This window comes from Wolffia australiana, chromosome 2 (assembly GCF_029677425.1).
Source record: "Wolffia australiana isolate 7733 chromosome 2, ASM2967742v1".
NCBI lineage: Eukaryota > Viridiplantae > Streptophyta > Magnoliopsida > Alismatales > Araceae > Wolffia > Wolffia australiana.
Genome location: NC_135836.1, coordinates 19,380,430 through 19,438,282, shown reverse-complemented (window position 1 = coordinate 19,438,282; position 57,853 = coordinate 19,380,430). Strand labels below are relative to the sequence as shown.

The 57,853-nt window shown below is 36.6% G+C and overlaps 2 protein-coding genes and 1 long non-coding RNA gene across 4 annotated transcripts; 2 read left to right on the top strand and 1 right to left on the bottom strand.

Moving 5' to 3' along the window:
• The first annotated feature begins 15,124 nt into the window (after positions 1-15,124).
• Positions 15,125-16,706, top strand: LOC144699972 (transcription factor MYB17-like). Its single transcript, XM_078571322.1, has 3 exons — positions 15,125-15,337; positions 15,694-15,823; positions 15,897-16,706. The coding sequence occupies exons 1-3, from the start codon at positions 15,205-15,207 to the stop codon at positions 16,531-16,533; spliced, it is 900 nt and encodes a 299-aa protein (XP_078427448.1). The 5' UTR covers positions 15,125-15,204; the 3' UTR covers positions 16,534-16,706.
• A 102-nt stretch (positions 16,707-16,808) lies between these two features.
• Positions 16,809-18,960, bottom strand: LOC144699973 (remorin 1.4-like). 2 transcript variants are annotated; one of them, XM_078571324.1, is made up of 5 exons: positions 18,677-18,960; positions 17,575-17,610; positions 17,409-17,496; positions 17,251-17,332; positions 16,809-17,171 (listed from the first exon to the last, which is right to left on the bottom strand). In XM_078571324.1, the coding sequence occupies exons 1-5, from the start codon at positions 18,780-18,782 to the stop codon at positions 16,971-16,973; spliced, it is 513 nt and encodes a 170-aa protein (XP_078427450.1). In that variant the 5' UTR covers positions 18,783-18,960; the 3' UTR covers positions 16,809-16,970. The 2 variants fall into 2 exon arrangements, with proteins under 2 accessions (XP_078427450.1, XP_078427449.1); XM_078571323.1 differs by having other exon boundaries at positions 18,647-18,958.
• Positions 18,961-43,009: 24,049 nt separating this feature from the next.
• Positions 43,010-45,086, top strand: LOC144699970 (uncharacterized). Its single transcript, XR_013580657.1, has 2 exons — positions 43,010-44,264; positions 44,914-45,086. It is a non-coding gene; the product is annotated as an uncharacterized LOC144699970 (long non-coding RNA).
• The last annotated feature ends 12,767 nt before the right edge of the window (positions 45,087-57,853 follow it).

Below are 57,853 nucleotides of genomic sequence, written 5' to 3'. Positions count from 1 at the left end.
AAGGTGCAATGTGAATTTACCCACTCCTTCTGATGAAATGGTTTGGTAGCTCAAAGGAAGCATCAACAAAACAAGCCTATCTACTGGCCCCTGGTGATGGGTGATAACCATGAATTTGTATTCACCTACGTGCATATTAATGCCACATTTAGGTAGAAAGATATCTGAAATCATGAAATCATGCTCATCTTTAGATGAAATACTACATTTATATGAATTTCACCCTATAATCCTCTCATGCATAATTATATGCATTTATGCATCATCATGCATCATTCTGTGCATATTTCATGAGACTAATCCAACTTGACTTCTCTGAAGTCAAGTGGTTCACTACTCACACCTTTTATGAGTCTTTGGATGCAAGGGAACAGGGAAGAGCATGTAACGTGAATTGAACTAGAATGCCAAAGACCAGTAGCACGCACATTTGGACATGAAGGGATCTCTCTCTCTCTCTCTCTCTCTCTCTCTCTCTCTCTCTCTCTCTCTCTCTCTCTCTCTCTCTCTCTCTCTCTCTCTCTCTCTCTCTCTCTCTCTCTCTCTCTCTCTCTCTCTCTCTCTCTCTCTCTCTCTCTCTCTCTCTCTCTCCCTCTCTCTCTCTCTCTGTCTCTCTCTCTATCTCTCTCTCTCTCGCTCTCTCTCTCTCTCTCTCTCTCTCTCTCTCTCTCTCTCTCTCTCTCTCTCTCTCTCTCTCTCTCTCTCTCTCTCTCTCTCTATGACACTTAATGGTGAATGTAGTGCTTCTCTGAGTACCCCAATCACGTTCATCGTGATCGGACGGCCAGAGAGTGCCTAACTAAGGTTGAAGCAAAACCCTTATAAGGGGAATAGGATCCCCTTTTTTCGTTTTCTTTTTTTCTCCTCTCAGCAGCAAGCTACTGATGGCGGCAAATTACGTGTGGATTTTAATTTGTCGTTGCAATTAATTTGCCTACAATCAAATAAATTTTGATAAAATATAGAACTTACTCAAATGTATAGTTAGAGTAAGGTCGTCTCCACAGGGACTGGCCTTTAGGTATGTATTCAATAATCGAGTTGTTATTTATTAAGATATAATGATAATACTAAAGCTAATAAGAATGAGAAGAGATAAGTAATTAAGAAGTAGAGGGGATATTAGTTTAGTAAGATTAGTATAGAAGAAAATATCTAAGATTATATATATATGTACTATAGATACTAAGGATAATAAAGAATTGAAGAGGTTAGATATTATATGTAGGAAGGATAATAATATAGATAGTGAAAAGGTAGATAAGAATTTAATAAGGCTGAATAGTTTAATAAGAGCAAATTATAAAAAATAGAAGAAGTCAAATAGAGGAAGACTTACCAATTATCTAATTATAATACGATTAATTATTTAGAAATATATATTTAGAGAGAATGGAAGGGTTAGAGTAGTATTTATATATACTAAGAAGGTAGATAGAGAGAGATATAGATATTAGAGCAGGATAGACAGATTAGTACTAGTAAATAAGAATGTACATTAGAGTAGGTTCGTTTATAGTAGTATAATATTATTTATATAAGTATGATATTTGTTCTATAATTAGTATATATCTTCTAATAGTTTTTATAGTTATATATATATATATATATTTATAGTTTTTGTAATCGATTTTATGAAAAAATACCCACTTAGTATAAATAGGGGAAGGCCCTTAACGATACTCACCCAGGGCAGAATTTTTCACGGGCTTTCTCCTTATCCCTTCTCCCCATCTCTATTCTCCATTCCAGATACAATCGAGACGACATAACTACGGCGATGAAGGTTGAACGGGGTTTGTCAATGTGATTGAGGAGATTCAATATGTTGAAGAATGTGTTGATACATCTAGAGGCAGTACACATGAGCATCTCGATTCATCTCACTCGAGGATCCAATAAATCACAGATGTCATCCGTGTCGAGGTTATGTGTTTCATGGTTTTGTGGATGACATAATAATTTCATTATAAATCTTCAGCTTTAGGGAGTCCTTATGTTCATCTAAATCTAAGTCCTTATATGAATTTTTCAATCAGATTAATTCATCGAAAGTTTGTCTTGAGATACTTAAAATGTCTTGTGGATGGAAGGTTGTAATTTGGCTTTGACTTAAAAGTTCCTAATCATGGAATTACAAATAGTAGTAGTTTGATTATGGTAAAAAGTTTATGAAGACCATCAAGTAGTCAACATGGGATCATCTACTATTACTATAAGGGACGATAGCTCAAGGTAGGCGATGCGTCAAAGGCTTCGCCTGAGGTAGTGGAATATCAGACAAGAATTATTTGATGATTTATAAGAGCATTAGTACTTACTCGGAAAACCAATTAGGGTTTAACACTTTACCGTATGTTAAGTCATCCTAGGAGCATTATGTAAATGAGAGATGTGTGTATGTGATAAATGAGGACAGAAATGTTTTATTAGCAAATAAATACACCCATTTGTTTCTTCTAGAGTACAAGGTGTAGCTTGGCATCTCACAGGCTGGAAACGCTATGATTTATTAGTTAAAATTGATCTCTGATTAATTTATCTCAATGATGATATAGTTCATCAATTTGAAAGCCCTAATAGTTATTGGGCCGCTAAAGTTATTAACTAGATGGATACATGGGTATGAAGGGTCACACGCAACTGATCTTTTGGATGTCAAAATATATACTTAAAGTTTAGTAGTTTTATGAAAATTTATCACATAGTATATATAGAGGAAGGCTTAAAAACAATTCACCTAGCCAAAAATTTTCAGGGCTATATCCTTCTTCTCCTTTCTCGTCACTTTGTATGAATAGGGTATATGCATGAGCATGGTTCTGAAGGATTGTGCATGAAACTCAAATGGATTTTTCTAGGAAAGTCCATGCTAAAGCCTTAGATGGTCCCCTGAAGTCCATGCTAAAGCCTTAGATGTGCATCACACGTTGGCCGATGCTGCTCACTTATATATGTAGGCCCCACTTACTAATATTAATTTTTAGTTATTTATATATCTTCATATTTTAGTTTTTACATCTGTAAATTGATAAAAAATCATGATTAATCATATTATTTCATAAATACCTATATAATTTTTTTAACTATTTCATGCACTTGTGAATGTTATGAATTAAGTTCCTTTATGAATGTTATGAATATGATGAGAATAAATTATATCATTTATTATTTTTTATGACTTTATTGCATTGAAAGATGATAATTATGATTCTAATACAAACTGAGATTCATGTAATCAGACCCCTCTACTTTCCTCATTATGAGTCCCTATGAAATGGAATGATTCATTCAGAATGCTTCATATAGGTATTATTATTTTTATCATTCTTCATACCACGTGTATTGTTCTCATGAGTGTCCCTTATATTTATAATGCATGGACGAAAATATCATAAAAGTCCCTATCCTTGGGAACAACAAATAAAGGCCCCTAGAGCTTTGATAATATCCACCAATGTCCAAAAACCTTGTCTGTGTGACCCTCTAGTCCCATGTATCCATCTAGTTAACAACTTTAAGGGCATAATAACATTGAGCTTGATAAGCCAACAATAGGGGGTGAATTATCAAATTTTAAACCCTTACCGTTGCTGATTTCAGCCTATGCAATAAAATTTATATAACCCTAACATGATGTATAGTGACAAGTATAGGTATCCTCCAAGGGAAGCTAGTAAGGTAATTCAATTAGTGATCAACTTTAATAATTAGACCCTTATTAGATTAAAGTTAATCTTCAGTGAGATCATATCACTCTAATTAGATGAGGAATTTGGAAGGGAAGGTAGAAGAGATGGGAAGAGTAGAAGAACTAAGGATCTCTAAATTGACCTCTTTGATCCAATAAAAAGGGTCAAAGGAGTCAATTAGAAGGGTTAAGAGAATATATAATGATAAGTTGTTTTCTTTTGTGGAAGTGATATCCAAACTAACTCACTACCTTTTATAAAATTAATCTATTCTTACATAGAAATTAACGTCTTTTTTTTTTTAAAGTTCTCAGTGTGCAAAAGGAACACGTAGGTCAATTTCAATAATCACTCTTGCTAATCCTAGTAAGGACTTGTACATGCTACTCATGCCAAGCGATTTAGAATTTCAGACCAAGATCAACAAGAACAATCAGAATTTTCACTAACAAATAATACCAAATACACAAAAATTCAATTTCAAATACAATGAAGTAAAAAAAATACAAAATGCAATTGATCCAGGCTGGTTCTCCTCTGTGTCTAATAGTTGTGAAAGAGCCCCCTTCCAGAATGACCTCTCAACTCGAATTTATGGTTTTACACTAAGGTTAAATGGTAAATAATACCATTTTACCCCCAATACTAAATTAATTTTTATCCATTGATGTAGGCTTGATCTGAATGATCCAACCATATAGAAGAAAGAGGAGGTCGAGATGAGCAAGCCATAAACTTTGAGCTCAATCTGACATCAGGATTAAGAGTAAATAAAGAATGAATATTGACCAATGCTAGCCATTGGATCAATATATTAATTTTTTTATTAAATTTCAATAAACCTGTATTTCGAGTCAATTTCTGATTGGCTGAAAAAATTTAGACTGAATTTGGCGGGTCTTCTCTTGGTGTGCCACATACTCCCATGCTGAAAATAAGAAAATAAAATAAATCAATGGAGATACATAGCGATTTGCACGTACCTATGTGTTTTTACAAGCAGTGCCCACTCTGGCATCACAACATCACTTCCTGTGCATGCAACTTGTACGTGCAGCATGGGTTGTGCACTTACCATCCACAAGAGATGCTTTTGCTGATGCTTTCAATCCGTTGGATTCTTTTCCCACGGATGAGGTCTTGCCACGTGGCCTTGCAAAATAGTTTCTTGAAGTTTTGCAATCAATTCCCTACTTTTATTTGGATGCAAACAGATGCACCCAAAAATAATTGGAGATATACCCATCCGCTTTCTCTCTCCACCATATTTCCTTAAAACGCACAAAAAAATCCCAATTAATTACATAAGATCGTATAGTTATTTTTAATTTAATGTTTACGCCTGCAATGCTCTACCAAGGCTATTTTAAGGGTATATTTGCAACCAAATTATCCAAAAAGTCCCTCTGGCTGTAAAAATTTATTTAAACTCTTATTTTCCTTATAATTATATCCTTTTACATTTAAAATTTATTTCTTCTTGGAATAAATTCCCCAAAAATCCAATAAATTGTAGAAAAATCTTAAAAAATTCAAAAATATTCCCACATTAATTAATGTTTAATTTAATTTTTAAACCTGCCATTTCTGTGTAAATGGAGTTATTCTAAGCCTAAATAAATTTCATAAAATTCATAAATTAACAGAAAATTAGGGTGAAATCAGAATTCACTTTGAATATTAATTAACATGTAAATATATGATAACAACACTATCTTAAACTCTTTAAATGGATAAAATTAATCTAATTAATTTAATTAAATAATGAATTTAGGGTGTTATCAGAGCCAACTTTCTTAATTAACTCTAACTCATATATATTAATTATTCAAGGATTAATCAAACCCAATAAATTAGTTAATTTTTTAGCATGTGGGTTTCCAAACTCCATCTCCTGCCCTATAAGATGCAGAGGAGCATGTCAACTCGCTTATGGAACCTTTTGCCAACTATGATTACTGTGTATGTATAATCTTTCTTCCGCACAATACTCCCAAATGATGTGTGGGAAATCATTGTACAACACCTTGTTTGATATTTACACTACCCTTTCGATGAATTTAAGTGCATCATATTATTTGTGTCAATCTCCTATAATTTCAAGGACAGATGATCCCGTATTAATCTGACAATTGATAGAAGTATAGGTGGTTGACAAGTTGATCACACATTCCATATCTCATTATTTATTCATTAATACAAGAAAATCATAATAATGAACATGTGATGCATACAATTAAGTCCATAAATAAATTATCAGAAGGAAGAAGATGCGATCAAGTCCTTGGCCAAGGATGTGGAATATCAAAGGAGAGTTGTTCAGTGATTTCCAAATGCATCAGTACTAACTTGAATGATGGATTAGGGTTTGACAATTCACCATACCCAAAGCTGTCCTTGGAGCGTCAAGAGAACAAGAGACTATATTTACATGGTGACCAATGATAGACATATTCCATGAGTGAGTCAATAGACACTCGTTTATATCTTTCTAGAGTACAAGGTGTAGCCTAGCATCCCAGGGGCTAGAGACTCGATCTATCAATTAGGTTAAATCGGTAGTTCATTATCTAATATAGATTATCATATATTTAATTAATTTAGAAGGAAAAATATGATTATTAGAGGATTCGATTCATTAACTAGACTAATACATGGGCATAGAGGGTCACGCAGAAGTGGTTTTTTAAATGTCAAAAGATATACCTAAAAGTTTGGCGTTTATAAACGATACCTACTTAGTATAAACAGGGTAAAGCCCTGAACAAAATTCACCAAGGCCATAACTTTCTAGGGCTCTTATCCATCTTCTCCCGTCTCCCCCTAGCTCTTCTCCATTCTTTATGTGGGCGGGATGACATAACAAGAATGATGGAGTGTGAATCAAGCTCATCACGAGGAAGGAGGAGATTCGAAATGCCACGGATCACGTGGATACATCTAGAGTTTGCACACTTAAGCATCTTAATACCTCTCACTCGAAGTTCTAATACAACATTGATTCGATCTGTGCCTAAGTGATTTTTTTTTCATTTTTTGCTGTCATTTCAATTCAATTTCAAGCCTTTCACTATATGGATCACTTTTGTTTTGTCAAGATCAAAGACTTAGAAATATAACAACAATTACCTTCATGGACTTGTTGCTGCATCTAAGCTAGGGCGGTTCGAAATCCCCTAATTGGGGACTCGTAGGTTAGAGTCAAAACACAACCCGCCATCCACAAGGCATCTCTGGTGTCCTACGTTTAAGGAAAACTTACACATTCATGATATAAATCAACCTAATTGACTATAGGTATAATATCATTAAGAAATTCATAGGGACAGATTCAATGAACTCTTTACTCAAATAGCACCCACTATCTATCCTTAACGCCTTCACAAAAATGGCCTCATGGATCGGCCATACTCGTCGTATGAGTGGGACTAGACACTGTTATTTTATCCAAATACTATGATATCCTTCTCTGAGTATCCTTCAAATAGGAATACTTAGAATACATGTTCAAAGTCTAGTGATCTTACGTGTTATGACTTCATCATTATTCACTTAGTCATAACATTTATTTGATGTCCGACATCGTCTGATGTGTCATTCGGTCGGTAAGGAGACGACGCTCAGTTACCTGGATAGTGGGGTCAGACGTCGTCAATGACGTCGTCTGACGGATAAACCCTAACGAGTATGTAACTACGATGGAATGATGCATCCTACGTGGTCGTACTTGAAGGGCTTGACTCGATGGAAAGTGCCAAACTCCGTGATCCAAAGGGGGTCGCCGACGGCGACGGTGGCCTCTCGTACCTCGTCGGAGGGACAACGACGTCTATGGCGCCGAACGGAATCAATCGGTAGGGGCTCAGAAGTTACGAACGAGCTCGACCTGTACTGATAAGACGCTCAATTCTCGTAGTTTTCTCTCACTTCCTCTCTCACCTATCTAGCCCGAGCACGGTGGATTCAAACGATGATATACTGCAAAAGGTAATATAACGAGCGGGCGGGAGGACGATGTACCCGCCGGCAATCCGCTCGTAGTGCAGAATCTTTGTCAAAGGCAGTAGCCGGTACGGGTGCGATGGAGGGGAGCCGGAGAGGGTCAGTGTGCTTGACCGACAGTGAGGTGCAAGAACAATGGGCGGCGCTTGGGGGCAGAGGGACATGGCCGAGGCAAGGGGCGTGGGTGCGATGCGGTGGCATGGCACGGCACACGCGCATGCACAGAGGGTGTGGCGCAGGTGCAGGTGCCGATGGCATGGCGCGAGCAGCGCAGACAGCGGTTCGGGTACTGACTGCGCGTCACAAGCATTGACGGTGCGGCTAGGCACGAACCCCAGGTCACGCAGCGATGAGGCGGCACGAGCGCGGGCGCGAGCATGGTGCGGTGACAAGGTGTGGCTGGCAGCGTGGCGCGGGCGGATCGGTGTAGGTGCCGACGCATACAGCCAGCGCGAGCGGGCAACACAGGCAGGATGGCCGGGCGTGGCTCTGGCTTGGACCATGATAACGCGGCTCGGGTGGGCCCGAGGAAGAGCGGCTCGGGCGATGGCTATGATGGATCATTGCCTGGGCCGGCGCAAGGAGAACTGGAGTGGTCGCCGACGATGGGGGGGCCGTTGGCCGGCGTTGCCCATGTCACCGACGCGGGAGAGTAAAGGGGAATCATAAAAGGAGAGGGGAGTCGTGAGCCCGATTGCCTCTCCCTCTCTTCCCTCTTACCTTTTTTTTTCTTCTCTCCCGTTCTCCTTCTTCAACTCAGCAGCAGAATTCTCAGTGACGGCAGTGCCTTGCTCGTGGTCACTAAGATAAGGGTGCAAAGATATGAGAGGGGAGGGAAAGAGAGGGCTAACCGGCCTCTCCATTCACTCTTCTTCTCCCCCTTTTCTCTTCTTTTCTGGACCTTCTCCTCGATTCTCTTGCTAGCTTGGAAGACGATCTGTCACGGCGGCGGAGGGGGCGCGATCCACCCATATTGGCGATCGAGAATGGGGGGAGGTGAATGGGAGAGGGGAAATTGAGTGAATTCCTTCCCTCTACTTCTGTATCCCTTCCCCCACTTTTCCTTCCTCTCCTCTCCTTCCTCCTCCCTTTTCTTCTTCCTCTTCTTCCCGTTCCACTCTTCTCCTTCTTTCTTTCTCTCATGGTGAGACCAGCGGGAACGACAATTCCTTAACAATAATAAACACTGGTCTAACCTCTCCTAGGGCGCCCCTCTTCCCTTATAAAGGGGAAAGTAAATGGGCCCTGGGGAGGTCCATAAAGAGGGGAAGGTGTGATAGTCAATTAAAAGGGGTGGTGGCCCTTATATAATGGGCCCCAGTACAACCAAACAAAAAAAAACATTAAAAAAAAGGTGGGGGAGGGGCCTAAAATGACTAAGGACCCCTTTCAAAAATAGAATTAAAAACACGCACATAAACGACGGATGAAACGACGGACATATCATGACTCAATGAAATTTACTAGACGAAGAAGACTAAAGAAACTAAAATGCGATAAAGATACGAGCGGAGTGGCGCCTTGGCGTGTCAGTCGGGCGGAACACTAACCGGCCGACTGTCGGTGACGAGAAGGACGGTGATGACGACATCTCCGAGGGAGCAAGCTGACGTGCTCCATCAGTATTCATGGACTTTCATTGTAAGCATTGCATGTGGATTTTAATGAATAGAACATGTGGGTGGCTTGCAGGCCACACATATTTCCAACAATAGCATCTCAAAGAGGAAAAGAAATGAAGGGATAGTTATCCATCCTAAAATTTTAAGTGGAGGCAGATTAACCAGAAATTAGGGTTAGAAATGTAATTTAGGGATTCTAGTTTATGCAACAATATTTATATATTTCCTTTTGAGCACAAGGCAAGCAAGGGTGAGATCCATATGGAGAAAGTATTAAGTGAGTGGATTTTAGCTTTAATTTATTTTCTCGGATTTTATATTTATTTAGGAATCAAATATAATTTAATGAAAGGAAACTAGCAAAAAATAATTCTAAGGAGGTCATAAAATATTAATCATATTTAACCTAATTCATTCAAATTTTATAAAATGACTTTCACAATTTTATCATAATTTTATATTAGAGAAATATAATTGAACTCTAATTTGAATACCTTAACCAGCGATTTGAGAGTGTCGAGTGATGGTTGATGGTGATAGAAATGAGTGGAGTGGAGTAGATGATAGAGATATCGCCATTGATAGTGACAAATATGAAGGGGGATACGCACCAAATAACGGTAGAAAGGGGGTGAGTGATGACGATCTTATAGTAGTCAGTGCGATAAAGATGGAGCCAGACATGTAGAGCCGAGCAGTGGAGTCGGAGGCAGCACACATGATGGTGAAATCGTGGGCTATCAATAATGATAATCTAGGAAGAAGGACAAAGTCGTGAGTTAGAAGAGGACGAAGATTACAATAACCTCGTCATCACGCACAATAGGTCTAGTGGTGCTCTTTCTTTACATTTCCTGATATGAACATCACACCTTCAATCCTTCACTCTTGGATTTGAAGAACAGAACTAAGCGAGATTTTGAGTAAGTAAACCACTCCATTAATCGTAATTAGGAACTAAATCTAAGGGTACCTTTTTTACAAGCACGGGGGTTCTATTTATAAATCCAACACGATCAAATGGATACAAATGGGAAATATGAAATTACCCACAACAAATAATGCCTGAAGCTCCATGTAGATTATTAGATATACTCTTTTGAATTCGGAGCAATGTAAGCCATGCGATTGTTTCTCTCCACTCATTTGTGTGGCAGATTCCCAGCATGGCACACAATTCCAAGAGTCAACGAGTCAAAAATTTTAGTTCAAATATTTATAAATTCAAAATTGTCTCGTGACTCAAAAAGTGATTTTATGTGTGAAATTAACATAAATCCATAAATAATATAAAATCCAAAAAATCAGAATATCATTTTAAAATGTAATAAATTGCTTAAAACATTTACGTAAATAAAATAAATATTTATTGAATTGTAAAATTATTTTTATTCATGAAATCAATGTAAAAAATAATGTTAAAATACCATAAACAAATGAAGATTTGGAAATTAGTTTAAAAAGTGGAATAGACATTTGAACCGTCAATAACTTGCATTTACGTTAATTTCAATGAAAATAAGCACATAAATACTGAAAATATTACTAGCGATAGTGCGATAGTTATGGTTGCCAATATTAACCATTAAACAATAATAACATCTCTTAGACTAATGTGTTGGTTGCTAGTGTCAAGAAGAGGGACCTTATTGACATTCAGGTATTTACTGTGTTCAGAAACCTGTGTTGATAAATAAGGAGTGGCAGATGATCAAGGATGTCATAGGTATATTGTTAGCCCCTCGTGATGAATACACCCTCGTTTGCCAATGCAATGCGCCAACAACAAATGAAGCAATTGTAATCATTAGAGCTGAAACTGAAATATGGATAATGTCATTCGTGGTATGAGGGATGAGACTATAATTCAAGTAAATATGGTCATACAGACAGGAGAAAAAATATCCATTTATAGCATGTGTCTTGCGATGAAGACCAAGATGACTAAATGTGCAACGATCCTCACTCACAATCAGACCTCTACAATTGATGTGCGCATTGATCCATCCATGAAGCTATGACTTGCGGACCACGACTACTGGGACCAGGTCATATTTTAATTGCAAATTTTTATTGTGCATTGTTCGGTTTTGTCCAAAGCATGGTTCATAAAGTTTCTTCCAGATGTTTTTGTCAGGCATGGACAACTACAACTTTTTTTTGTGAAGCACTAGACAAGTTGTTGACAAATAGTGAACATACACCCGCTGCTGATCCCAACAATTAGTTAAATGTCAATATTAGCTCACCTCATATAAAGGGGACGAAACCATTGTATTGGTGATAAGTAACATGTGAACACTTGTATCCATGATTAGCAATCGTTGCGAAGGAATTTATGTCAGTCTCGGTGACGAGTGTGTCGTTGAAGAGATTTCTCTCCATAGTGTGTTGTCGTCAATTACAGGTGATCCAGGTTGAAAGCTGAGAGCATCAGAACACTAAATGCAAACAATGATACCAACCAAAGGGACGAAGAATGCAATGAGGACCCGAGTATTGATTAGGTCGAACATCTTTTTGCTTTAAATTGTTGAATGTTCAAGACATTGTTTCCTATATTGATGGGAGACATGCCATGACAGATGATCATTCATTTTTAAAAGCAATATTTTTGACATTCATATTAATTAAAATTTTAATTTTTGACTGAGATTGGATAATATTATAAACATTACCTACACATCTGTGTAATCGAATAATTATAAATTTAATTTGTGACTTAAAATATTTTATAAAACAATATATGACCAAGTTGAAGTTAATTTTTAAAATATTAATCATAAAAATACCGAGTTCCCATTATATTATAACCATTATCTACATAGCGGTGGAATTCAACAATTATATACTTATTTTGTGAATTATAAATTACTTGAACTTTTAAGACATTATTTTTTATACTGATAGAAACATACCACAAGTAACCATCATTTATTTTGTAAATATATATTTTGACATTCATTTCTATTGCAAATTTAATTTTGTGACGGAGTTTGGACAATATTATAAAAACTATCTACATAGTGGTGTAATCCAATAAGTATAAATTTAATTTGGAACTTTAAAATGTTTTATAAAACAACACATGACCGCGTTGACATTAATGTTTCTAAAATGCCGATCATAATATTATTGACTACCCATAATATTGTGATTACCATCTACATAGTAGTGGAATTCAATATTTATATATTTAATTTGTGACATAAATAAGTTGAACATTCAAAACATTGTTTTTATATTTATGGACATCATGCAATAAGAAATCATCATGTATTTTTTTATGCTGTATTTTGACATTCATTTATATTAGAGATTTAATTTTTGTCTGTTTTGGATAACATTATCTCCGTAGATATTTTATAAATTACTCGATGCACATGCTAAAACTAATATTATTAAGTTGTTAAATTTGCATTCTATTATAATCATTATCTACATAGTGGTGGAATCCAATATTTATAAACATGACTTCTAAATATATTTTAAAATGTTGTATGTCCACTTTAAAATCAATGTTTCTAACATATTAATCATAATGTAACTAAATAGTGTTTGTGTTACAATTATTATCCACACAGTGTTGGAATTCAATAAATATGAATTTTCCTATCCCGGGGGATATTGGACGATGGTTATTTAAGTATTTTGACAGCTAAATGGTTTATCTACATGTAACTTGAATTATTTTTTAAAGCACAAAAGGGCAGTCATTTTGTGTGAATTTATGAGGCATGGGATGCAAATTTCTGCACAATTTCATACCAGGTGCGTGAATTTCGCACCGTACCTCACGACCTTCCTTCCATATCACAAACTCGAACGATGAATCAATTGAATCTCTCGTTCTAATCCAATCCTGGAAACCAATACATTAAAAGATAAAGGGAGAAAATATAAAACAAACCAAAAAAACCATACGCAAGCGAGTGGTGTCTATCCGATCTAAGTTGGAGTTCCTACAAGCCGTCTGCCTATGATGTCATTATCCTATAAATGGACCACTCTCTTTCGGATTGATGGTTTCATTAACCACTTGGTGCCTAATATTTTTTTTCCGGCTGCTACTGTCGGGTCAAAACTGACCGTCAGCCAAGTTTCTGGGTCCACGGACGAGGTCAAATTAATATATTGTGTTAGTATAGAAGAGTGCCCCGTCCCACAAATAACGTCGAAAATTCAAAGCCCGAAATCCCAATGAATACCCGGCAACAGAAATTTGCCATTCTTATAATCAGTCAACACTCAATAAAAAAAACTAAAACCGACTTAGATATATTTGGCCCACATTGACTTTCTTTGTACATCGTGTTCCACTAGATGACCGAACTTCAGACCTGGCTATCATTTAATGAGACTGAAGATGAAACCTACGCTTTAACATCCCGAACATGTCTATTCATTCAAATGTGATCTGGTCTACAGAGTTCTTCTTGTCCTATGAGCTAGACAGACTTGGCGCAACAAGTTGAAGGCCTTTAGGATCTACCCAGATCAACGAGCTCTTTTTCTCTGCGGCCTATATTCCTTGATCATCACTAATATAAGGGCTCTTTTCTGGTAGCTCTAGCTTAGTGGCAATGGATATTTGATATTCTCTTTTGCAATCCTATTCCTTGGAGGGGAAGAACCGCCAAAGTTGAGCTTTCTGCTACAGAAGTAAAGAGATTAGAAGGGAGGAGAAAGGGGGGGTATCGTCATTCCTACTTGAGTTGTATTGACTCTTCAATGGACAGAGAACATATAGATAGCTATAGGGTTCTAACAAAGACAGACGGCATCGGGGAAATCATCCGCTTGGGCACGTGCTAACCTTCATAAATGCACCCACTGTAGGCGAGCTCGCTGGCCCCATGCAGATCTAGCCCATCCTGGGGACGATGCGCCTATACACGACCTGTGAATCTTGGCGCCGCCAGCCAGGAGCAAATCGTTATCAGTACATGGATTCTTTTTAGACCGAAAAGTAGATAAGGAGAATGATAATAATGATACAATAATATCATTGTTATTATCGTTCGTATAGTGAGAAGACGAAGAGGTGCAAGAGGAAGATAGAGAAGTTTAGGAACAAGAAGTTTAAATAAATTGAATAAATTGTTTCTGTGTTTGAATAAATTGAATTACAACAGTTTATGACGGGGCTATAGTATCTTCTTCACAAGCGTCATCATTATCTTCGTCGGATTCAGGAGAAGGAAGTTTTTATATTCGCATCTGGCTCCTTCTCCTCGTTCATATTAATATTCCTTCGATTAACGTCGATAACCTTGGACGAGGACTTGGCCATGTTCATGAGCGCAAGGGCCATCCCGAGGCCGTACCTGCAGAGAGCAGAGATGTCTGCGTCTGCCTCATTAAATGCCCACTCGGTTCGACTCCTCTTTCCTTTTCTCAGTATGAATCGCATTTACTCCTCTCTCTCTCTCAAGTCTTTCTCCTGTGCGTGCGAGAAGCAGTCCCTTTGTCCCGTTCTCCACTTCTCGGGAGAATCTGCAGCGCCAGCGCAGTCGGCTCTCAGGCGCAAGATTCAAGCTTTTTTTTTCTCCTTGTACTTAGTTTTCGTCGGAGTCATACGGGAAGACGGATGAATGAAAGGGCGAGCGAGGCCGTCTATCAGTCTATGTTTGCCCATCTTTTTGCCATCTTTCGGATTTGCTGGAGTGGCAGTAAATGATGCCCCTCCACACGTCAAAAAGCTTCGAAAGAAAAGGTCTCCTGTTGGAACTGTACAGCTAAAATCCTCGGCATTTAATGCACCTCAAGACTCAGTCTTTCGTTTCCCCCCCCCCCCCCCCCAACTCTCTCTCTCCGACGGATAAAGCTATCTCGTCTTCCTACCCTTGTCCTAATTTCATTCCAGAGGTCGCCTTCTAAGCGGAGGCATGGGAAGGGCGCCCTGCTGCGACAAGCAGGGCCTCAGGAAGGGGCCATGGTCGCCGGAGGAAGACAAGGTCCTCGTCGATTACATCCAAGCTAATGGCCTCGGCAGCTGGCGATCCCTCCCTAAGCAAGCCGGTACGCTTCTCTCTATCCCAACCTTCTTCTTCTTCTTCTTCTTCCTCCGGCGTAGCTTACAACCTTCCCTTCAAACCCCCAAAAACTCAAAAGCCCGGGAACTTCTGTTCTCTTCTTTAATGTCCTCCTGCTACTGCATTCAATGACTCCTGCAATTCTCGGTTTCCTTGGTTGACCTTCCCCCCCCTCTCCCCCTTCTCTCTCGCTCTTTTGTTGAGTTCTTCTTCCTCGCTCTGCGTCGTCTTCCCTTCAAACCGCCGCTTGTTCTCCTCGGGAAGGCGGCAGGGAGACGGCTGACGTACGTAATAAATGGCGATGAGTGCTGAGCTGATACGATCTCGGCACCATTAATGCAGGTCTCCTTCGCTGCGGCAAGAGCTGCCGTCTCCGCTGGACTAACTATCTTCGCCCCGACATCAAGCGCGGACCCTTCACGGCGGAAGAGCAGAAATCCATCGTCCAGCTCCACGGCATCGTCGGCAACAAGTTAATCACCCTCCGATTAGCGATAATCCCCCGCTTAATCCCGTCTTATTCCGAATGTTATGCTATCCTGCAGATGGTCCACGATCGCAGCGCAGCTGCCGGGGAGAACGGACAACGAGATCAAGAACTACTGGAACACGCACTTGAAGAAGCGGCTCGCGCCCGCGGGAGGGAGCCCGGACACGTGTCCAGCACCGTCCGCCGCCACGTCGCTGTCCTCGGGGGGCTCGCCGACGACGCGCCACATGGCGCAGTGGGAGAGCGCCAGGCTAGAGGCGGAGGCGCGGCTGTCGCGGGAGTCTCTCTTGTTCTCGTCGCCCGGCAGCGGCGCCGCCACTCCCTCCACCGTCACCGACCACTCCCCCGCCGGCAAGACCGAGACCGACTTCTTCCTCAGAATTTGGAACTCCGAAGTGGGCGAGGCTTTCAGAAGCAAGGAGATCGGCGGCGCCGCCGCCGCTTCGCCGGCGTCTTCCTCTACCAAGTATGAGCCGCCGCCGCCGCCGCCCAAGAAGAGCCGCGGCGGCGACGACGGCGCCGACTCGACCAGCTCCAACGAGGTGGAAGACACGTACCAGCTCTACCTTAACTTGGTCGGCGACGACATGGCCTTGGGACAGCTGCTGAACGCCGGGCTCGAAGGAATCTCTCTCTTCGGCGTTGACCACCACGGCGGAGACGGCAGCTATGACTTTTCCTCCCGCCTTTGACTTTGACGGCGGCGGACGTTATTTTCACTCCGTCCTGAGTTTTCTCCTCCCCCGGTGTACTCCTCACATCTTCTCCGTCGCCATCGGTAGAGATGTGAGGAGTACGGGGGTGTGACGCTTCTCCAAACGTGTAAAAATATCATTTTCAAGTCAACGAGTTCATTTTCTTCTAATTTTCTTTGAAACCGTATCAAATGCTCACTCTGTGGGCTGGCCCAGTGGGCCTCGGTTGACAGCCCAGCAGAAAGCGAATGTGCCGTGTCACGAAGGCTGAATTCACACAAATCACGGCCAAGTCCGAAAGCAGATTTACAAAGGAAATTGTCATGAAAGGAATCAGAGAAAACTGGGAATTTACAGGGAGACACGACACACAGAGAATCATCACTGTCCCTTATTCATTGCGAGTTCATTCTACTGCAGTAGTAAGGTTTTTTTTAGCTACCAAAGCAGACGAGAATCTTCTTGGGGACGAAGCCCTTCTCGCGGAACTTAGCGGCCTGCTCCTCGGCGTGAAGGAGAGCTTGCCCCTTCTTCGCTTCCACGGCGGCCCTCTTCTCTTCTGCATCCTTATGGATCTGGGCCACCTTGTTCTTCATTTTCTCTGCATATTCCGCCTTCTTCTTCTCCAGATATTCCTGATAGAAGCACCGAGAGAGATCCCGGTGAGAAAAAATCCGACCTTTAGCGTGTATAAATGAGACGAACGAAGCCCACCTCGTATTTCTTCAGCTCCGCGTCCACCCCAGCCTTCTTTGTGTTTTCCCATGAGGTAATGGCCGACAGCTCCTTGTGAGATCTGGTCGGTGATGACAATTAAAGGGTATTTAAGTAAGTATGTATGTACGAATGAGAGGTTGTGGAAGGGGTTTAACCTGTTCTCGATGATGGTCTTCTCGTTCTCTTCCCATGCCTTGGCTAAGGATATCCTCTTCTCGGTTTCCACGCGTGCCAGAGCAGCGTCTGAGATAGAAGAAGGTATGACGTCAGACGAGTTCTCTTTTCCCTGTTGTGGAAGAGTTTTGAAGCAATTCGACTAACCTCTGTCGCTGGAATCCGAGGCTTTGTCTTCAGCAGCTGGAAAAAAAAAATTAACTTTAGCGAATTTGAGGAGAGGATACAGCAAGGGAAGAAAAGAAATCATAGCCCCACGAGTTTAGCAAAAAATTGCTGTCAACGTTGAAATTACTAAGAAAATGCGTACTTCAGAAATGCAATGGATTACTAAAAGAAGCGGGCCTGAATCTTGATTTTCCACTCGCCTCTAAAAAGAATGACCCGGAAGAAGTCTATTTTTGACTCCAGATGCTATTTATTGTTACCAAGAATCTCAATGAGGAAACCCTTAATCTTTGTCGTCGAATTCTCCGCTCTTGCAATTTGGAATCGGCAACAACGGATGGAAGCAAGATACTGGCAAAACCCTGAAGACTGGCTGATGAATAACTGCTGGGGAATGAAGAGCCACGCAAATAACAATATGTTCCGCTCAAGAGCACGTTAAAGAATGGAAAAGTGTCAGAAATAAGAAACCCTGCGCGGATAATATCGTTTCCTCCCCAAGTAGTCAAATTAAATAAACTAAGAACTCCTCCTTGAAATACAACTAAACACAAATCGCAAAAAATGAACATTAACCATCACGAAACAACGTCTTACCACAGAGATGTTGCCTCGCGATGGTTTATCTACTGAACTCGCACAGTGAATCGTTCATAACATCTTTCCCCATAAAGAAAAAAACAGCAAACGCATGTCGAGAAAGCTAGGGCATGCAAAAGCAGAAAACCTTTAGAAGAAAACATAATAATAATAAAGTAATTTCTACAGAAAAAAAAAACTAGAAAGACTAAGACTTCACCATCCAAGTCCATCTTGGATACTCCTGAAGATGCATTCAAACCCACAAATCGTATTCAAACCACCATAAACAATCATGAATATACATCACAAAAGCGTTCGCCCACCCCAAACAAGAGAAGATGTATAAAAACAAGCCGAGAAAACCAGTACATGCTTAAACAGAACAACTTTACAAGAAAAAAAAAGCAAAAAAATAGTGATTTCTGAAGAAACAACCAGCTAAAACGCCAAAAGAGAACAAAAAATCTACCCGCAGCGGCGGTGGGTGCCTCGGTCTTGCCTGGTTTCTCTTCAACCGGGGTAGGAATCACGGACACATCCTTAGTCGCCTCGAGCTCAGCAGACGAAGCCGGAGCCTGCAAATCCTTCGTTTCTCCTTCCCCCATCTAAACTTCACCGTTCGACGGCTCCGCCAAATCAAAACTAGACGACTCTCGCCCTAGATCTTCGAGTCCTTACAACCGTAGAGATTCCAGAAATCACCAAAGAGAGATAGAAGAAGAGATTGAACAAGACAGCGACTCGAGCTTAATCCCGACGAACAGTGAGTGATAAGACAGCTAAATGTGGTCTGCGTGAAGATTATATAGTCCCGTACTCTCAATAAAGATCGTGCCTGGCAGCTGGCTGGTAGATGCAAAATGCCACCGGGGCCGTGGGCCCCACCTCAAACGGAGCCGTTAGATTTAACGTCGTCAAACCTCGATAAGGCCATCCACTGCGCCGCCCACAGTAAGCCGGAAACGGACAGCTGTCACATTTCGAATACTCTCTCCTACGTGGCGAATGACGTGGCATCCTTCGTCATTTTAAATTCCATGTTACAATTCTCCGTCTTTGTTTCTAAATGAGTAAAAAAAATATTTTCTATATTCATTTTTGTCCTCCAGAAGATTCCGGAACGTCATTATCCGACGTGGCAGCGGCTAAGATTCTCCTCTGAGAAACGGCCAAGTGTTTCGATATACATTTCAACAACAAACCATACGAGGATATTTTTTTTCTATACACTTACTGGCAAATGTGTTCAGTGTCCAATCTTCGAATCTTTTAAAGGAAGCTCCCCAATAAAGAATTTCTTCAAGAATTAAACCTCGGGTTCCCATTTTTTCGTTAACTGTCAAAGGGATGGTCCCTTCAGAGCGATTCCGGGCTTGTCTCATCTGCAGAGAGAGGTGGGTCTCCATTAGGTGACAGCGAGGCAGGTGGAGAATGGGTGTAAGTTAGAGAGAGAGATGACAGATGGTCATGCCATTTAAATGCCAACTTGCACAACGTGCTTCTGACCACCCAGCGATGCTCTGGCATGTCACAATGATTGCATGGAGAGAGAGAGACACGTCCTAGAGAGAGACACACACAGAGAGAGACAGAGAGAGAAAGAAAGAGAGAGAGAGAGAGAGAAAATAACTTAGACACTTAATAAGGGCATGTGCTATGGTAGTGTTGTCGCCATGTGACGTGGGAGGAGTATTGTTTTGGGAAAATAATCCTAGTGGCATGGATCAAACATTAACCGGGCATTAATAGTTTTCAGGTATTTATAAGGCTGCACTTTGGATCAACCAGCAGAAATATGGCAGGAAGTCTGAATGGCAGAATAATTGGAGAATGATGAGCCGTTGAGTTCGATGACTTTATCGTATTAATTGGGTTCAGGGGAAGTCTTCTCGATCTTCTGTTGCGTATGTATGTTTCTTTCGCGAGTGCATAAAATGGAGGAAAACATATATCATTTGTTTCTCTGAATGTTCACTTCGTTACTAGTAATTGAACCACTGATTATTCCCAAGATTCAGGTTGAAAATCCCTATAGTTCCTGAGATTTACGGAGTTTTCTATTTATTTTGGGGAATGTGTCTTTAATGCTGATCTACTCCATGGACACATGTAGTTCCCCTGATTGGTTATTTGATTTCTTTATAGTTGTGCCATCAAACATATGCAAGTTGTTCATTTATTACATTCCCATTGAAAATCTTTTGTGGTTTTTAGACATGTTTTTCGATTAGGTGAAAAAAAGTTATCGGCTCATTTTTTGTATGTTCAGCTTGCAAATCACTAGGGAATGTAGTATTCTCATTAACGATACTGAAGCTTCAAAACACCCCTTTTATTTTGTGGGAATACTTAGATTTTAAATTTTATGGCTAATCCACAAAAGATTGCACTCTTTCACCTTTTATGTTCAGCGTACTACTGCTAAATTATTCTTACTTCTTCCATAAATACATGCAAGTTGATATTATCCTGATAAATTATTCATGCATAATTTCTAAATATCTTCGGTATACATCGTTGATTTGAGTTTTCTGCATATTTATGCTTTATAATAACGCCAGGTATATACTGATGAAAATTTGGCCTAAGTCTGTCCCAATGAATTATTTTAATACTGAAATTATAAATTGAGCTATTTGAATTTAGGATTTCCTCTTCTATATTTCATCTTTCTGAAAACGTAAATTTATCTTAAAATTGATATTATGTTATTTTCTGTTTTTAGATAAAGCCTGTCAGTTTTTTTAAAACTGATTCAGTAAAAATATCTTCATCCAAAGAAGTTCCAATGGACTTGATTGGCACAAAAACTCATGGAAATTTATAGTAAATTATTTCATTCAATAAAATAAACCAACAATGGACTTTCAACCCGCTTCCCACTATTTATATGACGGTGATGCATCATTATTTTATTTATTTTATATGGGGTCCCAGCCAAATAAATTTCAATGGACTGTTAGATTCTGACAAAAAATATCGCAACAGTTTTGAGTTGTTAATCATCTTTTTAGGTTAATCTTAAATTTAACTTTACCCCGCAGTTTAAATTATCATACTAAAAAATCATACAAATAAGTCATAATTTAGGTTGCTGATTAGTTTTTTTTCTAAAAAATATCACAATAATATATGTTTATTTCAAATATCTTAATAAATAAATGGACACATTTTTGTGGTGTGATTTCGTTCATTTGCCATTCTCTTAATTAACTACTCTCCAGATGCTTGTGAGAGCACTGGTTTTATTTTATTGATCTCAATTTGGTCTTCTTCCGTGTATTGCATAAATATTTTAGTTTTAGTTTTTTTTTCTCTTGGATATTAAATTTCCTATTAGAATTATTTATACTAATTGAACCAGTAACTGTACATAATCACTCATTTTTTTTGTCAGATGGTCACCGCCATTCATTTTATTGTACGTGAGCCCATGAAACAAGAAATATACAAACCTAAGCTTATATTTCATCTATTTTATTCTATTTATTTTAAATATTTTTTATATAAACAAAAAAATTTGCTAAAAGATATATTAAATAAAAAACACATTTTAAATTATGTAATATATATTCATTGACAATATCATTATTTTATTTTCATGTTATATAACTCCTAAATTGTTGAATAACCATGCCCCAACTTTTTATCTATGACATTATGATAACAGGTAACACATTTTTTATTTATTCAAATTCTTAAAATTTTAATCAGCCCCTAGCATTTATTTTTATGATGTTTTTTAGGAACCACGCAGAAAATAAACTAATATGGATATATTCTATTTATATTTCAATTAATAACTATTTATATTTAACCAGTTTTTAGGTGAGTCTAGTAGTTAGGATAAGTATCAATGATCTACCGTTGAGTTATTTTCATTGATATCAGATATTGTATTGAATATGCATGACTGGATGATAAACTTGTGACATTATTTTACATTTCTCTGTCAAAAAAAAAAAATCTTAATATCAAATTTCAGATATCAAATCAGACTTGCATGATGATCTATTGGTGCTATTGGCGATAAGCACAAATCTACAAGACAATAATGCAACACAAATCAACACCATTTGAATATGAACATTGATTAAAAAAAAGATAGATGGTGTATAATCCTCTCTCTCCACTGCATTCTAACAAAGTTTTTGTTATAATATAGTAGTAATCTGTTATATTTATTGCACAACACTTTCTTTTAAATGAATTTCGGTCTTTGCAAAAATTCTTTATATTCTCCAAGTTTCATCAGTATTATGCATTTGAGGAAATGAAAATGAAGGAATTCAAGTATTTTTCATAGGTTCAAAGGGAAATCAAGATTCTTCATATGCAATCTCACTGTTATTTTTCTCAATGTTTCATCATTCTATTGCCTGTAAATATCATATAATCGTAAATATCACATAATCACATAAATATCAAGTAATTGTAAATTACTAATGAATCGTTGCGTGGATATTCCCTAAATCATTCCTCAAGTCGGCTATTTTGTTTCTCTAATATTTCATAACGTTCTCATTTTTTCTTGTAATTTCTTCAATCGTGTTTGAATAGAATGATTCTAGATGATATGGATTTTTATGAGTATCACATATTTGATACAAAATTCCTCAATTGATGATATTTAGCCAAGGTTCCTGACGTCGTGAATCCAAAGTCACAATAATATCATCTGTGCAACTTGTATAATCCTAAATCAAATGTTGAAGGTCTGGATGCTGTGTATTTTAATGGATGCTATAAATTTTTTTTAAAAATGTAAGCAAAACTTTCAAAGTGATAATATTCAGCCCAAGATTATCGATGTCAATAATTCTAAGTGATAATGCTATCCTCATTGGTACTTCTAAAATCTTGCAGCAAAATATATGATTCTTAATCTCATGGACCTGGGATGATGCTATAAAAAGTATGGCATTGTAATTTTTCTAAAAACTAGCTTTTAGATTTCTGCAAAATGTGACATCTCTTTCTCTCTCTTTGTAGTGTCATTTTCACCTGCACAGATATAAAACATGTACTCTGAAATTAGTACTCAATACACCTATATTGGCTTCAAAAGTGAAAAGCGAGAATATGTAATGTCAAAACATAAACATTATGCATGTAAAATAACAGGTTTGATTATGAAGGGAAATAATTAAAAACCTGCCACTAATTTCACAATCCATTAAGGTGAAACCAGTTGTAGTTCTTCTGTGATTTTCACTCTGAAAATTCTGGACGATACATAATTTCTTGTTAGAAATTATTAGAAATATTTAAGTATATTCATCTATATTAGGCTCTATAAAATAATACATTTATTCGGATATAAATATTTAAGGTTGGTAGAAAATTTCCCACAGGTCATCTTGTTTAACTCGGTAAGTGACGGCCCATGTGAAAATTTCTACCAACCTTAAATATCTATATCTGAATTAATGGATTATTTTATTGAGCCTAAAATAGATGAATATACTTAAATATTAATAATATTTATAGTACGTTTTTATTGATGTGTCACAAAATCTTGAGTCCTAACTTGTCATGTCATCGACCAGATTGTCAAACATGTGATGTCATCATACACATGAAGGTAGTCATTTAATGCACGTGCAAGAGTCATAGACTGAACCATATGAACTCTCTTATCTTCATATCCATAATTCCTGACACTAATAAATATTATGATGTCAAGCCGATTTATTTAGGATTGACTTGGACAAATCAACTATGAACACTTATAAAAATACATACTTGAGCATTTGAACTAAAATGTACTGATAATTAACTATTTTTTCCACGAAATTCCATCCACAACAGGCATTTTAGGAAATGAATGTTGTGCATAGCTTCAAATGGAAAGGTCCTAATACCATTTTTACGTATTAAAATATTATATAAATAAAACTTTAATGTTGATGTTAGAGCTAGATGGAGTCAAAGGTTAAAAATCTAACTATATGCTTTTTATCTGCATGATTTTTAACTAAAGTAAAAATTTTTATAATTCATTTATTTTATTCTGCATAACAGCCGACATGGATCCTTTTCAGATTAAAGGCTACTCCATAGATTTATATTACCTGCTTTCATGATTTGAAGAATAAAAAGGGATGTTGAAATCATTTGAATACATCACGACCTTAATCAAACATTAGAAAACTATGAATATATGTTAAGAACACCTCATGTCAAATTTATGTCACTAAATAAATGATTCTAATTTTGTGTGAATTAAATCAATTTATTGACGAAATTTTTTTCATGTTTAAGAGTATAGGTGACCTTTGACAGTAAGGTCAATGCATAATACCTACAAGTTCAAGATTTGTTTGATGACACAAGCTGCATTATTTCCTATGTAACTGGTTAAATATTGTATTAATAAATTTGATTTGATCAATAAATTTAATTTAAGTTATTAAATATCACACCTCATTATTTCCTACACATGGACTGATCCATTAACAATATAAATTTTAATGTTCAATATGATAAGAATCTGGGAGAGAGTGATTCGTACTTTTGAACTTTGGTGGTCAAATCCCCTCCATCATGCTCTGGTTCCCTTGTCTGCTGCCTTTGACCACCAAAGTTTCCCAATACTGCTCCCGCTTACCACTACCCATTACACACGCCGGTAATACCTATCGTTGTCACGGGCAGATTGAAACCTCCACCTACTCTATGTGTCTACAATATCCACCACCCACATATTGCATTCTCTATGATCTATCAATTATTATTTTCTGGCTTTCAACTAAAACACAACTGTGCAGCAGAAATTGCTTCACTTATGTTAACATAACCTCCAGGGGCGCATGACACGTATGGAATAAGACATTTTTTGCGAATGATCGATGCAGCCGATTTCGATGACTGCATTTTTTCAGCGTTGATGGAAGCGAATGCTGTCTAGGAGAAGACTCTAAATCCTGGAGGAAACAGGAAACCCCATGGGTGGATGGTCTATGGCCCAAATCATAACTAGAATTACTCATGATATAAGGCATTTTATGTTTCTAATGTGGTTATCCTTTTCACAAATATCAACAAGATCCATCTATTATACTCTCCCCTACAAATTTCGTGACCGTTGATTAAGGAAAATTTTTATAATATATATTATATGTAAATAATAATTTATTATATAATTAATTAACACTTAATCTTAAAAATATTCACAATACAAATAAATGTGTTTATATAGTAAACAATAAAAAATGTACATGTTTTTTTTAACTTCTACTATTTTCAGACTAAAAAATACAAATTAATTTCATGCTTCCTTGTACATTGATTTATTTATTTGACTATATTTATAGTAATATAATTAAGGTACAGTATCTGATACATATTTTAGACTAAGTCTGAATTAAAAAGACTAAAATGCCCTAAAGTTTGGATGTGTGAGAACACATCAGGATTTCAATATGTGGAGCATGCTATCTAGCTTTTAAAAATGTAATTGACTTAGTGTGGAATGTGAAACCCAGAAATAACCTGGATCATGGGTACCTGGATTTCAGAAATTACTTGAACCCCAGAAATCCATATCGTTAAAATATTGATCATGAGGTCAGCCTTTTACATACTGTAAAAACAATCATCCACTAATGGATTAAAGCTAGTCTGACATCATTGTAGGTTGATATTTAATTAATCATTTCAGTTTATAAAATCAATTCTTATATGGAGGAATTGAGATTAATCAACAAGGATATTTGGTCAAACATTAACCATTTTTGTTGCAATTTTTAGGTTGGCAAACAAGGAGATGAGTATTGTGAAGGGACGTGGACGGATGGTTTTTTTGCACCAGGATGAAAAAATTGTCTTGTCCCTGAGGGTGGACAAAAATTGGACTGAAATTCATCCCAAGACCTTCGGACAGGACGGGTTTCGTCCACTCAGAAGAAAAAATCATCCTGTCCAAAGGTCTCGAACAAAAAAACCATCGCGTCTGCATCCCTACACTGATTTCAAACATTGGATGGGATGATCTTCATCCCATCCCATCCATCGTCCATGTCCTATTCGCGAGGTTGGATGAAAACTGAATGGAAATTCATCTCAAGACCTTCGGGCACAGTTTTCGTTTACTAGGACGATAAAAGCATCCCGTCAAGAGGTCTCAGACGAAAAAACCGTCCCGTCTGCATCCCTGCACTGATTCCGAATGTCGGACATGACGATCTTCATCCTGTCCCATCCATTGTCCATGTCTTGGACAATTTGGAACTAGAGAGTGCAGGGATGCGTACGGACGGTATTTGCATCCCAAGATGAAAAAATCATCCCATCCACGAGGTGGGACAAAAATAGAGATGGAAATTCATCCCGAAATCTCCGGTTGGGACAGTTTTCATCCACTCTGACGAAAAAAACCATCCCTTCTGGATGTCTCAGATGAAAAACTGTCCCGTCTAGAGGTCTCAGACGAAAAACCATCTCGTCTGCGTCCCTGCACTCATTTCCAAATTTGAACTGGATGATCTTTGTCCCATCCTGTACATCATCCATGTCCCAGACGATCCAGAACTATAGAGATGAGTGGAGAAAAATCTCAAGGGCAAATCCCAAAATTTTGACATCAGTTTCTTGTAAAATCATTCAATTGACATTATTTTTCTACCTGGAGCGTAATTACCAGAGAGTACAAGTACATGGTCTGAATCACATACATTTTTCATACTGTGAAAAATATTAGCAGTCTATCACTATGAAAAGAAATAAATAAATTTTGCATTCAAATGAATACTTAATATTTTGGCTATTCAATCAGAATCATATGGCTTGTATTAACTGAATTCTTGAGAGAAGGCGAGGCGATGGGGCCATGTAGTTGTTAACCACATTTTCACACCACTTAAAATTTGCATGACTCAAAGAAATTAACTCAACTTGGTGACTACACATTAGTGAACCAGCAGAAATATCCTTGGGAGGAGGTATATATCCCATTTACCTTATTAATTCAAATATTTATTATATAAATCTTATGACTTTTTATCTTTCCTTAAATTTCTCAGTTTAATTTCGTGACTAGCTTTATAAAATCACGAGAATTATATCTAAAAATACAGTTAAATCATTATTATTACGTATCTAAAATATCTAATCTCTCATTATTATATAAATTAATATAAAATAATGTGATACCTTTTATATAATATATTTTATTTTCCTAAAACTAAGTTATTACCTTATTCTCTCCTCTTAACATTATATAATTCTTACGTTGTTAAACTTTCCATCTATCAAATACATGCATCCCCACATTTAAAAAATTCAAAAATACCTTTAAATGCTATATTATTATTAGTTAACGTTCCTTAGTCTTCATTATACCTGAATTTCTCCTATATTATTGATATTAAATATTTAAAATTAATCAAAAAATAAAATTAATTATGAAATATACAATAAATAAATATTTAATAGTACATCTATCTATATCTTGTTATACATATTTTTTCATTTACATCTAATATGTGGAATGTGATTCTTAATTGACCCTTGTTTTCTACTTGGTGTGTAGTTACATGTTATCATTGCAAAGGCATATGATCCATTCATTTCATATTAAAATTTCAAAGGATGGTCCATTATTATTTAATATTCCTAAAAGGTCCATACAAAATCAACTTTTTGATATGAATTTTTAATAGAACACTCATGGATCCAGATGCATCCACTGGCCCGCCTAGAAGGCAATCTGATCATGTCATTACCTTAATGTCAGTCCCGTGCAAAAAAACAAAAGAGGACAATGAACAGACCCCTTCATCTCTACATTCTAGTCATCTGCCCCATTCTTCATCTTCCCTGCATATTAAAAAAATTAGTTTTGGGTAACCATCTATGAATTAAAATGAAATAACATAATAGGATCACAACTGGAAAATGTTAATAGATTATGCCACAACCGTGGTTCATAAGCTTTATAATTGATTCACACTTCATTAGTCAATTTTGATGGGGGACCATCGTGCTTCGAAGACCCTGTCGAACCAGTTGGTCGAGCGAGGGCTCACGCGTGAGACCCAGCCTCATCAACATGCCATAAAGGTTTGACGTTATCTTTCCTTGCATTTTCCTTGTTTAGTAGGCCATGTATGTCGGCTGCGTATGTGTTTGTTTTTGTTTGTTCGTACGTGTTTGGACCGCTGTACAGACCTACACGTCTGCGTGTGTGTTAGCCCATATGTGGGCATGTTAGTGTGTGTCTCTCTCCTATTAGGGGGCCCAAATTACTTTTAATTGGCCCTTCTCCCCTTTATTTCTAAGGGGGAAGGCCCGTATTTGCCCCTATAAAAGGTGGGCCCAGCCCATAGGAAGAGAGAAGAGAAGAAAGATTGAAGCAAATGTGATTTTTTAGTATTTTTTCTGATTTTTTAGTGTTATTCGTTTTCATCATATTTACAAAAAATGCCACTACAAAAATAGATAGAGAGAAAAAACCCAATAGTTTGGCAGAAACCGCCGCCACCATTGCCAAAAATCACCACCACTGCCGTCTTCCCCGGAATTCCACCACCATTGATGTCGTCCTTCCTGCCACTGCTGTCACCGCAGCTGATCGCGCCACTATCGCGGCCTCCCAGCCACTAGCCGTAGACGCAGCCCCCAGCCGCAACTGCAGCCTTCCGGCCACCAGTCGCAACCTTCTGGCTACCAGTCGCGGCCTTCTGGCCACTAGCCGCGGCCGTAATTGTGACCGCAGCCGCCAGACGCAGCCGTCGGCCGCATCTGCGACTGCAGCTGCAACCGTAATTGCGGTCGCAATCGTGCTCTTCCGGCCACCAGCGCCAACAACAGTCACGGGCGCAACCGCATCCATGAACGACAGCCGCCGCCATGGCTGCCAGCTGCCATCGCGACCACCAGCCGCTGCCCCTAGCCGTCGCCGTGGCAGCCAGCCGCAGCCTTGCACCGCCACCGCCACCGCCAGTGCCCGCCACCGCTGTCGCGATTGCTCTCTAGGGGTCGCCTGCCAGACTCGCTGTCACTCAAATGAAAGCCAGCCCAGGCGTCACGAATTGGGTACACTCACACTTCATCCCTTTTAAGTGTTCAATTATTTCTTTTAGTGCCTCCCGAGCGTGTCTCCACCGATGGGATTAGGTTAGTGATAGATAGGAAAACGTTAGTGGGAATAGATTTCTATTGGCACGATCTTTGTTGGCGCTTCGAACGGTGCTCGCAAAAGTGGCAGTAACTGAGCTCGCACCGTTGGCCTTCAACCCGACGTCTGGATCATCGGGACCCTAGTGGATTTACAGATCGCACTTACCGTAACCTAATGGTCGTTGGTGTCCGTCAACACCAGATTTGTACTTCTTAGTGATTTCATCGTTGCATCATCATCACTCGCATTACGTCCACATTAGTCGTCTCCACTACATAATATGATTGTCATCGCCCTCCCTGTGGTGTAACATGAGCCGTTCGATCCCGGCGTCTGTCATGTTACATCAAATTTCCTATCTTCCACATGACACCTTTGTAATAACCATACAAGTACAATAATTCATGTAAGTTTTGGAGATGAACCATTTTGCGAACATCCCATTAGAGAGATTTAATATGAGTGTGATAATGAAAAAACTTAAATGTCCACGCCAGTGATAACATCAAATTAGATCTATAAAATATGATTTTATACTCATATTTTTACACATATTTTTAGATTTTCACCATCATTATTCACCATTTAAGGATAAAATGAGACAATTATGACCTATTTTCCTAAGCTTTATTTTTATATATTTTATTGACGTTTGATACTAACCCTAGTTGACCCCTTAGAGTCAAATGAATTTCTCACATCTTCTTGGAGTTTTATTTGAAAAACAGGACTTAGGTAAATACAATGGGGAATTTGAGATAAAAAGGGAAGAAGGTAGAAACCTAAGCCATCTAATAGATATTAATAACATGCCCAATTCATCAGAAACCTACTCGACAAGCCCATTTAAACTTCCTAAAGGACCGGGTCAAACAAAGACAAGAATTATGAAACTAACCCACAATTTGAACTTGAAATGCCTGTTTTCAAATTTGGAAAGGAGAGAACATGTCTAGGTTGGAAATAGAAGAAATCTTAGCCCTCCAAACCCGCGGAATCAAATCCAATGGCTGGGAGAGTTAGGGCACTTTTATTTATTCTCTTCACCCTCTCTTTGTATCACATATTATTGTTGGAGGTGTAGTGCATCTTATTTATTGGAGCCATTCTTGTTGTACAAGAGTGCGGGAGAGAGAGTCCAAGGGTTATCCAGATTCGTGAAGAAAAAGCACGGCTTGGACCTTGGGGGATGTGACAAGAAGGTTTGTGTGATCTCCTGAATATTTGATTTTAAATTTCTCAATATTTTTATAAGCAAATATTCCAAAGGATATCCTAGACTTCACGCTTTCCAACAAATCAAATGACACTAAAAAATCCTCATGTAGCAAAAGTTACTGTGTTTTTGTCCACTACTCATTTCTGCCACAATTTCACTACAGGAAGGGCGATCTAAGGTTTACTTATCCTCAAAAATTATTTATTGCCCAAAAAAATACCAATTTTTTTTTTTAAAATCACAATAAATCATTAGAACTTAGTAGAAACAACATAGATATTTATTTCATTTATTTAAAATAGTTTTGACTGCTTTTCTTTCACTTCATTGATTTGCTCTTTAGAAAATAGTAAACATCTAGAAAAATATAAAATCATAAAAAAATTATTTTATAATATATTAGAATAAAAAGTTACTCTCTCCTTACCTGCTCCTTATGGATTCGACCCTTACTCTATTCTAAGTAAGAAATATTTTATGAATATTGTTGCATACATCAGAGCATTAAAACGACTTATTTAACCCAAATTCTAGTTTATCAGATAGTCAATCACATATTCCACATATCTTTTAATATTTATTGACACAATATATTGATATAATGAAAATGTGATGCTTACAATGAAGTTCATGAATATATTTTAGGGCCAAGTGTAATATGATGCGATCATAATTCAAACATCACTAGTATTTAAGCGCGCGTTCAAACTATGGACATCAGAAGGTCCAAATAGAATAAAACTATATGGTCCCTCTCATATGATTATAATGTGATCATGTATCCATTAGTGTGGAGACATTAAGGACACATAGTGGGTCCTCTTTAGGGAAAATAGATCAGGGAATTGATCCATATGAATTCATGAATGTCTTATTATAAAGTAGGTTGACTTGTGTCACAATTCTACAGTGCTCCATAGATAGGAGACACAAAATACTACTTGTGAATAAATGATTGTGTTTCAACTATGATCCATATGTTGGGTTATACAGCCTTGATTTGGATGAAAACGAAGAACAATTCATAGCAAAAAACTATTCATGTAATCACAATGGAAACATTAAAATGATGAATCTAATACCTTGGGCACGGATCGAAGCTGTGATTTCTTAGATACATGCGGTCAATGGCATGGTGAATCTCTTCCTTCAGTGTGACAAGCTTTGTTCTCACTCTTTTATCATTGTTATGTTGGCTCGATCGCATCAGCGATGGAGAGGAGCTAAGGGGAGAAAGGAGAAGAAAGGTAAGAGCCCTGAAGTTTTTTTGGCCTCAGTGAATTTTGTTTAGGGCTTTCTCTAATTATACTTACTGGGTATTTTTCATAAAAACTCCCAAACACTAAGTGCATTATTTGACATCCAAAAAGACCAATTGCAGGGGACCGTCTAGGCCCATGTATTAGTCTAGTTAATGATTTAATGGCCTAATAGCCTTTTGCCCTTTAAAATTAAATAACAATGTCATCATATAGATTAATTAATGTTGGATTGATTTAGCCCAATCGATAGGCTGTCTCTAGTTCGTTGGGTGCCAAGCTACAACTCGTGCTCTAGAAGATACAAAGGGTTATGTATCGACTCACTCATGGACCTATCTATTATCGATTATAGCGTACACATAGTAACTCATCCACTTGATGCTCATATGAGTGATGCTAGATAGTGCAATTCTATATGAATTCTTTGATGTCCTTCTGGAGTATACTTCAAATAAGAATATTTAGAACACATGCTTTAAGACTAGTGATCTCCATATCATGCATTCTAATTATGTATTCATGATTAGTATACTTCAAATAAGATCACTAGTCTAATCATGTATTCATGGACTTCATTATCAACATCACACATGCATTCTAATTAATACATCATATTAATGAAAAATGAAAAGATGTGGAATTTGTGATTGGCTTGTCGGCTACAGATTTCCATCACTATGAGTTATTATTCATAGTATTTTAACCATTTTTGCTTATATGCACCAACAAGTTCATGGAGATGATTGAGTTGTCAATACGGTATTTTTCCCTTGGTATAAGATGACTCAACTCAAATAACATGATGCAATGAATTCCTTGGCCGAGATAGTAAAACTAATAGAGAAGAGTTCTTCAATGATTCTCCAGGCATCAGTACTAAGTAGAATGATGAATTAAGGTTCTATAGTTGACTATCACATAAGATTTTTTTTTTTTTAAATCAAGTGGACCAATGTTTATACATGCATGGTAAGAGATGATGGTAAAGGTTCTATGAGAGAGTCAGTGTACCTATTTAACTTTTCGAACATGAGGTGTAGCTTGGCACCCTATGGGCTGGAAAGTCAACCTATTGATTGGGTAAACCAATCCATAATTAATAAATTTATATGTTCATATAGATAATTAATAAGTTTGGCCAATAAAAATTGTTGGGCCATCATAATCATTAATTAAAAAAATACATATTCCTAGAGGTAATGAACCAGAAATTAGGGTTAAAAATGGCATTTAAGGCTTCTGGTTTATGCAACAAAATTTATGATTTTCCTTACGGGCATACATTAAGGGTCAAATCCACATAGAGAAAGTCTTCAATAAGTGAATATTGGCTTTAATTCCAATTTCTATTTTAGTAATTTAATCTAAATTAATAAAAGAAAACTAGTGAGATTCAATTCAAAATAATTCTAAGATGATTATAAGATAATTATCTTAATTAACCTAATTTATTCAAATCTAACATAGTACTTTTGAGAATTTTAGTATAATTTACAATAAAATAATAAGTAGCTCTAATTTAAGTACCTTTGTTTGGGCCTTGGGAGCACTAGATGATGGTTGATGGTGATGGATGTGAGTGAGTGGAATGGACTGAAGAGATAGCATGCTGGTTGTGATGTCGACAATTGCAGATACCTGTGGACAAGTAGTGGAGTGTGGGCGAGTGATGATGATTTTACCATTGTCAGAGCAATGAAGATGGAGGCAGATATGCATCAAATAGTGCAGTTGGAGGTGGCTTGCTTATAGTTGAAACGAAGGCTATCGGTGATGATAACCTAGGAAAAAGGACAACTACGTGAGTTGGAAAAATATGAAGATCACACTAACCTTGTCGTTATGTGTAAGAGTCGATTTGTGGATTTTCTTGATGTGTCTTGATCTGAATAACACTCCTTCAATCCTTAGCTCTTGGAGTACAAGAACATTCCCAAACTATTTCAATGCTCAATCACTCTGCTAATCATAATTAGGAACAAAATTAATGGGTGTCTTTTTTACAAGGATGAGAAGTTCTATTTATAGATCCAAATTGCGGATGACTAGAGGAGGGAAGGTTGGAACTGCCCTCAAAATATCAGCCCAAAGCTCCTGCCAGATCAATAGATATCATTGTTTCAATATGGAGATATTTTTTCTCTCCTTAGATTTGTGTGGTGGATTTCCAACATAGCACACAATTCTAGGAGTTGAAAACTCAACAAATTTATTCAAAATATTTGAATAAATTGAAATTTATATTTAATGACTTATATAAATTATATTATTTATGGATTTAACGTCAAATTTTTTTTTAAAAAAAGAAAATTTAGAGAAATGATAATATCAACCAAAAAATACAAAAAAACATTAGAAATTTTTAATAACTCTAAATTTTTATTTCTTGGATCATTAAAATATTTGTTTACAAATTTATGTCAGAAAATCATGTAATAATAACATAAAATATAGAAGAATTGGATCTTATTCTAGAAATGCAATAAATAATTTTAAGACTTAATAACATGTATTTATAATAATTTGAATGAAGGTAAACACATGAAATAAATTAAGTTATTATGAAAATCAGCACAATATTTGTGATTATCAATAGGGTCATACTAAACGGTCTTTTAGATAATATATATATATATAAAGTTTAGGGGCTGTGAGAAATTTATTTTTCACTATAATAGTAGATAGACTTAGACTAAATTTACCCAGGATAGATTTATTGAGGTGCCCATGCTTATCTTCCCGTCTCTCCTTTGGTGCCCTTCTCCAGACGGCAGCAAAACAGAAACGATGATGATGGATCAATTATGGGCTCATCTAGTGAAGGAGGAGATTTGAAGTGCCCATGATCACATGTACACATGTGAAGGCTAGGCACTTGACCAACTCAACACAACTCACTTTACAAACCTAGAAATCATTAAGTTTTCAATTATTTCAAAGGTCAGTTATGATTCCATTTTGTCTTCCACTGCAAGTATCATTAAAAATATTTAGATCGCATCATTGAAATCTATCAACGCAAGCATGAACAAAAACAAAAATTTTGGAAAAAATAATTATGAAAACATTCATGTTTGTGTTCCTAAAAAATATCTACCATTTTACATAACTTTTGTAACAGGACTTAACCGATCCCATGGGTTCATGATTCACATGCTTATACAAAGACTGGCAGTGTTTTTTGTACAACCTCGAATAAAGCATATTAAAATGTTGTACGTACCAAATTTTGAATTTGGGACTCTTAATGCTTTAATAAACACTATTTACTCTTAAATACCCCATGCTTTTAATTAAAAGTAATATATTTACATATCTAGAACCCATTTTTTATTGTGTTTTTTCTCTCGAATTCCTTTGACGTAAACATATCACACGAAAATTTCTTTGTTTTTGTAGTGAATACATGAGTTAAATGGTATATTTAACTACATAAGTTTATTTATTAACTCTTAAATTAAGCTTTCGGCCTAAATTTTGACCTGAGAATTTTAAATTTGAATTTAATTTTGATCCGAAATCAAGATCAAACTTAGAAGTTTAGGTTTTTAAGGTAACATGATCCTGAGACAGAAATTTTCATTCCCTACTGGCTAAATGAATAATCACTCAGTCATCCTCTGGTGAACTGACATCTACAAGCTTCCTATAGTTTGCATGGCAGTTCTGCAAGCCTTTTTGTACAGTAACTCACATGTGGGTTATTATTAATGTTGCAAAACATTTTTTAAGATACATAAACCTTATTTTAACTGTATATTTTTACTTAAGTTTGATATCGATTGTATCAACCACTTGGACAATATCTTAAATATTTCTGAGAGCAAATAAATTCTCTGCTGGGAATACAATTTTATGGTTACATAGGGAGTTGTGCTAGGCCATCATGTCTAACACATGCCTTTAGTTAGACAAGGAAAATTTCTGGTGATTCAAGACCTCTTCAACCCATAAAAATAGACAAATGTAGAGGTTTGATACATCACCTAAGCTTCTAAAAATTATTTTAACAATTCTTATAAAAAGTATAAATCACTAGTTGGCCTACTAAGTAAAGAAATGGATTACATCATTGATAAGGCAACCAAAATTTATTCAACACATTGAATAGGATCACTATTGAGTTATCGATTCTATGAGGTAATTATTGGGATTGGCCTTTTGAAATTATATGTGATACAATATCAGCCGTCTTGAGTCAGAAAGTTGACAAATAACAACTATTTAGAATAGCAAATAACAGACACTGAAGTTAATTACATGTAAATGAATAAATATTTAAGTTGTGAAATTGTAATATACCATCTTTGACATACATTTTAGCAAGTAAGATCATCATATATTGAGCATTCTAATTTTATTAATTTTAATTTAAAAAAAAACTAAAGAAATTACTTATCAAGTCCTAGTGACATAAAGGGCAATGAGAAATCAATGATGGAGCATCTGATGTCAATTCATTCTATTTTTATAACAATATGATTTGGACAATCCCAAATGAACATCTCTTTACTGTTTCAGATATGTCTAAATGTAATATACATAAAAAAGAGATGTTCATATGAGCTTCTGAATAAGATAACTCAATTTGAATTATACATATGCTATTTGAAAGTTTCAAATAAGAATACATGTAATTGTAGAGACATAATAAATGTCTTTAATGATAGCAAAACCATTAGGAAAATTTAAAATGGAATTGAAAACTTATACCTAATTTGTGCCTTAATATCTTTCATGATGAGCTAAGGTCAAGGTGGAATGGTCTACGTTTGTTGGTATTGAAGAGTACGAAGGAGACATCCAAAAGGGATAAATGGTGACAATGTGAGGTTGGATGATGATACGGAGAATTTGAAATTGTTTAGCGATGAATGTAGGTTTTTAATCAATCTATGGATGAGACTGTAGAATACCAAGGTATTGAGATGGACAAACCTCAATTGGTTGCTTGTTCTAAGCTGAGTGGTACAGGGACTCCACGATTTTGTTATCAACATTCAGGAATGTTACCTTAATTATCTCTTATATGAAAATGGTTCAGATAACCACCATTATGGAAAGTTTCATAAATGAAAATAGGAGGGAAGAACAGAGGGATAAGTACGGGTGCCCGTTCCATATCATCTAGAATGCATTAATGGAGGACAAAAAAGTAGATTAGGGGGGAAATTATCCATATTTATGATCCACAGTCCTCAACTCCCAGAAACTTGAATTTAATATCCAAATGATCGAGCTCCAATTCAAAGTGTGCCCCATCAAAATTTTAAGAAACATTTTGATATGGTCTTTGGGCCCCTTGGCTTCTTTGAATGTACCTTCGACGTCCTTGGAGTATGGATTTTGAGCTTTTTCTTGGGCCTGGTCAGGTCATAAAAGTACTTTTCTCCCTCATTTTGCATCTTGAATCACGATAAAACATCGAGAAGATGTATGAAGCGCCAATGAATTCAAGGAATTCAACTATGGTTACTTTACTTTTCAAAATGTTAGAATAATGAAAATTGAGAGCTTATGTAGGCATTTAATATATTGCATAGTTTAAGGATAATTTATGTCAAATGAAAGTGATAGGACATGAATGTAGCCAAATGTCACATAAGTAGGTATATTCAAAATTTCCCTTATCCAAATAAGTTGTGTGAACTAATAGAACACAAATTATAGTTATTTTATGATACATAAAGTTTATATTTTGTACATAGATATTTATAATTTTTATCATGATCACTAAGAAAGCATCAAACCCAGAAAGATAAATTATTGAATAGGTAAATCTTAACTTTAATTTGTTATTTTTCTAGATTTATATATATTTAGTTGTTAAATATAATTAGCTAAAATTACTTCAAAATAATTCTAATAGGAAGGTAAACTATTAATGTAAATTAATAAATATATCCTAGAATAATTAGTTTAAAATATAAGGGGCATGCAAGCCAATCACAAACTCCAGTATCATTTCATATTCATTGATAGGATATATTCATTATACGCATGCAATGACTAGCTGAATTCTGATGAGATCATATTATAGTGATCATTAGACTTTAAGCATGTGTTATAAACATTCCTATTTGAAGGATAATCAAGAAGGACATCAAAATAACCAGATAGAATAACATTTTCTAGTCACACTCAAACGATGAATATGGCTGGTTGCATGGCCATCAATGTAAAGAATTTAAGGCCATATAGTGGGTGTTATTTGGGGAAAGAGTTCACTTAATTGATTCAAATGAATTCGCGAGTGGTATTATACCTGCAGTCAATCAGGTTCGTTCATGTCATAGTTGTATAAGCGGTCCTTACATGTGAGACATCAAAGATGCTTTATGGATGGAGGACTGTGGTTTGCCAATAACCTACAACCTTTTTGTTGAGAAATTCCAAGCTGTCTTAGCTTTAAGGCAACAACACGTACACGAAGGTGATTTTATGGTCAAGATGAGATCATCCACCCTTAGTATAAGAAGAGATTGACTCAAGTAAGATGATGTAGTTAAATTCTTATTTGATGATTTTTATCATGCATCAGAATAACCAGAATGATCAATTAGGATTTTAAATTTATTCATACCAAAAATCATTATGGATTCTTACATGGATGAAGTATTATGCATACCTAGTAACCGATGACAGTAATAGTTATATGACAGAGTTGACGTACTCCTTTGTATCTTTTAGGGCACATGCAATAGATTGGGTTAAATCATTTTTTATTAATCATTTATTTGTTATATAGTTAATTAATAAGGTTTTCCCACTAAGGTTAATGGTCATTCAAGTTATCATCGAGACTAATACATCGACGTAGAGCATCAAATACACATGATTTTTGGATGTTGGTAGATATACTTTTAGTTAGGAAACTTTCATAAAATTTTACCAGAGATGATCACTTTTGTGAAAATTTCCCAAGGGGCAACCTTATCCGGTATTGATGATATTCTTTGTTCAATGCCCCCCTTTTCATCTCGATATCCCCTAAGCTCTAAAATTATTGATGCTAGAGTAAGAGGAAATTTGATTTCCAGCATTAAAGTTTGCGGGTAAGAAGAGGAAATACAGCACTCCAAAGATTGGGTAGATACATCTAAAAGCCTTAACACTGAGTGTCTTGAAGATGCTCACTCAAGGAATCAACAAATCATGGATTTGATCTATGAAATGGTGATTTATTTGGTTTTTCTATGTAGTTGGTTTTCAGTCCCATCTTTGATTCAATATTTGACCCTAAAATTGAGTTAGGATCATGTCAATTGAGGACCAAAATCCCAACATAATTTAGGTAATTTGAAACAACATTTTATTGAAAAATTCAAATTAAGGACTAGATTCTACACTTTAGCAGTGCCATGTGAGGTTTGATAGTAGTGGCCAGATGGAGTCAATGGGTGAATTTTTGTGTTACGGATTGTGGTGTGATGGCTGAAAATTCAAGCTGATGTGTGACAGACAGGGAAAAAGATGCAAACTTTTCTATCTCCTATGGAAGCATATTGGGAGGCAGATACACACTGATGAGTAGTAGATTTGGTGGTGGCATGCATATTGGTGAAAACCTACACTTTCAATGACTATTACCTAGAGAAAATGACAAAGACTTGAGCCCAAAGATCTCACTATACTCTTTCAATCATTTTCTGTTGGAATGAAAGGGGGAACCTAAATGAGATTTTGCAGGAGGAAATCACTCTATGGATCGTAATTAGGAACAAAATCCAAATGTCACCTTATTAATAAGGATGGGAAGGGTCTATTTATAGATACAATACAATGGATAGATGTATGATATAAAAAATAGAGGACATAAAGATAGAATTACCATTAAAATTCCAGCCCGTAACTTAAATTTTAATGTCTAATATTTCCATTTGAAGTTTAAGAAATCTAGGGACTTAATTTTTTTCTTGTTGTCATGCCCCATCGATGTGACATGAAATAGTTAGATTTACCAATATTTTTCATCATAATTTACACTTGATAGCATCTGGAAATGATTTAATGGAATTGGCCACAAATTTACCAGAAAAATCCTAGCATTTGCATCCTTTGTGCACTTTAAGTGTCGGTATCAGAGAATGCCATATTTCATTATTCTTTTGCCATTATTCTCATTTTTCCATTTTTCTCAGTGCCTTAAAACTGGGTCAGTACATAATTCCTATTTTCTATTCTATGTGATTTCGGTTTGGTAAAAAGCAATAGAGAAAATGGGCCAGAATCATTGATTATTGCCAACGCTAATCATTTACTCGAGCCAATGATTTAGTGGTGCTAATTATTGGCTGAAATCTGAACAAATTAAGTTGCGAAACTTGTAAGGGCATATTATATCAAATAAATTGTATTTCAAGCCCTTTAAAATTTTAACTTATTTTAAGGATATAAAGTCAGACTGATAAAATTGTTTATTTATTATTTAATGTAAAATGTTCAATGAAATACAAAAATCCATAAAATAAGAATATCATTTTAAAAAATATATTAAATCCCAAATAAGTTTTAATTAAATACAAACATATATTCTATGACTTATAAATTTATTTTTTTGTGAATTTAATGTCAGAATATTCTGTTAAGATACCTTAAAAGTAATAAAATTCATAACTTCTTGCTATAAATGTAATAGTTTATTTAATCTCTATTAGCATGCATTTATGTAGTGTAACTAAAAGCATTAGGGATTTAATATATTTTTACCATGGACACATGAAATCAATAGGTAGGGCACTTATGATCATTTTATTGCAAATAAGCGCATGAATACATGAATTAATACTAAGAACCTTATTTTATTTCTGATTATCACATATATTATTTTCTTAAATGGATTAGTGGAAAAGCCCATACCATTTAAGGAATAGCTGACTAAGCACATATATATTATTGAAAAATATCTTAAGACAGTATACTGCAAGATTTTTATTTTCCAAATTAGTCGTGTGAACAGAAAAAATAACAAGTGAGCTCCTCGTCCTCATCATTATTATTCAAAGAAACTAACCAGCTTAGTTTTATTAAAAGATCTATAGATATTCAAAGGATCTATAGCTTAGTCTGTAAGTCTTTATTATTATAGCAAAGAAAATAAAAACAAAAAAATTCAGGCATAAATAAGGGTATAAATAATCGGGCAAAAAGCCAATGATTATACCTTTTAATCTTCATCCACCCCTAATATGATCAATTGAAGAGGAAATGAAAGATGCAAGATACTCTATCAAAAGTTTAGAACATGACCCTTGAATGATGACTATGGCATGGGTAAATTTTGATATAACTAGAGAATCTATATGTGATGATGAATAAATTGATGAAGCACGATCGTAGTGGCAGGTCACTTGGTTCTATGATGAATGATTTAGTGGATCAAACTTACAATATAATAAATTAGCTCAGTACCTAGTTGAATAATTTTCAATCTGAGTTCCCTCTCTTTCTTCTCTTCCCCTTTCCTGAATTATGCTTCTAGTGGGGACAAGATGTGGAGGAATTTGACTTATAGAAGAAGAATCTTAAGAAAGAATAGGAGATCCAATGTTCTAAAGATCGTGTGGATACATCTAGAGGCCAAACATCTGAACAGCTTGAAGATGCTCGATAGCAGAACCAAGAAATGACAGATTCAATCAGTGCAAAGGTCATGTTTTTTTGTTTTTTCTGTGTTTGTGGTTTTTAAATCCATTTTCAATTTGATATTTTATTGTGCAATCAAGTTTGAATCTGATCAATCAATGCCCCAACATTTCCCAACAGCTATGTTGTTCTATTAGTCCATTATTCAGTTATCTAGCTCTTATAGATGCCTTAATCATCCAATGACTCATCTTATTGCCTAAATGATCCCTGAAACTCCTCAATACCACGTTAAGTGTCATGGTTTTAATTATATTGCCTAAGAAAATCTAAAAAATGTACAGGGCCCACCATGGGTAGAGATTAGATCTTAAAGGCTTCAAATTCATGTGTAGAACAGTAATAATTATCCCAATAAGGCATGGGGGGCTTCATAGTGATGAAAAATCAGTTAATTAAAAGAGGACGACAAGAAAACTATAATAAGAGATATGAGCAAAGAACTTATGAAGTGGGAAGGCATGAATACTTCTTATTTGTACCAGATATTCCAAAAATATGCTGAATTTTTTAATCATATATGGTTAAATTAAAATAATGTTTAATGTTCTACATCTGATTATATTTTGATCAAATATAGATAAAAGGGGAACAATCATATTCTGCCCTTGCTTCAAACTAATTGCTTGAAACTAATTGCTTCAAAGATAGTCTAGAGGGATGCTTTAAATAGTGGCATCATCTTTGCAGACCATTGTTAAATGAGATATTGATGGCACATTCTTTGCTTATTATGTAGTTTTCCTGTTGAATAGAGCTAATTTATTTCATTTTGAGATATAAAAACAAAAAAATTTAAGATTATAATTTAAGATGTGGAAGAGGTCATATCTAATGACACAAAAAAAAATTCTTTATATCAAACGAGGATAAAATACATATGAATTGAGAACATATAAAATTAGGTGACCCGTAAAAGACAGATAGGGAGAAAGCAAAAAATATTTTTGGCATATTAATGTGTTTTCTGCCGTTAAAAAGATTGGTGTACTTATGTCACACTAAATTGGTAATTTTTCTCCATCCACAAATGCTAAAATTTGTTCATGAGCTGCAAACTTTCATATGAAAGTTGAAATTATGGATACTTGAATGATGCAGAAACTATTTCTGTAAGCTATAATTATTGATAATAATATTATCAATCATTACATTTTTTCATGATATAACAACTTGATGGTGCACGCCATCTAGAACCATCGAAGACGTCATCCGCGCCACCGCCATCGTCGTCGGCTGCCAGGGGAATTATGCTCGTCTATCGTGTTTTGATTTCTTGTCTTCTTCGTTAATTGTGTTTCATGTTTTTTGGACTCGTCGAGTTGCCTTCATCGCATCGCGACACGTCAGTCGTTTTGTACGTGCTCTTGTGTCTTGTCGTTGTGCAGGGAGGGGTCCTTAGCCTTTTGGACCCCCTCCCTTTCCCCTTTTTTTTATGTTTATTTTCCTCTATTTTGTAAGGGGGGGGCATTATATACGGCCCCCCTTAATGGACCTTGTCTTCCCCCCTTAAGGATCCATTAGGGCCCATTAATTCCCCTACTTAAGGGAAAGGTGGCCCTAATGAAATCAGACCAGGAATTTCATCGAGTAGTTTTATTTATCGATTTTTTAGTCTCACCTTAGAGAAGAAGAAGAGTGAGTAGAGGAGGGAGGAGGAGGGGGGAAGAACACCGGCGGATTGGGAACTGCGATTGTCCAACCGAATTTCGCCCTCCGTCGTCGTGTTGAGCAGCTCGCCCTCCAGGTCAAGAACGCGACCGAGGCATGGACCGTCGCTCTGCCATCGCTAAGCGAGCGAGGACCTTACCGGGAAGAAATTGGCGATCCCGTTATACGGGCGGATCTCACTGCTCTGCCGTCGCGGGAGGAAATTGGCGATTCCCAGCTTATCAGGCGGATCTCACCGCTCTACCGTCGCGCGAAGAAATTGGCGATCCCCTTCTTATCGGGCGGATCTTGCTGCTCTGCCATCGCGGGAAGAAATTGGCGATCCCATCTTACCAGTGGTCGGTCGATCGGACGAATCAGAAGTGAGCCGGGGCTGAGGATTTGCTGGAGGACGCCGATTCACTCAGAGTGGTCGATTTACATCCACAAAAGTCGACTTCTTTGTGCAATTCCGGAGTCCTAATTAGGAAACGGGACATTTCCGGCAACCAGGGAGTCATCTCTGCGCAATCCGGGGACTATTTAGACGCTCGACCAACAACCTCGTCTACGTCGCCGTGGTCGTCTGTGGACTCAGAGAACGGAATGGCTGGCCTACCCGGGTGCTGAACTCACGGATCTCCCGAGGGCACCTGCGACGTTGCAGATCCCCGCTTGCGCTGCACTCCCAGGCTGCGCTTGTCGGGTGCCCCGTGTGCTTGAGCCGCTTCGCCATCGAACCCCCCCATCCTCCTCGCCTCCGCTCTTCTCGTCTTTGCTCCTGCACTACGCCGCCAGTCGAGCCGCCGACGCTCTCCAGCTCCTCCCCACCGCAACCTGCATCGGCTGCCGCCATTGACGAAGACTCTGTACATGAGCCACGCGCCGATGAGGTACGTCATCCCTCCATCGCTCGTTACATTACGCCTTACAATGTACTTTTCTAATGGCTCCACTGTGCTTCGGATAGATAGGTGAGAGAGGAAAGTTGAGCATAAACTACGATAAGTGAGCGTTTTTACCAGTATGGACGAGCCTGTCCGTTATGTGCGAGCCCTATGGATTGATTCCGTTCAGCTCGTAGATGTTGTCGTCTCCTCCGACGAGGTCTGAGAGACCACCATCGCCGTCACCTGGCAACCCCATCGGAGCACAGAGCTCGGCATCTCCATCAACTTGGGGCCTGCAAGTATGACACGTAGGATGCATTCATTTTGCATCGTAGCTGCATACACCCGTTTAGGATTTTATCCGTCATACGATGACGACGTGTGACATCACTATCTAGGTACCGAGCAACAGACTCGGTACTGACCAGACGACGTCCTAGACGACGTACGGCATCAAAACTCTATTATTACAATCATATCCACTGGTAATATCTATTCAGTTAGCCTAAGATTTATTTCATTGATTAAGTGGAATTCATAATATAAAGATAATTCGAAGATACTTTAAGATAATTAATTTGTATAACCTTTGAAGATATGATTCAGTTATTTGAATGCATATTATCCATCGAGTAAGTCTTAATTTTAGCATCTAAGTCTAAGATATAAGAATTAAAATTGATATTAAAAATAATCCTTAGATATCATATTTTAAATACTCTAGATTCATTTTTCAATAGAGATTCTTATCATTTCTTAAGTACCATCACAAAAATATATTGACCATCATCTGCCTTATCCATGTGATAGATAATCTTCTGATATTTTCAGCATCTTTAGATTGATCATCTGATTTATAAATAATTTTCAATTGAGTTGGTGCAAGGTTTTTCAAAATTACACTAACTGCCACTGTTGACTGAAAATGAATCTTTTGTTTGACTCAAGGTGAGTTGGGAAGCATCTCGTGGTGAGTTATGAATTAATGCTTCATGGAGTTTTTGAATGACTTGTTCAGGGTCTTGAGTTTGACTCAGGAGTCAAGTAGTGTTCATGTGTGAAGTGAATTATGTTTGAACTTGCTTCACTTAACATGGAAAATCATGCAACCTGGTTGAAAATTTGTTTCCCTGGATTATAAAATAATTACTTTTGCCACATATAAAGTATACTTTTGCCAATTATATTGAGTAATCACATATAAAGTATACTTTTTCCACATATTTTTAAAAAATAATGGATTCCTTACTCTGTTGAATAAAAAAACATATTAATGGAGGTAACATTATTTTTTTGATATCCAAAATCACGAAATTAGCATGGGTTAAATTATTGACGTATGTTAAGAAGTATGTAAATATTCCATTTACAATTAAAGCATTAAACCTCTGAATGACTTTACTTGGAATTGGATTAATCGAAATCGTCTAACAAAAAATCAACCTTCAAATTTTTGTATAAATAAAAAATACTATTTCCATAATTTTTTTAATAGTATAAATTTTCATATAAAAAATTATTTAGAATATACCTTCCAATGCCTTTTTCAAAAACCATCTTCCCAAAAAGTATCTTACATAAAAATATTTTTTATGAATACCAATAATTTTATTTTACAAACTAAAGAAAATTTCTGAAATTTATCTCTTGAGAACTTGATAAAAAAATAATCTTACAAAAAAATCATTTTTCAACTCAAAATTAATCACGGTAATACTGTCACAAAATAAATATTAATTAGCTATTTTATTTCATGGAAAAATCTCTTAATAAAAGGCGCTTTTTAATATTGATGAACTTCATAAAACCAATTTTATAGAATCAATGTTTACGCAAATCACGAAAGAGTACTTAATAAATAAACTTATATTTTACAATATCTGGGACTGTATAATGACATTATAAAATACTATACTCAGATATTTTTTTCAATAACTAAAAATACTAATCAAAGTAAAATTTCCAAATTGATGGTGTGATCTGAGAACTTTATAATTTATGAATGTCTGCAAATTTTTCAAATTGTTGGGTGTGATAAGAAAACTATTTTAGGTGTGTTAGATGCCTTGAAACCTAGGACAGAAATATTAGTAGTTTCATTTTTTAATAAATTGTAACATCAGGGTTGTAGGAAGACACTTTATAAGAACATGAAATTTTTCAGAGAATTGAACTCAATTATCAGAATTTAAATATTTCAAAATATGAAGATATTCTTGAAAATAAATTAACATATTTTATGGTGAATTTTTTTATAACAATAAAATAGTTTTGTTTTTTATTTTAAAAAGAGTGATAGGCTTTCCTTATAATAACATTAATTATCTTATACTGTTTGACTAATGAATTACCCAAAGGGATGATTGATAGATAATTGTTTCTTATTTTATGAGGAATGAAATAATTTGTAAAAGATATAAATGTGAAATATATTATTAAATAATATTAAAAATTAATATCCTGAAATTAATTACAATAATTTATTTATTTATGTAGCCCTTATGTATCCATTTAAAATATTAGTATTGTAATATCATTGATACTGAGTAACGGTATCAGAATTGAAACATATATAACTAAATTACTAACAGTTCAACGGTGAGGAGAGAGAGAACAAAAAAAAAATGGCTAGGGTTTTTTTGCCTTGATGTGACACTCCCATACACGATGGGAGCTTAATAGAGAGAAGAGAGAGAGTTAGTGGGTAGGGCCCACCAATAGAGAAGAGAGAGAATAGAGATAAGGAGAGGGCCCAAAGAAAGAGAGATAGGCCCAATATCTTCAACACTAACCATACGAATTCTGATCTCTAAACCAATTTTAAAGCGGAGTATTTTAAAATTAGTATATTTCCTTTCCATAATTTTTTCACAATTAGAGCCCAATTCAATAAAAATATGAATATTTTTACTACTCAAATAGTTAATGATGCATAAAATGCATTACAAGAAATAATTATAATTTATATAAGTTGTATTTTTTAAATTTTTTGTTTAATAGTTTAATGATAATAAAAGTAAAGAGAAAAAAAAACATTAAATAAAAGCTTCAATACATGGCTATGTAGAATATTTAACACTTTTTACTCAGAATCAAAGAGTGAATCAACATAATAATGGAATTAAAAAACCATTTCATCATGTATCACCATCCAACCAGTTTTTAAACTATGACTACAAGCAAAATCTTGCCATCTAAAGAACTAGTGTATTATGAAACTGCCTATATTTTGATCATTTTTTACAGAATTTTTGACATTGCTATATGATGTATCCATATTCATGCTTGCAATTTAACATTTTTAATGGTTTATGAAGTTATATAATGGAACTAACGTGCATATTTCATTAGAAATTCTATTTCACGCAATTATTCACTCATCAAGTAAATTTCCTATTTTTAAGAAATATTGCATGACTAAAAACTATTAAGTGACTCATTTTTAGATTAGAAAGAAAATAATATATATAGATTTAATAAATAAATATAATAATAAAAATTGAAAGAGCTCCTAAGGAGTCGCCAAGGCTGTAGGCGCAGCCAAGGCCGCAACCCAACCTTAGCCGCTGACGCAGCCAAGGTCGCATCCCCTCAAAGCGGCCCAAGGTAAGCAAGGCCTTGTTCAAGGTAAGTTCAATGTTTACACAAATTGAGTTTTTATTGATTTTGGCATTTATATACCACTTGGGCTTTCTAGAAAAGCAATATGGGATAAATGAGACTGATGTTTCATGAAGTTCTGGGTTGGGCCAAGACACAAATTATTGAGTTCTCGTCAGGCCCACGGCCGCCATATGTGTAAATAATAAAGCGAATAAAGACTTCAGGCTTCACTTTGACCCAGCCCGAAGCTCGCGTCTACATGGGCTTTTACTTTAACGAACAATCTAATCCTGACTATTGATCTTCTTTAAGAAGATCGAACGATCAGATTTAGTTGGCATTTATTTTTTCTCATTTTCTCTTTTACAGGTGCCAAATCAGCGATTGCAGCTGACGCGAACCCATGAAACAAGGCCGCCTAGAGAAGGTGCCGATGTGGATGTTGCTGACTGGGAGAGGACCATGGAACTTAAAGGGGTCCATGGCTATGATTTAATCGTAGCCGTTGAATCCCCAAACTGTGGATCTAAGAGTCCAAGGGCAGCACCAACCTTTTCTTCCTCCTGCCGTCATCTCCATGAGATGGCGTTATTTCGGCCATGAGAAGACTGATTTCTGTCGGTTCGTCATCAGAGATGGCAGCGGAAAGGTCCCATATTGGTCATAAAAAAAAGATCTTTTGCCACCGTAACTGAATGCAATTTTTGAAATAATAAATGATGAAGGGGAAGATCCACCTTCATCCTTTCATTTTCTTTCAATTCTCTCGGTCAACAGCAATAACAACACCGCGACCTGAAGGGAGAATGTCAAGAGAGTGATATAAGAAGAGAGAATCAAGAATACTTAATTGGAGGAAAACTTTGACCGGGAAGGGGGCTGAAGCCAACGACGACTCCTAGATGGCGAGAAATTCCTGATCCTCATCCTCTTTTCCTTTTCTCTTGATTCTTTTGGTCAACGGGTGATGGAGGACAATCTTATCACCAACACGGAGAGACGCGAATAGCCACACCGAGCAGCACAAGCCGACGCTCGCGACCTGTCATTCAAGTATTCAGCTTCCCGACATTGGGCAATTATTTTATCTTTCTCGTATATTCCCAATTGTAATTTCTTTTTGGATTGTGGACGGGCCTATTCGTGTTTTGGGCTTCATCCTTTGAATTGTTTGTTTACTTCATCATTTTGGGAAGGCCGCACGTCAAGAGACGGTTCCTTCCCGTTTTGACCCAATTGGGCATGCATCGACCCTATATAAAGGACGACATGCCCAAGAGGCCCTTTGGAGTTGAATTTTATTGGAAGTTTCTTCATTTTTGGCTCCCGCCTTCCCTCCCCTTGGGAGTGTTTACCATTTTCTAGTGTAGATCATGGGAGCATGTCCGCGTGCATCCAACCACGTCGAATTTCAATGGAGGAACCATCGCCGATGTCCCTTCGTTGTTCTTGAAGCCGATCTTCAAGAACATTGTCCTTGTTCTGTTGTGGTCCAAGAAACGCATCAAGAACCCACTTCTTGGAGCCATTTTGTTGATTCGAGCCTCGCTCTTGCCAATGCCATGTGCTGCCTTGCCGCCCCGTGTCGCCAGCATCCCAGATTCAACCGTGCCGTCCACACACACACGCCAAGCCACATTGTGCGCGCGCTGCTAGTGCCCGCATGCTACAACGACTGAGCACCGCCTGCCGCTCCATTGTGCCAGCACCCCAGGTGCCACCGCACCCGCCTCGCCCGCACGCGAGCTTCACCGTGCCGGCGCATTACCCACAAGCACACATCGCTTTGCCTTCGCCCTGCAAGAGTCTGCGCGCCTCAGTGCCCACGTGCCATCATTCCCCTCTCGCGCTGCTTGCACACCAGTGCCGCCGCACCTGCGCGAAGCCTCACCCAAGCGCTGCCATCTCCGCACGTCGTCCACACGCCAGCATTGTTTTGCCTGCAGTCGTCTGCATTCAAGTACTGCTGTCACTACTAGCAGACTGCCCACAGATTATATTGTCACGCTGCCGAATGGGGGTAGGAGCCGTCGGCAACCACAAGCGGATGCAGAAATCTGATAAGTAATTCTGATTTAGTTTTTTTAGTTGATATATCATCTAGTATACGGATTGATGATTCATCCTCAATTCATCTCGTCAAAATCGAGGTAACTCAATTTCGAGCAAAGATAAAAATAAAAAATCTTCATTTATGACATTGTAACAAACACCTTTCGTGCAAATATCTTGAAATGACTTTTAACAAAAAAAATTAATATTTTTAAACCAATTAAAAATATTTCAAAAAATACAAATAAATCATAGAAAGATATACTTCTTATTCTACATACCTCCGAGATAAAAAAATTGATTTCGTTCATTAAAAAAATACCATAAAAATCCATTTTTTTGGCATTCTGTCATACATCTTTTTTTCACAATTTGACTCTCAAAATTCTCCTATCAATAGACTTCTTAAATTTCCGTAAAATTTTCCTAAAACCACTAATCTACCTCCACTATCTATATATAAAATAATAGCTTCAAATAAAATCTCAAGGGGGATTATCTTTATGAAACATAAATAGTCATCATTCATAAAATTCCCTATTAGTAATATCCTTTTAAAATCATTACTATCTACGCTCCCAACTCATTAGTTAACTCTACCTCTAAGATCCAATCCATATGGATACAACCGTACTCTACCTTATATATTTCTGAGTCAGATTACTAATTCATAAATTGTATTTGACTGAAGTGAAAAATTAAAACGACAAATGAACACCCCATTTTCGCTTTGTTTCTATATGAGCACATGCTCAACGCAAGATCAATCCACAAGTATTCCTTGGTCAACCTATGACACATTTCCGATATGTCTTAAACCATTACAGATGATGAAGACATTACATATATAAAGAACAAACATATCTTAATTGTGAGTTTGATATTCTTATTTACTATGGAAGATAAACTTTCATCAGATGGTAAAAATGTGCAGTCACTTTTATCATTGAATGATCAATATGTTCGATTTATAGGGATACATTTATTGCAAATTTTGATTTCCTTTGCTTTGTAAATTATTTTTTAATGATAATTTAGTGTAAAATTATTTCTTATTGTAAATAGAAACAATTCATTTTAACTTTTAATCTACACCAACTAATTTATAGAAATTAAAATTTTAAGAATCATTCCTAGTTCTGAATTATTGAGGTTATACTTGCTTATTTATTACGGTTAATTTTATGAATTTATACAATTTAAATTAATCGTCACGCGATTTTATTTAAAATAATAAATACAACTCTTGAGAGATTTACTATAATTTTGTGGCCTTATTATTGACATCAAAACATGTAATTTATATGTTGGAACACATTTAAATAATTACCTTTTACTCTTAATATTGCTAAATAAAACTTAGATGTTTCTTCATTAACTTGAAATAAATAATAATTTATTATGTTGTCGTCTTAATATGGAACTCTATGGTGATATTAAATCAGAATATCAAACTACCATGACTCAATATCACGTGAAAAAATAATTAAAATAAGATATGCATATATATGAATTAGTGCCGTATAAAGGAAGGAAGGTGTATAATTAATTGCATTCTTCCATGAAATAGTTAAAAATGCTTATGACCAAAAAGTATAATGAATAGATTTTGTGGAAAGCGAAATAATGAAAAGCACCAAGGGGAACTGCATTGTGCTTGAAAAATATTATACTCTATATTTTCTTAATTCGGTTGTCACAGTCCTGGATTAATTATTATTTATCTTTTCAAAATGATATTTTTTCACCCTGGTTCATTAACCAACCTACTTGGTTCTGTTAATCTAGACAAAATGGGTCACCGTTATTGTGTACAATATTTAGCTAAAACCAACAGTTCACTCAAGTTACATATACACTCTCTCTCTCAACACTATAAGGAGATCTCTATAATGAAAATGTCTTCTCCACCAGCACCTCCGACTGCTCCTCACTTCCTTCTAGATCTCACTAGGTTTATGAAACTCCAACATCTCCAATCATTCTCAGTGTCTATTTTAGATAAGTCTTCTGAACCTTGGTTCTTAAAACTTAAATGTCAGCAGAGTATTTTCTTGCTAGAGTTCTAGTAGTTTTCTTCTTGAACGTTCAAAAACCTCTCTAAAACATACTTTTGTTAATGTTAGTTAAGATTGCATAAATGATTTTGGAAAATTGAGTTCAGTAGAAGACATTCTAAGTAGATTTTGTACCATATAGATATTTATTAGGATTTTTTTTGATATTAAGAATATTCTAATTTAAACCAATACATTTTAATATAATTTTCCACTTATGTAAAAAATCCAGATAACTTCCTAATTCAGTAGTAATGAAATTTGAGAGAGAGAGAGAGATGTTAGGTCCAATGCTGTCAAAAGTTCTAGTCAGGGATTCAATGTTTGCCACTATAGAAAATTCCACCTAGAGAGTCAATATTTTACTAAATTAAAAATTTTATAAAAATATTTAATGCTCATATCTGTATGAACTTACAGAAACAAGTCTAATTTTCATTACTGTAGAAAATTACATAAAGGGAGTTCAGAAAAAAAGGTTCTTGCTGTTCACACCTGCAGAAGAAAAACAAAGGTTAATTTTTCAAGGAAACTGAAAGTTTTATCGATTCAAGATTTTCAATGTGGTAAAAATTTTAGAGATATTAAATATTCAAGGTAGTTAAATGTTGCATAGAGATATCAAATATTCAAGGAAATTAAAAGGTTTAGAGGTATTAGATTTTCAATGAAGTCAAAAAATTTATGGACATTGGATCTTTAATGAATTTTAAATTTACGGATATTTTTAATGAAATAATATTTTCAGAGATATTAAATATCAAGGAAATTTCAAGTTCTAGGGATGCTACATTTTTTGTTTAATGTTCAAGAGACATTATATTTCCAATGCGGTAAAAAATTTAGTGATATTAAATATTCAAGGCAATTGAATGTCTCAGAAGGATTACACTTTAGTTCAGTCAAGAATTTCAAAGATACTATATTCAAGGCGGTCAAAGATTGCACAAGGATTATATTTTTAGTTCATGCAATAAATTCAAAGATATTAAATATTTAAGGCAATCAAGTGTTGTAGAAGGAATAAAGTTTTAGTTCAGCCTAGAATTTAATACTTTTAAATCTTTGAGGTCATTAAAGGTTCTATAAGGATTAAATGTTTACTCCATTGAATAACTTCAGAGATATTAAATGTTCAAGGCAAACGTTCGGTGCATTAAGATTCAATTTTTAGTTCAAACAATAAATAAAAAATATTAAATCCTTAAGGTAACTGCAAGTTGGATGAGGATACAGTTTTTAGTTATGTCAATAATTTCAAAGATGTTAAATCTTCAAGGGAATCAAAGGTTAGAATGGGGTTAATTTGTTGTTCCGTTGAGTAATTCTAAATATTAAATCTTCAAGATGGAATGATGACAAACATGATTCAATGATTGTGAAGTATATAGCCTAGCATAAGCTCTGAATTATGAAAGGACAAAAATATCAAAGAATCACCTCAACCATATCCAATTATTAGAAACATAAATTTAGAGTCACATTGATTGTAAAATTTTCAGAAATGAAAATTCAGGGTCGATAAACCAAAATTTGGGTTAAATAAGTCATTTTAAGGCTCTAATTTATGCAACAATATGTATAAAAATTTTCTTACTTAAAATAGGGCAAGAGTCAAACCCAAGAGGAGAAGGTAATGAGTAAATTGTAATTCAAATATATTTTAAAATATTTTTTTTCGTGATGTTATATAATTTGGATTTCTAACTATTTTCTAAATAGTAAATCAACTAAATGATTGAAAACTAGTCAAAACTATCTTAAATAAATGAAATAAATATTTATGTTGTTTCTAATACGTTATCATAATTTATTATGATTTTTGTGAAGTTTTTTGGTATTTTTTTTAGGGAAAATGATATACTTTAAGGAAAAATAGAGCCTTAGGCCACACTTACTGCGGTGAAATTACGACAAAATGAGCGGTGGACGAAAACCGTTGTAACTTTTGCAACAAGAGGAATTTCTTAGTATGGTTTGATATTTTGGAAAGCTTGAAGTCTAGAATATCCTGTATAATTTTTATCTGGACAAAATGGTGAGAAAATTCAAATCAAACATTCAGGAGATCACACGAACCTTGTCACTTTTCCCAAAGGCCAAGTGGTGCTCTTTCCCCAAAGGTTCCCCCAAACATGAACCTTGTTGATCACCCTTGAACTCTCTATCCCACACTCTTTTAGAATAAGAATTTATCCAAAAAATATGGCTCACTAGGCCTCCAACAACAAGTTGGGAGAAAAAATCCAAGATGAGAAAAAAAAGGGGGGACAAGAGAATTAATAGAAGTGCCCTAACTCTCCCAGCCATTGTATTTAATTTCGAGGTTTTGGAGGGATAAGATTTCTTGATTTCCAGCCTAGACCCACCCACTTTCTCTCCCTCCCAAATTTGAAAAGAGGCCTTTCAAGTTCAAATTGTGGTTTAGTTACATCATTCTTGCCTTCAGTTGACCCAGTCCTTAAGGAAGTTTGAATGGGCTTCTAGTGTGGACTTCTTGTATATTGAACATCTTCTTATTATCTATTAGATGGCTCAATTCTAATTTCCTCTCATTTTTATCGCAAATTCACCATTGTATTTACCTAAGCCCTGTTTTTCAAATAAAACTCCAATAAGATGTGAGAAATCCACTTGACTCTAAGGACTCAAGTGGGGTCAATCTCGACGTCAATAAAATATATAAAAATAGAGCTTAGGGAAATAAATCATAAATTTTGCATTTTATCGTTAAATGTTGAATAATGTAGTGAAAAACTTAAAATATCTGGTAAAAATAAGTATAAAAGTATAATTTTATTGATCTAATTTGATGTTATCTAGGGGGTATGCCATGATCTAATTTATGGATGAATCTTTCAAACAATTCATGGCTATTGAGAATGTGTGATCAACAATTCACGTTCAATAGAGGTATTCTTGATTCACCAACAAGGGACATGACTGCATTTCCTTTAGAGAACCAGCAAATACCAAATATATATATACATATATATGGAGATAGATAGATGGATAGAGAGAGAGAGAGTGATGGAGCGATGCCAGCCCACTCCACCAAAGACGCCTACGGTGCCACCATCATTGTCATCGACAACCCTGCCTGTTCGCGTCCAACCCAACCAACACACCAAGGCGACGGTGAAGACGCCAGGGTTCAAGTACCCCGGGTAAAGCACGTCCGTAAATTTTGATGCTTTGATTTTCATCGATACGTGCTCGTCAGTTCATCATTTTAACGTATTTGTGCGTTCATTTTCCTCGTGTCTGTGTTCGTCGAGTCATGTCCGTAGCGTGATGCGTTATTCATTTTGTTGTGTCCATGTCATGTGTCATTGTGTCTTTGTTTCGTTAGATTTTCATTTCTTGTTTTTGTTTTTAAAACGGGTCCTTTATATATGGACCCCTCTTAATGGACCCTCCTTTAGGGGCCCATCTTGACTTCCTATATAAAGGAGAAGTGGGCGCCCTAGGTCGACAGACCAGGAATTATCAAGTTGAAGTTTTCGTTCATTTTCTTGGTCTCACCGAGGAGAAGAAAAGGAGAGGAAGAAGGGAGGAGGGAGAAGAGAAGAAGGAGGAGGAGGGAGGTGGAGATTATGGACGCCGCCCAGGGTCCGCCTGCGTCGTTCTCCTGCCCCAATCGTGCCATGTGCATTTCAACCCACCTGGTGACTGCCCAGCACAGATCGAACCGTGCCGTCCATCCCCCCATATGCGTGACACTCCTGCACCTTGCTGGGTCGCGCATGCATGTCCTGCTATCCCATTGAGATTCCCAGAATAGTCAACCTTTCTCGTGCAAACCCGCCTAGTTGATGGGCCGATGAGCCGTTCTCCCACGTACTTGCCGACTGTATCCCCATTCGCGTGATCTCATCCGCGGTTGGTCAACGCGGGGTGAGACCGCATCGCGGTAACTCTGCGACCGATCAAGCAGTCTGCGTTTGAGCATGTTCCTGTGCGCGTTGAATCAACAATGCAGCCCCGACGTTGCTCGGCTTGCAATGCCACCTATGACCATGAACAACTATGTTGATGCCATCGAGTCCATCCCATAGCCGCCCAATGAGTTTCACTCTCCGTGATCCAGACCAGGAGGGCCAGCGCTAGTCCTCTATGTCGCGAATGTTGCTGCCGGCTTGCACCGTCAGCCACCATCTAAACGTGCGCCATCTGTTCGACCTTGCACCTTCACTCCACCGCAACGCTCACTGCCCCATGCACGCCTTTGACACAATGACGTAGCCAAGTGTTGTCGCGACCGTCTCCGGCCTGTGCCGTCGCTGTTGTAGAGCCACCAGCGCCGCCCACACCTTGAGTTGCTGGTGACACCGCGTTTGCCGTTATGCCTTCATGTTGACGAGCCCAACTGCCGCACTGCGCTTGCACTTATCCCTCGTTACGGTCATGCCCGCCAAGCCCGGTCGCTCATTCAAGTTGTCTCGTCACCGTCTCTTTTTCTCATCTCCTCACCTCTGCTCTCCACCACGAGTCCAGTGTCGCGTAGCTGCCACCTGTCAAGCTACACTATGCCCCCCTCTGGCATCCCTTCGCTTCGCCTACCCGTACTGGTCCCACGCACCGACGAAGACTCCGACGACAAGGAACACCACCGACGAGGTACGTCGTTTCCCTCTGCTCATCAGTTATATTACTATCTTCAATATATTGTCAATTGTGCTCCACCGCGCTCGGGTTAGTTTAGGTGAGAGAATAAATCTTTAACTACGACATGAGTGATTTTCCTAGGTACGGGTCGAACCCGTCCGTTACGTGCGATCACCAACGGATTTATTCAGCTTGACACTGCAGTCACCATTGTCGCTCCGACGAGGGTCAGAAGGTCACCGTCACTGTCACCGTCACCGATCACCCACCGTCACCGATCACCGTCGCACCTCGGCAAATCCCCACAAGTCATCTGCCTTGGTCACATCTCCATTTAGTTACATATTCCGTTAGGGAATTATCCGTCGAACGACGTCAGTAAAGATGTCCTACAATGCATCGGTACCCGAGCATCATCTCCATACCCGACCTGATGATGTCCCCTACGATGTCCGCCATCAGAAAGAGAGTGTGTGTGTATGCATGTGTGAAAACTGATTTTTTTTCACATGTAAGAAAACCTAACAGTCTAAATAATTCTGCTCTCCAATATTTCAACATAATCCCCACGTGTCCCAATATTTATTTTACCATTTTAATGTGCCTTATCACATATAGGACCAGTCAACACATTAAAATTTTATTTATTTATTTAAACAACCATTTTAATAATAAATTCAAATGGTTTAACAAGCCTAAAAAATATGTAATAACATTATTCTCATAATCTACATTTAATATTCCTGATGCTACCTATTTTTTATTGAAAATAATTTGAGAAGCCTTAATTCTTTTTAAAAATACATGTAATCAAATTACTTAAATCATGCATGTAATTAACCAAAAAATATCAGAAAAATGCTCAAAGCATTTCTCAACAAGATTAGTGGTGGAACTATTCACATGTCATTTTACATTTACCAATAAGTTTTATTACATGTTTACCAATGATGTGTAGGAAATATGTGGCTAGCAAGCCAACTGCGCAATTCATATCTTGGTCCATTTTCATTCATAGTGTATTCATTATAGTCCATGTGTGATGCTTTATGAAGTCCCCTAATATATGATCCAACTTCATGAACTATTATGAGATCATAATACAGATATTACTAGTCTTTAAGCATGTGTTTAGAATATTCCTATTCAAAAGGGACTCAAGAAGGGATCAAAGTATCCAAATTTAATAACACTATTAAGAATCACTATTATGATGACTATTGGCGATCCCGTAGCCACTAGTTGGTGCTCTTTAGCAAAAAAGTGTTCACTGAATTCAATGGTATGAATGTCTGAATGGTATTATACGATGTTGTCAATCGTGAAGATTCACATCATAGTTGTGTAAGTGGTCCTTAGACTTGAGACACCAAAGATTTATTAAGGATGGTCAGTTGCACTTTGATTATGACCTACGAGTTCCTAATCAAAGAATTCTAAATAGTTTAGTTAAGGTATATTAACAAGTTCCCAAAGACAATTGAGTGATCAGGATGAGATTTCCTTCCCCCTCCTCAATATAGGAGGAGACAACTGAAGGAAGCTGATGCGATGAAATCCTTGGCTTA

What these genes read in the sequence shown, in the direction of transcription:
- LOC144699972 (XM_078571322.1), top strand. Translation starts at nt 15,205, where the DNA reads ATGGGAAGGGCGCCCTGCTGCGACAAGCAGGGCCTCAGGAAGGGGCCA. An exon ending in ATCCCTCCCTAAGCAAGCCG is followed by an intron (nt 15,338 to 15,693) that starts GTACGCTTCTCT and finishes CCATTAATGCAG; the next exon opens with GTCTCCTTCGCTGCGGCAAG. An exon ending in CACGGCATCGTCGGCAACAA is followed by an intron (nt 15,824 to 15,896) that starts GTTAATCACCCT and finishes GCTATCCTGCAG; the next exon opens with ATGGTCCACGATCGCAGCGC.
- LOC144699973 (XM_078571323.1), bottom strand. Translation starts at nt 18,782, where the DNA reads ATGGGGGAAGGAGAAACGAAGGATTTGCAGGCTCCGGCTTCGTCTGCT. An exon ending in CTCGGATTCCAGCGACAGAG is followed by an intron (nt 17,497 to 17,574) that starts GTTAGTCGAATT and finishes CTTCTATCTCAG; the next exon opens with ACGCTGCTCTGGCACGCGTG. An exon ending in CGGAGCTGAAGAAATACGAG is followed by an intron (nt 17,172 to 17,250) that starts GTGGGCTTCGTT and finishes TGCTTCTATCAG; the next exon opens with GAATATCTGGAGAAGAAGAA.